This window comes from Zea mays, chromosome 9 (assembly GCF_902167145.1).
Source record: "Zea mays cultivar B73 chromosome 9, Zm-B73-REFERENCE-NAM-5.0, whole genome shotgun sequence".
Classification (NCBI taxonomy): domain Eukaryota; kingdom Viridiplantae; phylum Streptophyta; class Magnoliopsida; order Poales; family Poaceae; genus Zea; species Zea mays.
Window position 1 is genome coordinate 152,187,313 of NC_050104.1, and position 60,948 is coordinate 152,248,260.

The 60,948-nt window shown below is 48.2% G+C and overlaps 1 protein-coding gene across 7 annotated transcripts; it reads left to right on the forward strand.

Annotated features, from left to right (window-relative positions):
* The first annotated feature begins 43,530 nt into the window (after positions 1–43,530).
* Positions 43,531–54,519, forward strand: LOC100216573 (uncharacterized). Of its 7 annotated transcripts, none has more exons than XM_035962077.1 (21): positions 43,576–44,061; positions 44,153–44,266; positions 44,349–44,414; positions 45,353–45,450; positions 45,709–45,798; positions 45,870–45,989; positions 46,086–46,114; positions 46,203–46,345; positions 46,422–46,516; positions 48,150–48,236; positions 48,349–48,456; positions 48,558–48,649; positions 48,791–48,872; positions 49,063–49,128; positions 51,059–51,174; positions 51,298–51,418; positions 51,500–51,661; positions 51,740–51,868; positions 52,288–52,356; positions 53,195–53,509; positions 54,038–54,519. In XM_035962077.1, exons 4-21 carry the CDS (start codon positions 45,448–45,450, stop codon positions 54,122–54,124), a joined length of 1,914 nt encoding a protein of 637 aa, XP_035817970.1. In that variant the 5' UTR covers positions 43,576–44,061; positions 44,153–44,266; positions 44,349–44,414; positions 45,353–45,447; the 3' UTR covers positions 54,125–54,519. The 7 variants fall into 7 exon arrangements, 6 of the variants coding, with proteins under 6 accessions (XP_023156721.1, XP_023156720.1, XP_023156722.1 ...); XM_035962078.1 differs by having other exon boundaries at positions 43,580–44,061; positions 53,243–53,509; XM_023300953.2 differs by lacking the exon at positions 45,353–45,450 and having other exon boundaries at positions 43,531–44,061.
* The last annotated feature ends 6,429 nt before the right edge of the window (positions 54,520–60,948 follow it).

Consider the following 60,948-nt stretch of genomic DNA (forward strand, 5'->3'; position numbering starts at 1 on the left):
CCCTTAAGAGTCGCGCTTTTAGCCGCCTTTGCTTTCCGTGCCCTAGTTCTTGCATTTCCACATCTGAATCTTCTCTGCCACTCGCCTCCTACTCTGTTTCGCCAGTGAGAAGCAAGATGGCGCCCAAGAGAAAAACTGCGAACTCGTCTGCTGCAGTGATCCCCGCAATCGACCCCAACAGCCAGTTACCCTTCGCAGGTAACCACATGTCTGTAATTTCTGAAGCTGAGCTTCTCCGCCTTGTCTCCATCGGGGTTCTTCCTCCGCGGGAACTCTGTTCTTGGCGGGTTTGCCACGGGACTACTGTCCCAACCGAAGATACCCACGAGTCAGTAGTTTACACTCCTTTCCTTCTTCGCGGCCTCGGCCTTCCCATATCTCCTTTTTTCCGTGGCCTCCTTGATTTTTATCACATCAACCTGACTCATTTGAACCCTAATTCCATTCTCCAAATCTCTATTTTCGTTCACCTTTGCGAAGCTTATCTCGGCGTGCTGCCGCATTTTGGTTTATGGAAGTATCTGTATCACTGCCGTCCTGGGATGGCCGGGGGGCAACATCAGTTGGTCGGAGGTGCCAGTTTGGAGATGCGCCGTGGGCGGAAGACCGAGTATCTCGAGATACCCCTCAAAGACAGCATTAAAGGTTGGCGTCTGGAGTGGTTTATAATTGATAATTATGGAAATTCTCTCCCTTCCCGTTCAGGAAGACAGCCAGACGTTCGTACTCCGAGTTGGACTGAGTCTCCCACGGATCAAGAAGTGGCCGAGGCAGGCGTGTTGCTTACTGAAGTCGGATTACTGAAAGAGAGAGGTCTGACTGCCGAAGCTGTGGTCACAGATTTTGTTTTCAAAAACATTCAGCCGCTGAAAGACAGGGCCTATCCGGCATATCTTTATCGAGGGCTGGCCGACTCAACCCGAGTTACCAATAGGAGAATTCCTTCTGTTAATTTGGTAAGCCGACTCGAGATGATCCTCAGGGGTAAAGTTTCAAACGTTGGTGCTCCAGTGGCATACTCGGCTTGGAACCTACCTTCTCCCAAAGCTTTCACCCTTTTTGTGTCCAATCCGCCCGTGACTGATAGCAATTTGGGTCTTAGAGTGCGACCCTCTGCTGAAGAGGTCCGTTCTTTAGTTGCTTCGCTCGGGGAGATACCTGATGATGAACGACAGATTTATTTTGAAGTGCCCCTGAACCCTAGTGATGTAGACATAAATGACATGCTCGATCTGCTAGCTGAGGATTCATCTGATGCTGCTCCTGATGGTACATTGGCAGTGGTGCCCCTTCCAGAGGTTGATGCGACCTTGGATGTCCCGAAACCTGTCAGTACTCGCCCGAGGCGCCCTAGCCGAACCAGTCAGCCCGAGCCTTCTACTGATGAGCAGAAGAAGAAGAGAAGACGCCTCCGGCGAGTATCCAGCTTTGACGAGGATGCCAGTACCTTAGCTCCTACTGCTGAAGAAATGACTACAACTGGCCTTGCTGACATTGATCCCAATGGGTGTGCTCTGCCTGCTGCTGACCCCGCTGAGGATGATGTTCGTGCTGTTACTGTGGAAGATGAGGAGGAAGAAAATGACACTCCATTAACTCGGAAAAACAGTCGGCAGTTCGTTGCTAGCAGTGGAAGTAGTGGAGTCCCTTCTCCTGCTTTGTCTGCCCTTATTGGTCTGCAAGAGCTGTCTATGGCCAATTTTGATCAAGCTCTAGAGGATATGGTCCTAGAAGAGTTGCTATCAGAGCCTGTGGATGTTGATGCAACAGAAACTTGTGCTGCCGTGCCAGATGCTGGGCTGAGGTCATCCCGTGCCTCGTCAACCTTAGAGCATGATCTCGAGGGTCGGGATGCTGACTTGGACCGTCCTGATCCTATGGAAGTAGTTGAAGGCCCGTCAACCTTAGAGGTGGTCACGGCAGAGAGCTTGGATCCCTTGAATAGTGCTGACACGTGCCCAGCCCCCGAGGATGTCGCCGGGGAGGACTCAGCTCGGGTGAGGAGTGTAGGCCACTGCCCAGCCCCCGAGGGTGTTGTCGGGGATGATCCGGCTCAAGTGGGCAGTGCCAACTTTGACCCAGCCCCCGAGGGTGTCCGAGCGAGGTCTCCTTCCTGCACTTCCATGGATGTTCATGCAGGTTCACCTCCACACTCTGGCGGTATGGTGGTGGCCCAAACTCCGAATCAGGGGGTCGCTTTAGAGGGCAGCATCCCCACTGGTCTGGCGTTAGGCTCTGTTGAATGTACTGAGCTCGTTCCTGCTGGTCTGCTGCAAGCTGCTTCGGGTGGTGGTCTGGCACCTGGTCATCAGCTGATTTCTCCTGACTTTGGGATCCCTTCGCTCTTTTCCAACCTCCAGGTGCTGTGTTGTGCTTTAGTTTGATCTTTATGTTGCATGAATTGTTGCCATTATGTTCATCCGCTCTTCTTATCAGGCTTTGGTGGATGGAATGGTCGGCCAGCTGAAGTCGCAGGGTGCTTCCATCCCGGAGGTGCCTTCATCTCTTGAGCGTTGGAATCCGGTGTTGCTTCGGGGTCGTGTATCCGAGTTGGAGGCAACTAATGCTGGTTAGTGTCTTTTCTTCTTTTTCTTTGTTCTTGCTCGTGGATTGTTTTACCTTCTGACCTCATTTCGTTTGAATACCTCTTGATAGGGATGACTCGGCGGATTACAGTTCTTGAAGAAAAACATTCCCAAGATCAAGCTGAGATGGCTCGACGGTGCGCTGACTTCGAGGAGAAGTATTCTCAGAGCCAGATTGAATTGAGTTAGGTCTCCGCGGCTTTGGATGATGCCAACGCTCTGAGTTCTTCTCTTCATGCTCAGCTTGACTCTGAGAAGGAAGCTTACGAACCCGTGCTTCGCCTTATCATGCTCTTGGATTCTGAATGAGTTGATTTTTGCTTGTAGGAAGAAAAACGCATCCTTGCTGCTTCTCGCGACAACCTGGACAGATTGTACCGAGATTCCAGCAACTCGCTGACCATCTTGGAGAGGAGCCACCGTTTTACGATGGAGGAGCTGGACAATCAGCGCCGTCAGCTGCAAGAATCCTCGGACGAAGTGACCCGCCTTACACAGTTGCTATCAGCAAAGGATGCCACCATCAAGGGACTCCGAGCTTCTAATAAATCCATTGCTCAGGAGTTAGAAACTGCTCAGCAGACTGTTAAAGTTGCCGAAGAAGCTGCTGTCACTTTCAAAGCTCAGCGTGATAAAGCCCTGGACAAAGCTATTCGGGCGGGACGAATCTTGATGAGAAGACCCGGCGTGGTTGTCCCTGAAGATATAAGAGCCGATGTGAATGCTGCCCCTGATTCCTCGAATCGCCCTTCTTCGTCAGTCATTCCTGAGAAAGACATTGGAAAATAAAGAAACAGTTCGCGTGCTCTGAGCGCACAGTTAGCATGATCAAGTACTTGTTAGAGGTTATCGGCTTGTCATTCGAATGACATCATCACTTTCTTATTGTATCGGAGTTGCGAATTTGTGGTAACGCTGCACGATGATTATGAAGTTTGTTTGTGGGATATGGAAATCATCCCTTGAATTGCATAAGCGCGAGTATGCTATACTGGCTTAAGCCGTCAATGACTTTTAGCTGATAACTCCGTTAGTAGGGTATAGTGGTCACCCTAGGTAAAGTAAGCGTGAGCATGTTGCACCGCCTTAAGTCGTTGCCGACTTAAGTCGATTGCTCCGTTTGTAGGGCATAGTGGTCACCCCGAGTTAAGTAAGCGTGAGCATGTTGCACCGCCTTAAGTCGTTGCCGACTTAAGTCGATTGCTCCGTTTGTAGGGCATAGTGGTCACCCCGAGTTAAGTAAGTGTGAGCATGTTGCACCGCCTTAAGTCGTTGCCGACTTAAGTCGATTGCTCCGTTTGTAGGGCATAGTGGTCACCCCGAGTTAAGTAAGCGTGAGCATGTTGCACCGCCTTAAGTCGTTGCCGACTTAAGTCGATTGCTCCGTTTGTAGGGCATAGTGGTCACCCTGAGTTAAGTAAGCGTGAGCATGTTGCACCGCCTTAAGTCGTTGCCGACTTAAGTCGATTGCTCCGTTTGTAGGGCATAGTGGTCACCCCGAGTTAAGTAAGCGTGAGCATGTTGCACCGCCTTAAGTCGTTGCCGACTTAAGTCGATTGCTCCGTTTGTTGGGCATAGTGGTCACCCCGAGTTAAGTAAGAATGCAAGTCAATCATAAATGAGCCAAGTATCTTTGAAATCTCTCTTTATTGATGACGTATTTCCATTATACAGAATACATGGTCGCCCCGGCTGTTTTGAAATACAGCTAGGGGTAAAACTTTCGGAGGTGCTCTATGTTCCAGGAGTTCCCAACTTCTGTGCCATCCATCTGGGTGAGGCGATATGATCCAGGACGAGTGACCTCTGCTACTATGAAAGGTCCTTCCCATAAGGGTGATAACTTGTGTCGTCCCTCCCCCGTTAGAATTCGGCGGAGGACGAGGTCTCCTATCGAAAAGAAACGTTGCCGCACAGCTTTGTCGTGGTAGCGCCTTAGAGTCTGCTGGTATCGTGCTGATTGAATCACTGCATTCAGTCGTTCTTCCTCAAGTACGTCAATATCCTCCAGCCTAGTGGCTTCGGCTTCTGCTATGCTTTCGAAGATCAATCTTGGCGCCCCAAACTTGAGATCAGCAGGTAGCACTGCCTCCGACCCATAGACCATGAAGAAAGGAGTGTTTCCATGCAGGGCCCGGCTAGGTTGGGTTCTCAAGCTCCAAACGACATAAGGCAATTCTCTTATCCATTTTCCTGCGAATTTTTCGTTTTTATCAAAGACCCTTTTTCTAAGTGCCTCCAATATCATTCCGTTGGCTCGCTCAACCTGCCCGTTGGCTCTCGGATGGGCTACAGATGCATACTTGATCTGGATGCTTTTTTGCTTGCAGAAGTCAAAGAATTCTGAACTGGTGAAGTTGGATCCCAAGTCAGTGATGATACTGTTTGGTATCCCAAATCTGAATATTATGCTTTGTATGAATTCCACGGCTTTAGCAGAGGTTAAAGAGGCAATGGGCTGGAACTCTATCCATTTAGTGAATTTGTCAATTGCCACTAATACATGGGAGTATCCTCCTTGAGCTTTCTTGAAAGGTCCAATCATATCCAATCCCCAGCATGCGAAAGGCCAAGTTACTGGTATGGTTTGTAGCTGCTGTGCTGGCATGTGCTGTTGCTTTGACATGTATTGGCAAGCTTCGCACCTCTGAACTAACTCGGCTGCATCGTTCTTCGCCGTTGGCCAATAGAATCCTGACCTGAAAACCTTCCCGACTAATGTTCTGGATGCTGCATGTACTCCACACTGCCCTGCATGGACTTCCTCCAGAAGTTGCTGCCCGGTGGACGGGAGAACGCACTTCATGAGGACGCCTGACGCGCCCCTCCTGTATAATACCTTACCGATGAGTGTATAGTGAGCTGATTGTCTGGCAATGCGCTCTGCCGAGTTCTTGTCATCTGGTTCTTCTTCATTCTTTATATACTTAATAATCGGTTGCCTCCAGTCATCAGAGTCTGACTCGGGTTGATCTATGATGTTGCATTCTTCTATTTGATCCGTTGAGACGCTCGGCTGGAGAATTTCTTGCACGAAGACCCCGGGCGGGACCTGAGTCCGACCGGATCCGAGCTTGGACAGTACATCGGCCGCCGTGTTCCGATCTCTTTCTATATGATGAAACTCCAGACCTTCGAATTTATCTTCTAGCTTTCAGACGGCGGCGCAGTATCTTCCCATTGAATCACTTGAACAATCACATTCCTTGTTTATCTGACTGATGACTACCAGAGAATCTCCATACACCATCAGTCTCTTGACACCCAGTGATATGGCGATGTTTAATCCGTGTATCAAAGCTTCATACTCGGCTGCATTGTTAGAGGTCGGGAATAGCAACTGGAGAGCATACTTGAGGTGCTCGCCTCCAGGTGCAGTGAAGAGAATCCCTGCTCCTGCTCCCTGCAGCTTCAGCGAGCCATCAAAATACATTCGCCATACTTCTGCCGTTTCTGGATTGTCTGGAACTTGCTGTTCTGTCCACTCTGATACGAAATCGACCAGTGCTTGAGTTTTGATGGCAGTGCGAGGTCGGAACTCGATATCATGGGATCCCAACTCGCAAGCCCACTTGGCTATTCGGCCAATGGCTTCCTTGTTGTGAAGAATATCCCCTATCGGAAAACCAGTGATTACTATGACTTTGTGGTCGTCAAAGTAGTGGCGCAGCTTGCGGGCAGTTAGAAGTACTGCATATAATAGCTTCTGAACTTGAGGATACTTTTTCTTCGATGGACCTAGAACCTCACTGATGAAGTAGACAGGATGTTGCACCGGATAGGCATGCCCTTCTTCCACTCGCTCGACTACCAACGCAGTGCTTACCACGTGAGTCGTGCAAGAGATATATAGCAGCAAATCTTCAGCTGGTTGAATCGGCGTAGCTCGCCGGGGCGGCTTTAGTACTGGTGGTGTTGTCAGGAATTTCTTCAGTGCATCTAGAGCTTCTTGTGCTTCTGACGTCCATTGAAACTTATCCACCTTCTTGAGCAGTTTGTAAAATGGCAGACCTTTTTCTCCCAGCCTGGATATGAATCTGCTCAGGGCTGCCATACATCCAGTTAGTCGTTGAACCTTCTTTTGCGACCGAGGGGCTTCCATCTTCATGATAGCTTCAATCTTATCTGGATTAGCTTCAATTCCCCGGTGGCTGACAATAAATCCGAGTAACTTTCCTGCTGGTACCCCGAAGACACATTTCTCAGGATTGAGCTTCCATCTATATCTTCTCAGGCTGTTGAAAACCAGCTGCAAGTCTTCGATGAAGTTTTCCGGATTCTCCGTTTTAATCACCACGTCGTCTACGTAAGCCTCCACACGCTTGCCCCAGTGATCGGCTAAGCATGTTTGAATGGCTCTCTGATAAGTCGCTCCAGCGTTTTTGAGGCCGAACGACATGGAGGTATAACAGAAAGCACCAAACGGGGTGATGAACGCCGTTTTTTTCCTCGTCTTCTTTTGCCAAACTAATCTGATGATACCCGGAATAGCAATCTAAGAAAGACAACACAGAACATCCAGCGGTGGAATCCACCACCTGATCTATCCTCGGGAGCCCGAAGGGATCCTTCGGATAGTGTTTGTTGAGATTAGTATAGTCGACGCACATGCGCCAATCCACTTTATTCTTTTTGAGTACAAGAACAGGGTTGGCTAACCACTCGGGGTGTAATACTTCTCTAATAAATCCGGCCGCGACCAAGCGAGCTAACTCGGCACGAATGGCCTCTCTCTTGTCGGGCGTGAAACGACGCAGCTTTTGCCGGATCGGCCTCGCCTGAGGATAGACTTTCAATTTGTGCTCGGCCAACTCCCTCGGGACTCCCGGCATATCCGCAGGTTGCCATGCGAATACGTCTCGGTTATCTTGCAGGAACTGGACGAGCGCGCTTTCCTATTTGTCATTCAAACTGGAGCTGATGATGGCCGCCTTGCGCTCATCGGCAAACCCCAGGTTGATCCGCTTGGTTTCTTCAGTCGGCCGCATAGAGGTCGCGGCCTGAGCTTCGTTTGCCGGCACAGCGAGGTCTTCCTCAGGCTTAGAGTTCGCCGGTGTAGAAGGAACCGTTGACGGCTTGGTGGTGAGGGTTGCTTGGATGGCCACTCGGAAACATTCTGCGGCGCCTTGGAAGTCGGCGCGCACAGTTATGATTCCTTGCGGTCCTGGCATCTTCAGTATCATGTAGGTATAGTGCGGGATGGCCATGAATTTGGCTAGCCCCGGCCTTCCGATGATGGCGTTGTAACCGCAGTCGAAGTTCGCCACCTCGAACCTCAGGAACTCGGTTCTGTAGTTATCCGGAGTCCCGAAGGTGACCGGCATGTAGATGTGGCCCAGCGGGTATTCCCCTTCCGTCGGCACGATGCCGAAGAAAGGAGTGTCTGACTCGTGGAGCTCTTTGAGGTGAACTCCCAAGCCTTGGAGCGTACGGGGGAAGGTGACGTTGATGCTGCTCCCCCCGTCCACTAGCACCTTCTTTACCCGACTCTCTCGGATCACCGGATCGACGAGGAGCGGGTATTTGCCTGGATGGTCAAAGTTGAGCCATTGATCCTCCCGAGTGAAAGTGATTGGGTGCTCCGACCACCGGTACGGGGCGGGAGGGCCGGTGGTCGCCACCAGTATCTGGCGGTCGTTGAGCTTTTGTTGTCTTTTGTTCTCCTGCGACCCATGTCCGCCGAAGATGACGTTGACCTCCCTGTCAACGCGCGGGAAAGCTCCTCCTCCCCCCTCCTCCGGCTGATGGGGCTGTCGTGGTTCACCTGGTCCTCCCCTCGGCGGAGGAGGCGGTAGGGGTTGGAAGGGTCGACCATGTCCGACGGAGTGCTTGAAGTCCCGACAGTTACGTAGAGTATGGCGCATGTCCTTGTGGTACGGGCACTGGGCGTCGAGGATGTCGTCCAGTGTACGCTCGCCTCCACGAGGTCCTCCTCGGGCGCGAGAGGCGGGTGGTCCGGCAGCGTGTACCTCTTCACGAGGCCTCTTCTCCCAGCGTTTGTCGGGTGGCTGGTTCGCGTCACGTCGTGGTGCTGCCGGTGCGGGCTTTGCTCCTCCGATGAGATCCTGGGCCCGCTCGTCGGCGGTGATATAGAGGTCGGCTTCCCGGAACAGCTCCTCGGAGGTAGTCGGCGCCTTTTGTAGTATGGCTCGGACGAAAGCCGAGTCGTTAGATCCTCTGTAGAAGTCCTCGATCACGGCCGCCTCCATGACCTCGGGGATGCGGTTTCTCATGGTCTGGAACCTTTTAAGGTATGACCGGAGAGTCTCATCCCCCCGGCGCTTGATGGATTTGAGGTCCCATGGTTGCGCTGGCTTGTCGGAGAGAGACTGGAAGTTGGCGGTGAAAGGTCGACTGAAGTCTCCCCAGTCGTCGATGCAGTGTCGGGGTAGATGTCGTAGCCACTGCAGCGCGTCTTGCCCGAGGACGATGGGCAGATACGCAGTCATGACGTCTTCGGATGCCCCGGCAGCCCGAGCAGCGGTGGTGTAGACGGCTAACCAACCCCCTGGATCCTGCTTAGGTTCATATTTGTCGACATTGGATACCTTGAAGTTGGGAGGCCATTGGATGGCCCTAAGGCGCGGAGTAAGGGCGGATACTCCGCACGTGTCCTCCTGTCGTCGGGGATGACGTCTGTCCCGGGGAGGGGAGTGGCGGTGGTGGTTCCTCGACCGTCCCCGGGTGGTACCACCAGTTGAAGCTGTTGCCGACTCAGTTCGGGTGGCCTGGCTTTGAGTCGGGAAGCCATGATCTCGGTCATACTCCTCCCGACGGCGAATTTTGTTCTCGTGCCGCCGTTCGCGTGAAGCATTGATAGAGCTTCGCGCGTCTCGGCGACTGTTGATGGCGTGTCGCAAATCGTTCGGCGGGTGAGCGAGCGGTAGAAGATGGTTGGCTGCCTGAGTGAACAGGCGTCGGTATCCCTCGGCGTCGGGAGTCCGAGGAAGTCCGTCAGCTATCCGAGCTAGAACGCCTCCGACTTCGCTCGGCGTGTTCATAGCTCGGGCGAAGTCGGGGTTCAAGTTGCACCCGAAGAGCGGATTCTCGCGTCGTTGCCTTGCATCTTGCTCGGCTTGCTCCTGAGTCCGACGGCGATCACGTCGTCGGGAGTTCCTTCGTTCCCTGAAGACGCGTTCTTCCGGAGTTTCTCCTATCTCTGAGACCTCGTCTCGCGAGACAGGCTGCTCCGGATCCCGTTCTCCAGCTGTGTGATGTCGTCGAACGTTCCTGCGTCGGTTCCTTCGTCGGCGGGATTCTCGCTGAGGCGGTTCTTCTCCAGGTGCGGTCGGTTCATCGTCAGAGACGGCGGGCGACTCTGCTCTCCCGATGAAGAGGACGTCGGGGTAGAACGGTACTGCTGTCGCGACGACTCTCTTTCCGTTCTCCTTTGAGGCCGGAGGAACGGGAAGAACAACCTGCCTCTCCCTGGTCTCCTTCTTTCTCACGACCCGTGTCCATTCTTTCGTCGGGGAAGTAGACAGCGGAGTCTTCCGGGTCAGCGAGCTTCTAGCTCCAGCCTCCCCGGAGACGATCTTTTTCCGAAGAGCCGGAGGTAGCGTCTTTCCAGCATTTTCGGAGTTTGTTGGAGGAGACTTCTATTCCGGCAGATCTGCGAGGCGGTGTAGAATTCCCTCTTCGTCCGCTACGGATGAGATTGTCCCGAAGCAGAATACAGATCCGGGACGCACGGCGATCTTGCTGTGGAAGGTGACGGCCATTGAGCTAGCTTGGATCGTCGACACACCCCCTACCTGGCGCGCCAGCTGTCGGTGTTTTGGGTCCGACCGCACACCCGGGGTTGCCCCTCAAGGTGTTTTTAGGAGTAGGACGGTGTCAACGACTGTAGCAAAATGGTTCGTGTCGGTCGCACAAGGGACAATGGACAAGATTTGCAGGTTCGGGCCGCTTAGAAGTGCGTAACACCCTACGTCCTGGTGAGTATATGAGCGTGGTTACAAGAGGGTTCTCTGGATAGAGGGCGCAGAGAGTTTATGTGGGTGGCTAAGTAGAACAGGGTCGATCGTTCTGAAGGGGTGCCCCCTAGGCCTTATATACTCGACCGTGGGGCAGTACATGTGATATGATAACAACAAGTAACTAAAAGATAGTGAACCTCTTGAGTTTATCCCTACGCAATCCTCGCCGACTTATCCTCGCATAGCTCCGTTGCATGGGGGCTTCAGCGCGGGAAAGTCGGGTCTCTGTTGCGATTCATTCGTTCGACGTTGTGGGCCGTCTGGGTTTGCACTAATCAGTCTCACGTCTTCTTTTCTTTGTTGGTTGTCTTTCCCTAAGCCCACGAAAGAATGACCTTACGAATTATTGGGCCCTTGGGCCTTTCATGAGGCCTTTTACTTCTTTAGTGGACCCAGGGGATATCTATCCCCCACAGATACCTCACTCATCACCTTCTGCGATAAGTAACTCACGTTCGGATAAGTGATTCCGCGGACCGAACAAGTCTTCACGTTTAGAAGTTCTTCTGCCGAAGCGATCCTTCGAGCCTTCTCGACTGAGTCGGTGATAGAGCCTCATGGACGGGTAAAAGTGCGCGTAAGCGGCAAGGCCGACCGAGCCGAGGGACTCCTACGCCTCCGGGATACGGATACCTCACTCATCACCTTCCGCGAGAAGCAACTCTCGCTCGCACAAACATCCCTGTTACCGACAAAAAAGTCCAGATACTCGAAACAAGAGGAAAAGAGACGCAGCTTTACAACACAGCGAGGGTGTGTGTTCTGGCCTCGGCGGCCGCAGGAGACACACGCTACAAGACAATCTGATCCTGCAGGCTCGGGTCTTGACGCTGGAAGGGGGCAGCAGCACCCTCGGCATCGACGACACCTTCGGCGAGGTCCGACCTAGCCTCGGACGGCGACGCGGTCCGAGGATCTCCGCTCTAAAGGACGACGTCATCACCACGCCCGGGAAATCGCTGCCAGGGTCTTCTCCAGGAATCCGGCCCGAGCAGCCGGCTCGGCCGGTCGCCCCAGGGCCTCGGCCAGCCGTCCACCGAGGGCGCCAACCCGACCCGAGGCGTCGGCTGGTCAACTCAAGCGTCGGTCCCGCTAACGGACGACCCGGCTAGGCTCCGGCCAACCAGGTTTCATTCTCGAGCCAACTCTGCCCCTGTTCATGCTGATATCGCTACCCCTGGCCTCGGCTCATCCAAGAGCGGCCAAGGGGCCCCTTTAACTAAGCTAGAGAAGCCTCGGACAACAAGGCCGACCGAGCCGAGGGATTCCTACGCCTCCGGGATACGGATACCTCACTCGTCACCTTTACACGGGGCGACTCACGCTTGGTGAAGCGGTTCAGACAACCGACGGGCGAGTCTTAGTGCTCGAAAATGAGGAAAAAACACGGCTCCGTGCCAAAATTACATACATGTTCAGGCCTCGACAGCCACAATGAACAAAAAACACTGGCATTCAAAGTGCCATTACAAGCGGAACTCCGGTTCCCCCTCCGCAGGTACGAACAACCCCACTCGATGGGGGAGGGCCTGTGGAGCAACAGAAGACTGACGGGCGGCTCGCCGCCGCCCGCTCTGACAGCGACAACAACGACCCCCGCTCCGGGTGGCCGAACTGCAGCAGCGCAGGCCTCAGGGTGGGCGCTGCTGCAATCTTGCCCTCGCCCACGCCGACGCTCGAGGGGCGAGGACAAGTACAAAGAGCCGGAGGCCCGTGGCGCGGATGGTGGCGGTGATCCCGTCGGCGACGGGGACTTCTCGAGCCGCCTCCACCTCGGCACCGACGACAGGGGCCGTCAGCCCTCCGGCAGATCCCCACTCAGATCCTCCCGGACGAGTGGGGCACCGACCTCCGCGCGGAGGCGCCATACCGGTGCAAAGGTAGGACCGCCCCAGAACACGAACGCCGCCCTAGCAGCGCGCGACATCTTGGGCGGTCCTCCCGTGCACACGGCGCGGCAGCCGCCTTCCGACAGGAGGGGACACCGGGAGCCAAGCCGACGAGCTCGACACGCTGGGGCTGACGACGCCCGCCGTCGACCAGCCCCGCGTTGTCGAAGTCCGACCCGCCCGCAGGGCCAGCGAGCGCCCTCTCCCTCGAACGCCGCAGGAGAGGGTGACCCACGAACCCGCGCGGGAGGTAGAGCTCTGGCTCAGCCCGGCCTCCACCCCAACGAGGATGATGAACATCCTTGAAGCTGAGGGTGGGACCAAGATCGCAGCCCGGCTTGCTTCTCCCCACCCAGGGGCTGGTGGTCGCCGTCTTGGGTGACCGCCGGCGGGGGGGGGTACAGCCGGGCTGGCTGATGAAAATCCTTGAAGCCGAACGATGGCTGAAAGGTACCAACTCCCACGGAGTTGCGTTCCTCCAACGATGAGGCGAAAAGACGGCGGGTATCCCCCATCCGGGGGCTTGGAAGGTGGAAAGACACGATGCATAAGGGAGCGCGAAGACATGGTCGCCTTCCGAAGGGGGTCACCCTCCTTTTAAAGGCGACTCTCCCTACTTGCGCCCTGACCGTCGTGGGCTGAGTCTTCTCCAACACACTCCAAGATCCCCCCTGCGGCGCGGGGGCTGGGTCCCACACGTCATGCAAACCGTCACAGAGCGGAAGAAGCCAAACCGCCGCGCGCGGTGCGCGCAACCGCCCAGCGGTTACAAGTGACCCTCCACTTTGGCCCAGACCAACGGGCGAAAGGGGCGGGAAGCCATGCAGGCGGCATGCAACCGCGCCAAGTGGGCGCCCTTCTCCGACTCCCAACACGCCCAGCATGGAGGCCCAGGCCCACGCGTCATGCAACCGGCGCGCTTAATGCTTCGTGCATGCAACTGCATCGCCACTTGAGCCACCACCGCGCCTCCTCGACTGCGGAACCAATACCGCGACTCGAGGCGACCCAGCGCACGACCCAGCAGCGCCAGCCTGGCACGGTGGTCAGTGCGGCCAAAAAAGGGCCGGCAGTAATGACGGTGGCAGGCGGGCAGGAGCAGCAGTCGCGTTGTCAGCCAAGCTCACGTCCCATCCGGGGGCAGCGAGAGAGCCCTCTCTCACGCCGTGAAGACAACGCGCCCGTGTTCCGTTCCTCGAACGGCTCGCGCACGCGCAACGGCCGCCCCGCGAACCACTCGCTCCGTCGCATTAACTCCGCGGCGGGACAGGCGGCGCCTCTGGCAGGAGAAGCAGGCGACACTTCGCCTTCGCCATAATGACTGCGCCAAAAAAGGTACGCCGTGTCGTTCGATTTCGTATCCTTTTCCTTTTTTTCTCTTTCTCTCTCTCTTGCAACAGGGACCGAGAAAGGGGGATACCCCGAAAAGGATCCTTCCCCGTGAAGGAACCAGGCTCCGAGCCTCCCTACTGATCAGAGGTTCGAAGGCTGGCCCCCAGAAGGGTTCGACAACCGCCTCAGATCGCGTGGGCCCTACACCCACTACTGGTCAGAGGTTCGAAGGTCGGCCCCTCGGAAGGGTTCCACGGCCGCCTCAGGCTGCTCGGGCTCCGTGCCCATTACTGATCAGGGGTTCGAAGGCTGGCCCCCGAAGGGTTCACAGCCGCCTCAGACGCCGAGCGAGGGATGACCATGGGTACGTTCGATACATAACCAAGGCTCGGGCTGCGCTCCCGAGGTACCCTAGGACATTTCCGAGACCAGCGGGAGCGATCTTATAACGGAATCACATCAGAGGGAGGCATCGAGCCCTCGGACCCCGTCGCCAGGGGACCGGGTCCGACAGATCACCCGCAGGTACTTTTGGGCGTGCCTCTGGGCCCCTAGCCGACCCCTAACGAACGGGGCACGGGCGTCCACTCGGATTACCCGCTTGCAGCTCACCGGAGACACCATGTTCGGCGCCCATCGAGGGCAACATGGCGCTTTCCCCCCCTCCTCCTTGCGGAAAGGCGACACAGGGGCGTATGTAAAAAAGCCGAGTCTGTCCCTGATCGCCCTCGCGCCCTGTGCAGAGGCTCGGGGGCTGCTCTCGCAAACCCGGCTCCGGCCGAACCGTTGACAGCGTCAACATACCAGCCCGAGAACTTGGGACCCGACCGTACACCCGGGCTACGGCCAGCTTGCATGAGGGAACAACCAGACCAGCCGAAGCATTACGCGAGGCATTAAGACCTCGAAGGAGTGAAACCACTCCTCCGAGGCCTCGGGGGCTAAACCCGGCGGGTGCGCTCGCGCGCACCCACCGGAACAAAACATAACCGAGAAAGGCTGGTCCCCTTGCAAAAAAGTGCGACGAAAGCCTCCAAGCGAGTGCTAACACTCCCTTCGAGGCTCGGGGGCTACTATCGGGGACCATAATTAGGGGTACCCTCAAGACTCCTAATTCTCAGCTGGTAACCCCCATCAGCATAAAGCTGCAAAGGCCTGATGGGTGCGATTAAGTCAGGGATCAGTCCATTCGAGCGACTCGATCACGCCTCGCCCGAGCCTAGCCTCGGACAAGGGCAGCCGACCCCGGAGGATTTCCGTCTCGCCCGAGGCCCCCTCCAATGGCGAACATATTTCCGGCTCGCCCGAGGCCCTGCCTTCGCTAAGAAGCAACCCTGACTAAATCGCCGCACCGACCGACCAAATCGCAGGAGCATTTAATGCAAAGGTGGCCTGACACCTTTATCCTGACCCGCGCCCCCCGGCAGAGCCGAAGTGACCGCCGTCACTTCGCCGCTCCACTGACCGGCCTAACAGAAGGACAGCGTCGCTTACGCCACTCCGACTGCGGTGCCACTTGACAGAGTGAGGCTGACAGGCAGTCAGGCCCTGCCGAAGGCACCATAGGAAGCTCCGCTTCGCCCGACCCAGGGCTCGGACTCGGGCTAAGTCCCGGAAGACGGCGAACTCCGCTCCGCCCGACCTAGGGCTCGGACTCGGGCTAAGTCCCGGAAGACGACGAACTCCGCTCCGCCCGACCCAGGGCTCGGACTCGGGCTAAGTCCCGGAAGACGACGAACTCCGCTCTGCCCGACCCAGGGCTCAGACTCGGGCTAAGTCCCGGAAGACGACGAACTCCGCTCCGCCCGACCCAGGGCTCGGACTCGGGCTAAGTCCCGGAAGACGGCGAACTCCGCTCCGCCCGACGCAGGGCTCGGACTCGGGCTCAGCCCCAGAAGACGACGAACTCCGCTTCGCCCGACCCCAGGGCTCGGACTCCGCCCTGGCCTCAGCCAACGGCCTCCGCCTCGCCCGACCCAGGGGCTCGGACTCGGCCTCGGCCACGGAAGACAGACTCGACCTCGGCTTCGGAGGAGCTTCCACATTGCCCAACCTAGGGCGCAGGCCAGCCACGTCAACAGGAGGCGCCACCATCACCCTACCCCGAGCTGACTCGGGCCGCAGGGAACAAGACCGACGTCCCATCTGGCTAGCTCCGCCAGATAGGCAATGATGGCGCCCCGCGTACTCTGTGACGACGGTGGCTCTCAGCCCCCTTACGGAAGCAAGAGGACGTCAGCAAGGACCCAACCGCTCCGACAGCTGTCCCTCCGCCAGGCTCCATCGCTCCTCCGACGGCCACGACATCACACCAGCTGGGTGCCAAAATCTCTCCGGCTGCCACAACGGCATGTATTTAGGGCGCTAGCTCTCCTCCGCTAGACACGTAGCACTCTGCTACACCCCCCATTGTACACCTGGATCCTCTCCTTATGCCTATAAAAGGAAGGACAAGTGCCCTCTTAGAGAAGGTTGGCCGCGTGGGGACGAGGACGAGACAGGCGCTCGCTTGGAGCCGCTCGCTCCCTCTCCCGCGTGGACGCTTGTAACCCCCTACTGCAAGCGCACCCGACCTGGGCGCGGGACGAACACGAAGGCCGCGGGATTCCCACCTCTCTCACGCCGGTCTCCGGCCGCCTCGCTCTCCCCCCTTCGCGCTCGCCCTCGCGCTCAACCCATCTGGGCTGGGGCACGCGGCGACATTCACTCGTCGGCCCAGGGACCCCCCGGTCTCGAAACGCCGACAGAATATTAACCGAAGTTATTGTGGCTAAAGGCTTTGCCTCAATCCACTTAGAAAAATATTCCACTACCACTACAACATATCTTAGGTTCCCCTGTGCTGGTGGTAATGGACCTAGCAAATCAAGGCCCCACCTTTGCAACGGCCAAGTGGGTTGTATTAATTGAGTTAAAGACGAAGGTTGTTTTTGATCTCTTGCACATTTCTGACAACCTTCGCACTTTTGAACTAAATCCGCTGCATTCGAAGCTGCCTTTGGCCAATAAAATCCTTGACGAAAAACTTTTCCGAGCAAAGGCCTAGATCCAATGTGAGATCCACACAGGCCTGCGTGTATTTCCTTCATCAATTCTATGCCTTCGGCTCTGGATAAACACTTGAGTAACGGGGAACATACCCCCCGCTTGTATAATTCCCCTTCTATTATGACATATGGTCGAGCTCTTGCTTCTATCCTCCTGTTATAAGCTTCGTCATCTGAAAGAAAATTGCCCTGAAGGAAAGAAATGATCTCAGTTCTCCAATCTTCACTATAAACAGGGGATATGTTGAGGACTGCTCTTTCAAGAAGCTCGACCGAAGGTGCTTTTATTGTTTCGAAAAATACTTCCGAAGGTAAGGGCAGCCCCTGTGCTGCTAACTTGGCTAATAGATCAGCATATTCATTTTCTCCACGAGGAATATTTTTAACAGAGAATCCTTCGAAGGAAGCCTCAATCTTTCGGACTGTATCTAAATATTTTTCAAGCTTCAGATCTCTTGCTTTGTAGCTTTTGTCAATATAACCAGAAATAACTTGGGAATCAGTTTTAAGAATGACCCTTCTGATTCCCATTGCCTTTAACTTCCGAAGACCCAAGAGCAGAGCTTCGTACTCAGCAATATTGTTTGTGCAACTGAAATCAAGTCTTGTCGCATAACAAGTTTTAACTTTGGAAGGTGAAACCAACACATCAACTGCTCCTGCTCCGAAGGTTCCCCAAGACCCATCGCAAAACACTGTCCATACTTCGGCATCTTTATTCGTTTCTTCCTCTTGAGCCCCTGGCGTCCAGTCAGCAATGAAGTCTGCCAACGCTTGGGATTGAATCGAAGACCTATGCACATAATCAATACAAAATTCATTGAGTTCTGCAGCCCATTTTCCAATCCTTCCAGTAGCTTCTCGATTTCTCATGATGTCCTTCAATGGTTGTGAAGAAGGAACAATTATATTGTAAGCTTGAAAATAATGCCGAAGCTTCCTGGAGGCCATCAAAACAGCATACAGTACATTCTCCAATTCCGTATAATTTTTCTTTGATAGACTAAGAACTTCTGATACGAAGTATACTGGGGCTTGCTTTTTGACTTGGCCTTCAAGCTTCTCCTGGACGAGTGCTGCACTTACCGCTGAGTGCGAAGTTGCCACATATAATAACAGAGGAGCCCCTGGCGTTGGTGGAGTTAGTGTTGTTAGGTCTATCAAATATTGCTTCAGCTCTTCAAAGGCTTTCTGCTGAACTGGTCCCCATTGAAAAACTCCAGCTGATTTCAGTACTTCGAAAAATGGTAAGTTTCTCTCTGCTGATCTAGATATAAATCTGTTGAGAGATGCCAGTCTTCCTGTCAATCTTTGAGCCCCCTTCTTTGTACTTGGTGGCTCCATTCGAAGGATAGCTTCAATTTTGTTTGGATTAGCTTCAATCCCTTTTGTTGAGACTAGACAACCAAGAAATTTCCCTTTCTTCACTCCGAAGACACATTTTTCTGGGTTCAACTTTAAACCAGCCTGTCTAAAATTAGCGAAGGTCTCCTGCAGATCAGCAATGTGATTATCTTGCTTCGTGCTTTTTACAATGATATCATCAACATAAGTTAGCACATTTTTGCCTATCTGGGAATGAAGAACCTTCGCTGTCATTCTGCTGAAGCTTCCTCCAGCATTCTTAAGCCCCTCAGGCATCCAAAGGTAACAATATGTTCCACTAGGGGTTATGAAGCTGGTTTTCGGTTCATCCTCCTTCTTCATCCAAATTTGGTGATAGCCTGAATAACAATCCAGCAAACTCATAAGCTCTGATGAAGCTGCTGCATCAACTAGGGAATCTATCCTTGGCAATGGAAAGTCGTCCTTCGGACAAGCCTTATTGAGATCAGTAAAATCGATACACATTCTCCATTTACCATTGGCCTTCTTTACCATAACAGTGTTAGCCAACCATTCTGGGTATTTTACCTCTCTGATAACTCCGGCACTGAGGAGTCTTTTCACTTCATTCCGAGCACCTTCGGCCTTGTCATCAGACATCTTCCGAAGCCTCTGCTTTCTGGGTCTGAAGGATGGATCAACATTGAGCGAGTGCTCAATAACATCCCTGTTAACTTCGCAAAGATCATTAGCTGACCAAGCAAAAACATCTTTATTTTTGAACAAAAACCTTATCAAGGTTTTCTCCTGTTCTTCGGACAGTTGAGATCCCAATAGCACCTTCTGCTCTGCTATGTCCTCACATAAGAGCATGGGCTTCGGCTGATCAGCCGAAGCAGCTTTTTCCCTTCTGAACTTGTATTGCTCACAAGTTTCAGCTCCATCTATATTATGGATTGCTTTTGAGTCTATCCAATTTCCTTCGGCCCTTATGGCAGCTTCCTGACTTCCATGAATAGCAATGGGCCCTTGGTCCAAAGGTATCTTCATGCAAAGATAAGCTGGATGAAGAATTGCTTCGAAGGCATTGAGAGTACCACGACCAATGATTGCATTGTAAGGGTATTCCATGTCGACAATATCAAACACAACTTGTTCAGTCCTTGTGTTGTTGATAAATCCGAAGGTCACCGGCATTGTGATTTTGCCAAGTGCTACAATCTGCCTTCCTCCGAAGCCACAAAGGGGATGTGTGGCATCATGAATTTTGTCTTCGGGCTCTTGCATCTGTCTGAAGGCCTTAGCAAATATGATATCAGTTGCGCTGCCTGTATCAACCAAAACATTATGGACCAGAAATCATTTGATCACACAAGAGATAACCATAGCATCGTTGTGTGGGTAATCCTTGAGTTGAAGATCCTCTTGGGAGAAGGTAATTGGAATGTGAGACCATCTTGACTTGATGAAGGGTCCCTGCACCCTGACATGCTGTACCCTTCTCTGTGCCTCCTTCTTCTGCTTCTTGTTGGCTGGCTCTGAGCATGAACCGCCTGTTATCGGGAGTACCAGCTTCGGAGCCGAAGCAGCTCCAGCTTGATTGTTGAACGAAGCCATCAACTCAAAAAAGTGGAAGTGAGTTCACCGGAGGTGGGCGCCAATGTTGGGGACTTGTTCTCAAATGCTATGAATTAAGAACAAGGCAACATAAAATGTTAAATATCAATGCCCTTCGTCCGCTGAAGCATCATCTCCACAAGGATTTAATGAACTTCGGACGAAGGTCACGAACATAAATATTACGAAGGTTTCACCTTCGTAATTAAACTTATAAAGATAATACCAAGTAAAGTAAAACATGAAACATTAAAGATAAATACATTGAAAATAAATGACATCATGCACATATCTTATTATATGAATTTAAGATATTTGAATACAACGTTTAGGTACATTTATACCTTTGTCTTGACAAACAATAATTCCCGAGTGATGCGTTAGCAATTACAGGAATGCGTGAACAGTAAAGGAATAATGTTCACTATTTATAGGCACAGGACACAGCCTGTGAGGAATTACAATCATGCCCTTCATAAAAGTTTACAACAATGACTCAGACCCTTATGGACTAAAAGGTCATTCTATCCTTAAGTCGGTTCGACCCTTCATCTTCGGATATGCTGTAATACCGAAGCCTCATGAATGGTGCCTTCGGCGTCACGTACGAGCAACTTCAGCCGAAGCTGTTTCTTTCTGCAGGACCTTCGGCGACGAAGCATGGTCCCAACAGTAGGCCTCTTTCGCCGAGGCGCGAGATGAAGCGGCTCAGAGCCGCAAGGCATCCCATGACCCTCTGTACGTCTTTCAAGTCCTTGATGGACCCCATGTTGGTGATGGCCGCAATTTTCTCCGGTTTGGCCTCGATGCCCCGCTTGGAGACGATGAACCCCAAGAACATGCCTCGGGGGACTCCGAAGACACACTTCTCGGGATTGAGTTTCACGCCCTTCGCCTTGAGACACCGGAATGTCGTTTCAAGGTCGGAGAGGAGGTCGGAGGCTTTCCTCGTCTTGACTACGATGTCATCGACGTAAGCCTCGACCGTTCGGCCGATGTGCTCTCCGAACACGTGGTTCATGCACCTTTGGTATGTCGCACCCGCATTCCTCAAACCAAATGACATAGTAGTATAGCAGTACATGCCAAAAGGTGTGATGAAAGAAGTTGCGAGCTGGTCGGACTCTTTCATCTTGATTTGGTGATACCCTGAGTAGGCGTCGAGGAATGACAGGGTTTCGCACCCAGCAGTGGAGTCTATAATTTGATCGATGCGAGGCAGAGGGTAGGGAACCTTCGGACATGCTTTGTTTAGACCAGTGTAGTCTACATATATCCTCTATTTCCCACCTTTCTTTTTCACAAGCACAGGGTTGGGTAACCATTCAGGATGGAATACCTGTTTGATGAACCCTGCAGCCATCAGCTTGTGGATCTCCTCGCCTATGGCTCTGCGCTTTTCTTCGTCGAAACGGCGCAGAGGCTGCTTCATGGGTCGGGCACCGGCTCGGATATCCAGTGAGTGCTCGGCGACATCCCTCGGAATGCCAGGCATGTCCGAGGGACTCCACGCAAAAACTTCGGCGTTTGCATGGAGAAAGTCGACGAGCACTGCTTCCTATTTGGGGTCGAGCCCAGAGCCGATCCGGACTTGCCTGCAGGCGTCGTTGCTGGGGTCGAGAGGGACGGACTTAACCACCTCAGCTGGTTTAAAGTTGCCGGCGTGGCGCTTCGCATCGGGCACCTCATTGGAGAGGCACTCCAGGTTGGCGACGAGGGCCTCAGCGTACTCCACGCACTCCACGTCACATTCGTACGCGTGTCGGTACGTGGATCCGATGGTGATGACCCCATTGGGGCCCGACATCTTGAGCTTGAGGTAGGTGTAGTTGGGGACGGCCATGAACTTGGCGTAGCATGGTCTCCACAGCACCGCGTGGTAGGTTCCTCGGAACCCAACCACCTCGAACGTGAGGGTTTCCTTTCAGAAGTTGGAGGGAGTTCCGAAGCAGACGGGCAGATCGAGTTGTCCAAGGGGCAGAACGCGCTTCCCGGGGATGATCCCATGAAAGGGCGCCACACCGGCCCGGATCGTGGACAGATCGATCTCCAAAAGCCCGAGGGTCTCGGCGTAGATGATGCTGAGGCTGCTGCCTCCGTCCATGAGGACCTTGGTGAGCCTGGTGTTGCCGATGACAGGGTCGACAACGAGCGGGTACTTTCCTGGGCTCGGCACGCAGTCGGGGTGGTCGCCTTGGTCGAAGGTGATGGGCTTGTCGGACCAGTCTAGGTAGACTGGCGCCGCCACCTTTACCGAGCAGACCTCCCGACGCTCCTGCTTGCGGTGCCGAGCCGAGGCGTTCGCTGGCGTAGATCATGAAACAGCCGTGGACCTCGGGGAACTCCTCTGCCTTGTTACCCTCCTTCTTGTCGTTGCTTTGGCCTTTGCCACCTTCCGCCGGGGGCCCGGCCTTATGGAAGTAGCGCCGAAGCACGACGCATTCCTCAAGGGTGTGCTTGACGGGGCGCTAGTGATAGGGGCACGACTCCTTGAGCATCTTGTCGAACAGGTTGGCCCCTACGGGAGGCTTCCGAGGGTTCCTGTGCTCAGCGGCAGCGACAAGGTCTGCGTCGGCGGCGTCACGCTTCGCTTGCGCCTTCTTCTTTGCCTTCTTCTTCACGCCACACTGGGCAGACGCCTCGGGGACGTCTTCCTGCTGGCGTCCCTGAGACTGCTTGTCCTTCCAGAAGATGGCTTCGATCGCCTCCTGACCAGAGGTGAACTTGGTGGTGATGTCCATCAACTCGCTCGCCTTGGTGGGAGTCTTGCGACCCAGTTTGCTCACCAGGTCGCGACAAGTGGTGCCGGTGAGGAACACCCCGATGACATCCGAGTCGGTGATGTTGGGCAGCTCGGTGCGCTGCTTCGAAAACCGTCGGATGTACTCTCGCAGGGATTCCCCTGGATGGTGGTGGCAGCTTCGGAGATCCCAAGAGTTCCCAGGGCGCATGTACGTGCCCTGGAAGTTTCCATCGAAAGCCTTGACCAGGTCGTCCCAGTTGGAGATCTGCGCAGGAGGCAGATGCTCCAGCCAGGCTCGGGCGGCGTCAGAGAGGAACAGGGGGAGGTTGCGGATGATGAGGTTGTCATCGCCGTTCCACCCAGCTGGCAGGCCAGCCGGTAGTCCACAAGCCACAGTTCTGGCCTTGTTTCCCCCGAGTACTTGGTGATAGTAGTCGGGGCTTGGAAACGGGTCGGGAACGGCGCCCGTCGTATGGCCCGGCTGAAGGCTTGCGGACCTGGTGGTTCGGGCGAGGGGCTCCGATCCTCCTCGCTGTCGTAGCGTCCCCCACGCCTGGGGTGGTAGCCTCGGCGCACCTTCTCGTCGAGACGGGCTCAACGGTCGCGGCGGTGGTGCTCGTTGCCGAGGCGACCCGGGGCTGCAGGCGTTGCGTCCCGCGTGCGCCCGGTGTGGACCGAGGCTTCCCGCATGAATCGGGAAGTCGCTGCGCGATGCTCCGGGGAGCACCCTTGCCTTCGGAAGGCAGAGCTCTTGGCCCGTCGGACCGCGGCGTCCTCCAGGAGATTCTTGGGTTCTCCCTGGATACGCCGCCCCTCGGTGGTGGATGGCTCCGGCATCGCTCGGAGCAGTATTGCCGCTGCAGCCAGATTATGGCCGACCCCACTGGAGGCCGGGGGCAGCCTTGCCCTGTCATCATCAGCGATACAGCGCTGGACGTCCCGGGCCTGATGACGCGCTTCTCCAGCGAGTGCTCAACCTGTCCACTCCTGCTTGATGTTTTGCCGGAGCTGCACAAGTTGCCCTGCTTCCTCGTCGAGCTTGGCCTTCATCTCGCGGATTTGCTCGAGCTGTGTGTCCTGACCCCCGCAGGGACTGGGACCACAGCTAGCTCCCACAGGATGTCAACGCGAGGCGCAGGCCCAGGGGGGTCATCATCCTCCGGCATACCAAGGTGGTTGCCTTCGTCGTGACCCCTAGAACGACGTGGAAACATTCGCGACCTGGGCCACAACCCTCGTCATCAAGGTTGTGGCCATCATCGGAGCAATCAGAGAGGCAGTAGTCACATGCGGTCATGAAGTCTCGCATGGCACCGGGATTACCGAGCCTAGAGAAATCCCAACCGGAGTCGGGACCGTCCTCTTCCTCGGAACCCGGGGGGCCCAAAGGTCGAGACGACCGTCAGTCGGTCCCAGGTTGACCACATATGGTACCCCGGAAGGTTAGGATATGCCTTTATGAAAGCGCTCACCGAAGCGGGGTCGCTTGGTGGATCGAAGCTGAATCTAAAAGGCACAGGGTGGAAAACGGACGGTACCTTTCGATCGATGGACGGTGACGAAGTCGCGTCAGGGACGGACTGCACCGTTATCTCAGGTACGAGGCTAACGCCCAGCAAGCCCTCTGCGAGAGTGCTGGCGTCATCTGTCTGCTTGGGGTTGGCATGTTGCGGGGAAACGACACTTGTCGTTGTCTTAGGCACGAGGACGACGCCCGACATGTCCCCCACTGGGGTGCCAGCGTCGTCGACTCGCTCGACAGCCGACGAGGTGCCGCCTCCTGCTTGGCCATGGTTGCCCCGCCTCCTCCTCCTACAGCGAGGAAGGCGACGGGACAAACCCGAATGATGCTCTTCCGCCACGGAGGGAAGACGTCATCGAGTCCGCCGCCGCCATCGAGCTGACGACCGTCGTTGTCGCCGCCGTGCTGCGGGGGAAGGAGTACCATGTTGTAGCTGCCGTCGAGGGACATGAACTCGAGGCTCCCGAAGCGGAGCAGCGTTCCGGGCTGAAGAGGTTGCTGGAGACTACCCATCTGGAACTCAACGGGAAGTTGTTCGTCAACACGCAGTAGGACCCTACCTGGCGCGCCAACTATCGGCGTTTCGACCCCGGGAGGTCCCTGGACCGACGAGTAAAATTGTCGATGTGTGTCCCAGCCCAGATGGATTGGCGCGAGATGGAACACAAGGGGGGAAACGCGGCTCGTGTTATCCTGCGCCAGGGGGATGCGCTCATAGTAGGGGTTACAAGCGTTCGCGAGAGAGAGAGAGAGAGAGAGTGAGCCTGTTCGTCAGCCCGTTCTCCCGCGCGACCCTCTCGCATGAAGGCCCTGGACCTTCTTTTTATAGATGCAAGGAGAGGGTCCAGGAGTACAGTAGGGGTGTAGCTATGCGCTAACGTGTCCGGCAGAGAGATGCCTGAGCCCTGTGTACATGCCAACGTGGCTGTCGGAGAGGTGCTAGAGCCCTGTGTACGCGGTATCGTGGCCGTCGGAGGAGCGCTTGAGCCCTGTAGAAGCACAGTTGTCGGGGCTGCTGGGACCTTGCTGATGTCTACTTGCTTCCGTAGGGGGCTGAGAACCACCGTCGTCATGGTCGCACGCGGGGAGCCATCATTACTTGTTACCGGGGCGAGCCTGGATGGGACGCCGGTCTTGTTCCCCCGTAGCCTGAGCTAGCTAGGGGTAGGGTAATGATGCATCCTCCGTGGCGCGGTCGGTCCGAGCCCAAGGTCGGGCGAGGCGGAGACTCCTCCTGACACCAAGGTCGGGGTCGAGCGAGAACGCGATTTCTCCTGAGGTCGAGGTTGAGGCCGAGCCCTGGGGTCGGGCGAGGCGGAGACCACCTTCCGAGGCCGAGGCGGGGGCCGAGCCCTGGGGTCGGGCGAGGCGGAGACCACCTTCCGAGGCCGAGGCAGGGGCCGAGCCCTGGGGTCGGGCGAGGCGGAGCTTCCTGTTGCGCCTGAGGCTGAACTTAGCTGCTGTCAGCCTCACCCTGGCGGGTGGCACAGCAGTCGGAGAGGGGCGAGCGGCGCTGTTTTCCTGTTAGGTCGGTCAGTGGAAGGGCGAAGTGACTGCGATCACTTCGACCTTACCGACTGAGCCACCTATGTCAGGATAAGGTGTCAGGCGATCCTCACATTAAATGCGCCTGCGATACGGTCGGTTGGTGAGGCGATTTGGCCAAGGTTGCTTCGCTACGAAGCCTGCCCGAGCTGGGCTTCGGGCGAGTCGAGGGTGCGCCCGTTGCTTGAGGAGTCCCTCGGGCGAGGCGAGAATTCGTCTGGGACTACTGTTCCCGCCCGAGGCTGGGCTCGGGCGAGGCGAGATCGCGTCCCTTGAGTAGACGAAGCCTTGACCTGAATCGTGCCCATCAATCTCTGCAACTTGTGCTGATGGTGGTTACTAGCCGTGTTTAGGAGTGTTGAGGGTACCCCTAATTACGGTACCCGACAATTAGTTTGGTATAAATATTTACTACGCAGTAATAGCATATTGCAAAATTTTATAGTTAGATATTTATTTAACCTATGTCTACTAGATTACCTCTTTTAACTAAAGCTAATATGTCCATAGTTATAATTTGGTTAAAATATGATCTCTAGTCAAGTTATAATTAAGATTAAAGAAATTTGATTATTTCTTTGGATTATTTTTATCTCATGGTTTATAAAATCAATACAAAACCTAGTTTTAATTACTTAATCACGTAGTTCTTCTGAAAATCATAACTCCGTAACTGTAACCCCAATTCTAGTGGTTCTCGAACCCATGATCTCGTATCAATGCGTAGATCATTATTATGCAATTTATTCTTATGTTTAGTGTGATGTTAATTATGCCTATACCATATTTGTTGTATTACTACGACTAGTAGTGAGGTCATGAGAACCTGAAGATCATCCTGGTACCTGGAATCTCAAGTCCCAGGCAAGTTGTGCCCTTGATCACTTCTTTTTATCCACTCATGTTCTAATTAATCATAATGATCTACATAGGTTAATTTGTATGGGACCCAATAGGTTACCCTAGTTTGACTATCTTTATACCTTGTTTACCACTGAATTTTTGGGTAGTATCTACTATTGCTTTATGTGGTTTTGGGTATAGAGATACATTCTATTCATGATTATACTTTTATTATTTGTTGTTATTTTACTGTTCATGTTAAGATCATTATGTTAATTGGAACATGGAGAACCACCCAGGAAAACAGTGCTACCACAAGGGTGGTATGGGGCGCCCTTGGCTGACTAATTAGGAAAGCTAGTGGATGACTACCTTACCCGAAAGGGGCAAGGGAAGTAGGGGAGTGGTCAGTGTAGGGAGGTCCTTGGGTTGGTTTTGCTGTGATGGTGGTCAGGCGAGGGATCCCTGCATTGGAGCTTCCTAGAACTGTAGCGGGTTTTCTGAAGCTAGTGGAACTTTGTAAAGGTCTCGTAGTGTTACCCTGCCTCGCCTCCTTGGTAGAGGTGTATGGGATTGGTCGTCTCTTGGCAGATGGGTAACATGACTTGTGGGTAAAGATGTGCAACCTTTGCAGAGTGTAAAATTGGTATACTAGCCGTGCTCACGATCATGAGCAGCTCGGACACTCACATGATTAATTTATGGAACTAAATTCAATTTGTCATATGCATTGCATCGCCGGTGATGTTGGTACTTTTGTTCTACTACTTAATTGGGTTGATATTAATTATACTTAGTAACTGCTAATAAAATTTTGACCAACTTTAAAAGCAATGCTCAGCTCTAGCCATCCTCTTTGGTAAGCCTTACACTTCACGTGAGCTCCCACCTTTGGCGAGTTCATGCACATTATTCTCCACAACTTGTTGAGCTATGAACGTATGTGAGCTCACTCTCGCTGTCTCACACCCCCACAGGTCAAGGACAGGTACCACATGATGAGACGCATGGAGGATGTTGTGACAAGTTCGTGAGAGGTCTAGGCCGTCGTCTCCCAGTCAACTTTGGGTTGCTGGACCGTTGTCTCCTTATAATGTAATTATTTATTTATTTTACACAGAACTCCTATTATATAGTAAAGATGTGACATTCGATCCTATGTCATGATTCATCATATGTGTGAGACTTGGTCCCAGCACACCTGGTGATTATGTTCGCGCCCGGGTCTTGGTGCCCTGAAACCCGGGTGTGACAAATGCTTATGCTCAGAAAGTAGAAAAATGTGAAAAATTATCTTAGAAGCTTAGCATTTGTCATGATTTAGTTTCTAGACTTAAAACTGAGAATGATAACTTAGTATCTAAGATTGAAAAGTTGAATGTTTGCAATGATACAATTTCCTGTCTTAGAGATGAGAATGTTAGAATAAATGCTAAGATAGAAGAATTAAATGCATGCAAACCATCTACATCTACTATTGAGCATGTTCCCATTTGCACTAGATGTAGAGATATTAATGTTGATGCTATAGATGATCACCTTGCCATCATTAAGAAACAAAATGATCACATAGCTACATTAAATGCTAAAATTGCCGAGCATGATCTCGAAAATAAAAAATTTAAATTTGCTCGTAGCATGCTTTATAATGGAAGACGCCCTGGCATTAAGGATGACATTGGTTTCCAACAGGGGAGCAATGTCAAGCTTAATACCCCCAAGAATTTGTCTAAATTTATTAAGGGTAAGGCTTCTATGTTTCAGGATAGAGAGGGCTATATTTTACATCCTGCAAACTATCCTGAGCACAAGATTAGGAAAATTCATGCTAGTAAACCTCACAATGTTTTTCACCATGCATTCATGTATAAAAATGAGGCTTCTAGTTCTAGGCATACAACTCATATTAAAATGCCTAAAAAGAAAATTTCTAATGCATAAAATGAGCATAATGTTTCATTTAAGACGTTTGATGTTTCCTATGTTTTAACAAACAAATCAAGCAAAGTAGTTGCCAAATATGTTGGGGGCAAATACAAGAGTCCAAATACTTGTGTTTGGGTACCCAAGGTGTTTATTTCTAATGTCAAAGGACCCAAGACTGTTTGGGTACCTAAGAACAAGGCCTAAATTGTTTTGTAGGTTTATGCATCCGGTGGTTCAAGTTGGATAATCGATAGCGGGTGCACAAACCACATGACAGGGGAGAAAAGGATGTTCTCCTCCTATGAGAAAAATGAAGATCCCCGACGAGCTATCACATTCGGGGATGGAAATCAAGGTTTGGTCAAAGGTTTTGGCAATATTGCTATATCCCCTGATCATCCCATTTCCAATGTTTTCTTGTAGATTCTTTAGATTACAATTTTCTTTGTCTCTCAATTATGCAAAATGGGCTACAACTGTCTATTTACTAACATAGGTGTTACTGTCTTTAGAATATGTGATGATTTAATAACATTTAAGGGAGTGCTAGATGGTCAGCTATACTGATTTTAATGATAACCAAGCTGAACTAGACACTTGCTTAATTGCTAAGACTAATATGGGTTGGCTTTGGCATCACCGACTTGCTCATGTTGGAATGAAGAATGTTCACAAACTTCTAAAGGGAGAAAACATTTTAGGACTAACCAATGTTCATTTTGAGAAAGACATGATTTGTAGCGCATGCCAAGCAGGAAAGCAGGTTGGAGTCCATCATCCACGCAAGAACATCATGACGACTCACATGCCACTTGAGCTACTCCACATGGACCTATTTGGCCTGATCGCTTACATAAGCATCGGTGGGAGTAAGTAATGTCTAGTTATTATGGATGATTATTCTCGCTTCACTTGGTTATTCTTTTTGCAGGAAAAATCTCAAACCCAAGAGACCTTAAAGAGATTCTTGAGACAGTCTCAAAATGAGTTCGGTTTGAGAATAAAAAAGATAAGAAGTGACAATGGGACGGAGTTTAAGAATTCACAAATTGAAGGATTTTTTGAGGAGGAGGGCATTAAGCATGAGTTTTCTTCTCCCTACACACCTCAACAAAATGGTGTAGTGGAGAGGAAAAATAGAACTCTACTGAACATCGTGAAAGGGAAATGTGCCCTTGGGCAATTTCAATAATGTTTTGGTGATTAAGTGCCCAACACGGTTAATTAAGTTCTTATGTGCCAAGTAAAGTGAGAAGTGCAAATCAAAGAAAAAGGTATGTTTCTAGACTTAGTACATTGTTTTGAGTACTAATGTGTCTTGTCTAAGTGCTAGAAACAGTGAGAAAAGAATTGAAAAAAGAGTTGGCTATGTGCAGCAAACTCCAGCTCGGCTTGGCACACCCTGGACAGTGTCCGGTGCGCCAGGCTGGTCCGCGGTGAACTCGCCGCTCTCGGGATTCGATGGCGGCGTACGACTATAATTCACCAGACTGTTTGGTGAGCCAACGGTCGGCCACGCAATCCGCGTGCGATGCGTGGCCCGCAGCAACGGCTGGTTGGGCACACCGGACTATCCGGTGTGCACCGGACAGTGTCCGGTGCGCCAACCGACCCCGAGGACCAACAGTCGGATGCGCCTAATTTGGAAGGCGATCGCGCACTGGACAACTACAGTGACTGTCTGGTGGTGCACCGGACTGTCTGGTGCACCACCCGACAGAAGGCAAGTTTGGCCTTCCAAGTTGGCCTCCAACGGCTCCTAGCTGCCTTAGGGCTATAAAAGGGACCCCTAGGCGCATGCAGGAGTCATCTAAGCATTCACTAAGCATTCTAAGACTCCCACACTCCGTCTCCGCGCATTTGATCGATTGTGTTAGTGATTTGAGCTGCGTTCGAGTTGCAAACTATTTGTGCTACGTTTCGAGCTCAAGTCTTGGCTTGTGTGCGTGTGTGTGCTGCGGATTTGTGTGTAGTGTGTGTTGCTCTCCTAGCCTTACTCTTGTTGAAAGGGAAATGTGCCTTTGGGCCATTTCTATAAGTGTTTTGGTGATTAAGTGTCCAACACAAATGTTTTGAATTCTTTATGTGTTAAACAAGCAAAAGGTGCAAATCAAAGACAAGGTATGTTTTTAGATTTAGTACATTTATTTTTGAGTACTAATTTGTTCTGTCTAAGTGCTAGAAACAGGTAGAAAAGAATTGGAAAAAGACTTGGCTATGTGCAGCCAACTCCAGCTCGGCTTGGCACACTGGACTATCCGTTGGTGCACCAGACAGTGTCCGGTGCGCCAGGCTGGTCCGCGTGAAAAGGACGCTCTCGGGACTCGACGACGGCGTACGGCTAAAATTCACCGGACCGTCCGGTGGTGCATCGAACTGTCCGGTGAGTCATCCGCGGCGAACTCGTCGCTCGCGGGAAACGGAAAGGCGACGTGGCTATAATTTACCGGACTGTCCGGTGGTGCACCGAACTGTCCGGTGAGCCAACGGTCGCCAGCACAACGGTCGGTCGCGCAATCCGCGGGCAACGCGTGGCCCGCTGCAACGGTCGGTTGGGCACACCGGACTGTCCGTTGTGCACCGGCCAGTGTCCGGTGCGCCAACCGATCCCGAAGGCCAACGATCGGATGCACCAGAAAAGGAAGGCGATCGCGCACTGGACAGCTACAGTGACTGTCCGGTGGTGCACCGGACTGTCCGGTGCACCACCCGACAGAAGGCAAGTTTGGCCTTCCAAGATTGTCTTCAACGGCTCCTAGCTGCCTTGGGGCTATAAAGGGACCCCTAGGCGCATGGAGGAGTCACCCTAGCATTCTCTGAGTATTCTAAAGCATCCAGACTTTGCTCCCACGCATTTGATTCTCTGTGTTAGCAATTTGAGCTCCATTTGAGTTGTGAACTCCGTGTGTTGTACTTCGAGCTCAAGTTGTGACTTGTGTGCGTGGTTATGCTGTGGATTTTTGTCTTGTGTGTGTTGCCCTCCCCTCCCTTACTTCTATGCTTCTTTTGTGATCATCATTGTAAGGGCGAGAGGCTCCAAGTTGTGGAGATTCCTCGCAAACGGGAGAAAGACTAAGGAAGAAAGCCATGGTATTCAAGTTGATCATTGGATCACTTGAAAGGGGTTGAGTGCAACCCTCTTCCATTGAGACGCCACAACGTGAAAGTAGGCAAGTGCTACTTGGCCGAACCATGGGATAAAAATCACGTGTCTCTTGTGCTGCTTATTGTGACTGTTTTGTTCGCACGAGAACGTTTCTTAGCCACTTGACTACACTAACACTCATAACTAAGTTTTGTGGCTATTAGTGTTTGATTTTTACAAGATCACCTATTCATGAGAGCACCTAGAGAGGGGGGTGAATAGGTTATCCTGTAAAGACTTGACACTTAATGCCACAAAACTTGATTAGGAGTTAGCACAATAAAGCCAAGTGGCTAGAGAGGAGTTCTTGCAAAACACAATAACCACAAGGAGATCAACACAGAGAGGCACAGTGGTTTATCCCGTGGTTCGGCCAAGTCCAACACTTGCCTACTCCACGTTGTGGCGTCCCAACGGACAAGGGTTGCACTCAACCCCTCTCAAGCGGTCCAAAGACTCACTTGAATACCATGGTGTTTTTCTTTGTTTCACTATATCTCGCTTGCGAGGAATCTCCACAACTTGGAGCCTCTCGCCCTTACAATTTGATTAACACAAAGAATCACGGAAGTAAGGATGGGATGAGCAACACACACAAGACACAAAATCAGAGCAACAATACGCACACAAGTCACAACTTGAGCTCTCAACACAACTCAAAGAGTTCTATACTCAAATGGAGCTCTAGTTGCTATCACAAAGAATCGAATGCGCAGAAATGAGGTCTTGGTGCTTAGGAATGCTCAAAGGATGCTTGGTGTACTCCTCCATGCGCCTAGGGGTCCCTTTTATAGCCCCAAGGCAGCTAGGAGCCGTTGAGAGCATTCCAAGAAGGCAATTCTTGTCTTCTGTCGACTGGCGCACCAGACAGTCCGGTGCACCACCGGACACTGTCCGGTGCGGATTTCTTTCCTGTTTTGGCGCAGCCGACCGTTGGAGATTTGGAGCCGTTGGCGCACCGGACACTGTCCGGTGCACACCGGACAGTCCGGTGCCCCCTTCAGACCGTTGGACCGGCCACGCGTCACGCGCGGATTGCGCGGCTTACCGTTGGCTCACCGGACAGTCTGGTGCACCACCGGATAGTCCGGTGAATTATAGCCGTACGCCGCCGACGAATTCCCGAGAGCAGCCTTTTCACCAGAGCCAGACTGGCACACCGGACACTGTCCGGTGCACCACCGGACAGTCCGGTGCACCCAAACTGAGCAGACTCTTGGCTGCTTCGAGCCAAGCTTTTCCAATTGTATTTTCTCTGATTCTAGCACTTAGACAAATTTGTTAGTACACAAAAACCAATGTACTAAGTCTAGAATCATACCTTTGTATTGATTTGCACCTTGTCCACCATTTGGCATAGTTTATCACTTAAGCACTTGTGTTGGACACTAAATCACCAAAATACTTAGAAATGGCCCAAGGGCACATTTCCCTTTCAATTCACCCCCCTCTAGGTGCTCTCAATTGGTATCAAAGTCGTACTCTTCATCTAAGAGACTAACCACCCGAAGAGATGGATCCTAAGGGAGAGGGGATGGTGGTCAATGACAAGGAAAAGGAGTCCTTCCTCATCGAGCCTAGAGACGACAAGCCAACCGACTCAGGCTTGAGTCACAAGAAAAGAGACGGGAAGAAGAAGAGGCGCATCAAGAAGATCATCTACTACAACAGTGATGCCTCGTCTTCTTCACCACACGACGACGACGATGTCTCCTCGTCAAAGAAGAAACCGGTTAATCAAAACTATTCATTTGATTATTCTTGTATTCCATTCAATTCTAATGCTCATTTGCTATCAATTCCACTTGGGAAACCTCCACACTTTGATGGAGAAGACTACTCTTTTTGGAGTCACAAAATGCGTAGTCACTTATTTTCTCTCTATCCTAGTATTTGGGAGATTGTTGAAAACAGAATGCATTTTGATAGTACTGACAATCCCGTTTTCATAAATGAGCAAATTCATAAAAATGCACAAACTACTACTGTCTTGCTAGATTCACTTTGCAGGGATGAATATAATAAGGTGAGTGGCTTGGACAGTGCCAAGCAAATATGTGACACCCTCAAGATATCTCATGAGGGAAACGACGCCACCATGATCATCAAAATGGAGTTGGTGGAAGGCAAGCTGGGAAGATTTGCGATGATCAGGGGAGAGGAGCCAACTCAGACCTACAACAGGCTCAAGACCCTCATCAACAAGATTAGAAGCTATGGAAGCACAAGATGGACGAACCACGACGTCATCCGACTCATGCTAAGGTCATTCACGGTAATTGCCCCCCATCTTGTTAATCTTATTCGTGAAAACCCCAGGTACACCAAGATGACGCCCGAAGAGATACTCGAAAAATTCGTGAGCGGGCACATGATGGTTAAGGAGGCAAGGTACGTGGATGACGCCTTGAACGGTCCACTACCTATATACGAGTCGCAACCCGTTGCTCTCAAAGCAACAAGCAGCAAGGAGGCGCTACCAAGCAAGGTAGCTCAAGTGGAGGCTGCCGGACTCAATGAAGATGAGATGACGCTTATCATCAAGCACTTCAAGATCGCACTCAAAGGACGCAAGGAGTACCCCAACAGGAATAAAACGAGGGGGAAGCGCTTCTGCTTCAAACGCGGTAAGACTGGTCACTTTATTGCAAATTGTCCCGAAAATGATAGTGGTCAGGGACAAGAAAAGAACGGGAAGAAGGAGAAAAAGAAGAACTACAGGAAGGCAAAGGGCGAGGCGCACCTTGGAATGGAATGGAACTCAGACTGCTCCTCTTCCGACTCCGGCGACGAAGGACTCGCTGCTTCGGCCTTCAACAAATCCTCCCTCTTCCCCAACGAACGCCATACATGTCTTATTGCCAAGGAGAAAAAGGTACGTATTCGGGACACTCCCAAATATACTTCTTCTAGTGATAAAGAGTCATATGATGATGAAGTAGATTATACTGATTTATTTAAGGGTTTAAATAGAGCAAAAGTAGATAAAATCAATGAGTTAATTGATGCTCTAAATGAAAAAGATAGATTGCTAGAAAGGCAAGAGGACATTTTGTATGAGAAACATGACAAATTTGTTAGCGTTCAAAAGTCTCTTGCCTTAGAACTTAAAAGAAATGAAATGCTGTCTTCTGAGTTGTCTGCCTGCCAAGAATCTCTCTCTAGTCTAAAGAATTTGAATGTTGAATTAAATGCTAAACTAGAGGAAGCTAATGTAACTAAATCATGTATAGAGCATGTTGTTATTTGTAATAGATGCAAGGATTTTGATATTGATGCTTGTGATGAACATCTTGCGTCCATTACTAAATTAAATGATGAGGTGGCAAGCCTTAATGCTCAACTTAAGACTTGCAAGGTTGATTTTGATAAGTTAAAATTTGCTAGGGATGCCTACACCGTTGGTAGACACCCCTCAATTAAAGATGGGCTTGGTTTTCGAAAGGAAGCCAAGAACTTAACAAGCCAAAGGGCTCCCATTCCCAACAAGGAGAAAGGGAAGGCCCCTATGGCTAGTAGTACTCAAAGGAATCATGCTTTCATTTTTAATAGGAAAATTGCTAGTCATTCCAAATATAATAGGAGTTATGATCATGATGCTTTTGATTCACATGCTATGTTTGCCTCCAGTTCTACTTTTATTCACGGTAGAAGTAGGCCTAGGAGAAATCATGTTGTGCATCATGTGCCTAGGAAAGTGTGTAATGAATCTACTACTGTTTTCCATGCTTGCAACACTTCTTTTGTTCTTTCATGTAAGAATGCAAAAGTAGTGGCTAGGAAATTGGGATCCAAATGCAAGGGAGACAAAACTTGCATATGAGTTCCAAAAACTATTGTGACTAACCTTGTAGGACCCAACAAGAGTTGGGTACCTAAAACCCAAGCTTAAATTGCCTTGCAGGTTTATGCATCCAGGGGATCTAGCTGGATAATCGACAGCGGATGCACAAACCACATGACGGGGAGAAGAAGATGTTCACCTCCTACGTCAAGAACAAGGATTCCCAGGATACGATTATTGTTGGAGATGGGAACCAAGGCAAGGTCAAAGGTTTGGGAAAGATAGCAATCACAAGCGAGCACTCTATTTCAAATGTATTTTTAGTAGAGTCATTAGGGTACAATCTCCTGTCTGTAAGTCAATTGTGCCACATGGGCTACAATTGTTTGTTTACAAATGTTGATGTTTCTGTCTTTAGAAGGAGTGATGGTTCATTAGCGGTTAAGGGTGTATTAGACGACAAACTCTACTTAGTTGATTTTTCGAAATAGGAGGCCGATCTAGATGCATGCTTAATAGCTAAGACTAGTATGGGCTGGCTGTGGCATCGCCGTCTAGCACATGTTGGGATGAAGAACCTTCATAAACTTCTAAAGGGAGAACATGTGTTAGGACTAACCAATGTTTGTTTCGAGAAAGATAGACCTTGTGCAGCTTGTCAGGCAGGGAAACAGGTGGGAAGCACTCATCACAGCAAGAATGTGATGACAACATCAAGACCACTGGAGCTTCTTCACATGGACCTCTTCGAACCCGTTGCCTACCTTAGCATCGGGGGAAGTAAGTATGGTCTTGTAATTGTTGATGACTTTTCCCGCTTCACTTGGGTGTTCTTTTTGTAGGATAAATCAGAAACCCAAGGGACCCTAAAGCGCTTTCTAAGGAGGGCTCAAAACGAATTTGAGCTAAAGGTGAAAAAGATAAGGAGTGACAACGGGTCCGAGTTCAAGAACCTACAAGTTGAGGAGTATCTTAAGGAAGAAGGCGTCAAGCACGAGTTCTCCGCTCCCTACACACCACAACAAAATGGTGTGGTCGAGAGGAAGAACAGGATGCTCATCGACATGGCGAGAACGATGCTTGGAGAATTCAAGACGCCCGAGCGGTTTTGGTCGGAAGCTGTGAACACAGCTTGCCACGCCATAAACCGGCTCTACATACATCGCCTTCTCAAGAAGACCTCGTATGAACTCCTTATCGGTAACCAACCCAATGTCTCTTACTTTCGTGTATTTGGGAGCAAATGCTACATTTTGGTGAAGAAAGGTAGACATTCTAAATTTGCTCCCAAAGTTGTAGAAGGGTTTTTACTAGGGTATGACTCAAATACAAAGGCGTATAGGGTCTTCAACAAATCATCGGGTTTGGTTGAAGTCTCTAGCGATGTTGTATTTGATGAAGACTAATGGCTCTCCAAGAGAGCAAGTTGATCTTGATGACATAGATGAAGATGATGTTCCAACGGCCACAATGCACACGATGGCGATAGGTGATGTGCGACCACAGGAACAACAAGAGCAAGATCAGCCATCTTCCTCCACAATGGTGCATCCCCCAACTCAAGATGATGGACAGGTTCCTCAAGAAGAGGCGTGTGATCAAGGGGGAGCACAAGAAGAACAAGTTATGGAGGAAGAAGCACCACAAGTACCGCCAACTCAAGTCCGATCAACAATCCAAAGAAATCACCTCGTTGATCAAATTCTGGGTGATATCAGCAAGGGAGTAACGACTCGCTCACGTTTAGCAATTTTTTTGTGAGCATTACTTGTTTGTCTCTTCTATTGAGCCTTTCAGGGTAGAAGAGGCCTTGCAGGATCCGGACTGGGTGTTGGCTATGCAGGAAGAGCTCAACAACTTCAAGAGGAATGAAGTTTGGAGCCTGGTGCCACGTCCAAAGCAAAATGTTGTGGGAACCAAGTGGGTGTTGACGAGCACGGGGTGGTGACAAGAAACAAGGCTAGACTTGTGGCAAAAGGTTATGCCCAAGTCGCAGGTTTGGATTTCGAGGAGACTTTTGCTCCTGTGGCTAGGCTAGAGTCTATTCGAATATTATTAGCCTATGGCGCTCACCACTCTTTCAGGTTGTTTCAAATGGATGTGAAGAGCGCTTTCCTCAATCGGCCAATCAAGGAGGAGGTATACGTGGAACAACCCCCTGGCTTTGAAGATGACAGGTACCCCGACCATGTGTTTAAGCTCTCTAAGGCGCTCTATGGACTCAAGCAAGCCCCAAGAGCATGGTATGAATGCCTTAGAAATTTCTTAATTGCTAATGCTTTCAAGGTTGGGAAAGCCGATCCCACTCTTTTCACTAAGACTTGTGATGGTGATCTTTTTGTGTGCCAAATTTATGTCGATGACATAATATTTGGTTCTACTAACCAAAAGTCTTGTGAGGAGTTTAGGAGGGTGATGACTCAAAAGTTTGAGATGTCGATGATGGGTGAGTTGAACTACTTCCTTGGGTTCCAAGTGAAGCAACTCAAGGACAATACCTTCATCTCCCAAACGAAGTACACTCAAGACCTTCTAAAGAGGTTTGGGATGAAGGATGCCAAGCCCGTGAAGACACCGATGGGAACCGACGTGCATGTAGACCTCAACAAAGGAGGTAAGTTTGTTGATCAAAAGGCATACCGGTCCATGATAGGGTCATTACTTTATTTATGTGCTAGTAGACCGAATATTATGCTTAGCGTATGCATGTGTGCTAGATATCAATCCAGCCCTAGGGAATGTCACCTTGTGGTCGTTAAGCGAATTCTTAGATATTTAGTTTATACGCCTTGCTTCGGTATCTGGTATCCAAAGGGGTCTACCTCTGATTTGATTGGATATTCAGACTCCGGTTATGCTGGATGCAAGGTTGATAGGAAGAGTACATCAGGGATGTGCCAATTCCAAGGTCCCTGGTGTCTTGGAGTTCAAAGAAACAAACATCTGTTGCCCACTCCACCGCTGAGGCTGAGTATGTTGCCGCAGGACAGTGTTGCACGCAACTACTTTGGATGAGGCAAACCCTCAGGGACTTTGGCTACAATCTGAGCAAAGTCCCACTCCTATGTGACAATGAGAGTGCTATCCGCATAGCGGATAATCCTGTTGAACACAGCCGCACTAAGCACATAGACATTCGACATCACTTTCTGAGAGACCACCAGCAAAAGGGAGATATCGAGGTGTACCATATTAGCACCGAGAACCAGCTAGCCGATATCTTTACCGAGCCGTTAGATGAGAAAACCTTTTGCAGGTTGCGTAGTGAGCTAAATGTCTTAGATTCGCGTAACTTGGATTGATCTATAGCATACATGTGTTCTATGCCTTTGATCATGTTACTTTATGCATTTATGTGATTTGTTGCTTATTTATGGTGCTCAAGTTGTGCAAGGGATCCCCGGACCTCACAAGTCCATGTGTGAATGATGCACAGATTTAGGGGGAGATGTGCTACAACTTGACCCTTTGAGACTAATGTGTTTGTTTAAGTATACTTGATGTAGTCTCAAAGGTGCATTGAAAGGGAAAGGTGAACTTGGATGATGCAAAGACATCCACTGCACTTCGGTATTGGTGTACTCACTTCCAAGTTCATACTTATGCTCTCATTGCCTTTTTGCTCTTATTTGACATTTTTGGTGAGGCAATGGGGTTAAAGGGCCAAGAATGATCCTGTTTTGGTCCTTAATGCCAAAGGGGGAGGAATTAAGGCCAAAGCAAATGGATCAGCTACCACTTGTGAATTTTGAAAACAATAGAGTTAGAACTTTTGATTTGTCCAAAATGCTCTTATTGCAAAATTTGGTCTCTGGTGGGGGAGAATTTTGTTTATGGGAAAAAGGGGGAGTTATTGGTACTTGATCAAGTTTTCCATTGGAATATCTCTTGATTTGGCCAAACAAGTGTGTTTGACTTAGAGATAGGAAAAAGATTTGATTTGCAAAAACAAACCAAGTGGTGGCAAAGAATGATCCAAATATGCCAAATTATAGTAAAAAACAATTTAGTTTTCAATTGTATTGATGTTGCACTTCTTTTTGTTGCTTTTTGATGTGTTGGCATAAATCACCAAAAAAGGGGAGATTGAAAGGGAAATGTGCATCTGGGCCATTTCTATAAGTGTTTTGGTGATTAAGTGTCCAACACACATGTTTTGAATTCTTTATGTGTTAAACAAGCAAAAGGTGCAAATCAAAGACAAGGTATGTTTCTAGACTTAGTACATTTGTTATTTGAGTACCAACGTGTTCTATCTAAGTGCTATAAACAGGTAGAAAAGAATTGGAAAAAGACTTGGCTATGTGCAGCCAACTCCAGCTTGGCTTGGCACACCGGACTGTCCGGTGGTGCACCGGACAGTGTCTGGTGCGCCAGGCTGGTCCGCGTGAAAAGGCCGCTCTCGGGACTCGACGGCGGCGTACGGCTAAAATTCACCGGACCGTCCTGTGGTGCACCGGACTGTCCGGTGAGTCATCCGCGGCGAACTCGTTGCTCTCGGGAAACAGAAAAGACGACATGACTATAATTCACCGGACTATCCGGTGGTGCACCGGACTGTCCGGTGAGCCAACGGTCGCCGGCGCAACGGCCGGCCGCGCAATCCGCGGGTGACGCGTGGCTCGCTGCAACGGTCGATTGGGCACACCAGATTGTTCGGTGTGCACCAGACAGTATCCGGTGCGCCAACCGATGCCGAGGACCAACGGTCGGATGCGCCAGAAAAGGAAGGCGATCGCGTACCGGACAACTACAGTGAATGTCCGGTGGTGCACCGGACTGTCCAGTGCACCACCCGACAGAAGGCAAGTTTGGCCTTCCAAGATTGTCTTCAACGACTCCTAGCTGCCTTGGGGCTATAAAAGGGACCCCTAGGCGCATAGAGGAGTCACCCAAGCATTCTCTGAGTATTCTAAAGCATCCAGACTCCGCTCCCACACATTTGATTCTCTGCGTTAGCGATTTGAGCTCCATTTGAGTTGTGAACTCCGTGTGTTGTACTTCGAGCTCAAGTTGTGACTTGTGTGCGTGGTTGTGCCGTGGATTTGAGTCTTGTGTGTGTTGCTCTCCCTTCCCTTACTTATGTGCTTCTTTTGTGATCATCATTGTAAGGGCGAGAGGCTCCAAGTTGTGGAGATTCCTCGCAAACGGGAGAAAGACTAAGGAAGAAAGTCGTGGTATTCAAGTTGATCATTGGATCACTTGAAAGGGATTGAGTGCAACCCTCGTCCATTGGGATGCCACGACATGGAAGTAGGCAAGTGCTACTTGGCCGAACCACGAGATAAAAGTCACGTGTCTCTTGTGCTGCTTATTGTGACTGCTTTGTTCGCACGAGAACGTTTCTTAGCCACTTGACTACACTAACACTCATAACTAAGTTTTGTGGCTATTAGTGTTTGATTTTTACAAGATCACCTATTCACCCCCCTCTAGGTGCTCTCACTTGTGCCTTCTTTGTGATCTTTATTGTAAGGGCGAGAGGCTCCAACTTGTGGAGATTCCTCGCAAACGGGAGAAAAACTATAAAGAAGAAAGTTGTGGTATTCAAGTTGATCATTGGATCACTTGAAAGGGGTTGAGTGCAACCCTCGTCCATTGGGACGCCACAACGTGGAAGTAGGCAAGTATTACTTGGCCAAACCACGGGATAAAAATCACGTGTCACTTGTGTTGCTTTCTCTGTGATTGTTGTGTTCACAAGAACTCGCTTCAAGCTACTTAGCCGTACTAACACTTATAACTAAGTTTTGTGGCTATTAGTGTTTGATTTTTACAGGATCACCTATTCACCCCCCTCTAGGTGCTCTCAATTAGTATCAGAGCCGTACTCTTCATCTAAGGGACTAACCGCCCGAAGAGATGGATCCTCAGGGAAAGGAGATGGTGGTCAACGATAAGGAGTCCATCTTCAATGAGCCAAGAGATGACAAGCCCACTGACTCAGGCTCGAGTCACAAGAAGAAGGACGGGAATAAGAAGAGGCGCATCAGGAAGATCATCTACTACGACAGCGATGCATCTTCTTCTTCACCAAGAGACGACGACTGAAAGTCGCCTAGAGGGGGGTGAATAGGGCGAATCTGAAATTTATAAACTTAAGCACAACTACAAGCCGGGTCAGCGTTAGAAATATAAACGAGTCCGAGAGAGAGGGCGCAAAACAAATCGTGAGCAAATAAAGAGCGAGACACGATGATTTGTTTTACCGAGGTTCGGTTCTTGCAAACCTACTCCCCGTTGAGGTGGTCACAAAGACCGGGTCTCTTTCAACCCTTTCCCTCTCTCAAACGGTCACTTAGACAGAGTGAGCTTCTCTTCTCAATCAATCGGAACACAATTCCCTGCCCCAGAGTCCCGGGACCCGGCGGTGATTAGTCCGGACCCCACTCAGAAGGGTCCGGGACCCATCTTGGAGGTCCGCTCGTCACGTACGGGGGTTCGGTGCTTTCCTTGCAGTAGGTCCGGACCCACTGCGTGTATCCTGGAGCACGTCCCTTTCCTTGACCACGTGACGACCCCAAGGCGGCTGATGTGGCGCGGCGGAGAACTGTTCTCCGCGCAACCAGGGACTTCTCCGCCGGCGCAGCGCCTTCATCTTGTAACAAGGGGTACCCCTGTTTTAAGGTACCGACACTCTCAGATATAGAAAATATTAAAATAAAACTTGTAGATCTCAAAAAGGTATGCAACTTTATAGTTGGTCACATTTTCAAATGAACTCATTTAGTGCCTTAAATAATCAAATTACTCTCGGTTTATTATAATACATGGGGAATGAAAACGTAATATAGATATAATTGGTGTAGTAGTGTAGTGGTATAGGAGGGTATGCGCGAGAGAGAGGTTGTGAGTTCGAATCTCACCATTCACAAAACATATAAATTTAATTTGATTCAAAATAATAGTGAAAATGATAGGGCAAATGGGTAAGGTAATATGTGTAGAGTTGGAGAGTTGTTCCTATATTAAAAAAAAACGTTTTGCTGTTTTTTCGATTCTTAATTTGCCGAGTGTTTTTCTTTGCCGAGTGCTTTTCGACACTCGGCAAAATTTTTGTCGAGTGTCCGAAAAAGCACTTGACAAAGAACCCTTTGCCGATAAAAACTTTTTGCCGGGTGTAAAATAGCTTTTCCCGAGTGTCTTAGACACTCGACAAAGAACGCGATTCTGGTAGTGTATGTACATTTGGGGCGGGTCTGATGGGCTGGCCCGAAGCACAAAAAAACACGACCTAGACACATCACGACCCAAAAAAATTTAGTGTCAGACCGGCACGACCCAATATATTGGGCCGAGGGGCGTGACCCATGGGTGGGCATGAGCACGATCCGTTTAAGACCGACACGGATGACTCATATAGAGGCACTGAATGCCCATATATTTATTAAAACCACACTTCATTTTATATTTTCATTTACTTGTTAAAGACTACAAAGCTAGAGACGATGCTAGTTAAATATTTTTTTATAGCTTTGTATTAGAGTACGTGATGTAATTTTATTTTTGTTATGAACATTAGATAATAAAATGAACTTACGAATTATGTATATAGTTGATTATACACTTTTTTCTTCCAACAAAGTGATTTTTTAACGAGATAGTCAGTGCATATCTCTGGCAACTTAATAAAAATATTAAGTTTGCTTTTGGTAAAGTTTATTTGTTTTATTAAATCTATTTTGAATTCTGGGTTCTGATGTGATTTTCGGTCGTCCGAAATGAGCCTACAAAATGTAAGCAATTACGTGCCAAGTCGTGGATCGAGAGCTAGGCTTGTGGGCCAGTCCAAAATTCAAACGGGCTGACACAAAATTTAAACGAACCAAGCCCTTTCGGCTTTCGGGCATGGATCGGACGACCCGAATGTACATCTATAGCTAAAAGATGGACGAGCGACCGAACGAACTATAATTTTTTTAGCTAATATAAAGTATAATATTTATTTTTATCAGTTTAATATCTGACATGTAGAATACATACCTATTTTAATATTAAATTTATTTTTTTATCAATATATACCTATTTTAATATTACATTTATTTTTTATCAATATCAAATATGATTAACACGCGTTAACATGAGCAGCTGCCTTTTCCGTGGAGAGGGAACCAGCGGACAGCACTACAGCAGGCACGACCCGGGACCCTCGCATGGATACACCTGGTCCACGTTACCGCGCTGCTCGGCTGACAGCTAGTCTACCACCCGGCACCGGAGCCGAGCTCCCTACGACTACGAGGCTACACCGCAGTCGGTCCGGAAGCCCGGCCCAACTTGCCAGGCTGGCCTCCGCCGTGGACCATCATCACCCACGGGAAACAGGCGCCGTGTTAATGGCCGCCACAACGGTAAACGTTACCCTTGCCGAAGAGAAGGGAAAATAGCAGTAGCGCCCGGATCCCCTCTCCTTCCCTCCAGATCACACCACTGCCGCCTCCGCCTGCAAATCCATTTCTAGACTCAAGCTGTTGCTGCGAGCGAGCTAGGGTTGGTGCTCAGGTCTCCAGGGTTTCGCCTCCCCGCTCCCGGTGCCCATCGCCTTGGACCTTGGCCTGCCGGGTTAGGGTTGGGTCGCAGCTGCGGGGGCCGTGGGGCGGGGATGCGGCCGATGCGGCGATCGCGGGCGATCGGGAGGCTGTAGCGGCGGCGGGGCAGGGTATCTCTTGGGTGGATTCTCCGGCGATGGCCGCAGACGCACTATCCATCATCCCGGGCGCCGTGCTTCGCAACCTCTCTGACAAGCTCTACGAGAAGCGGAAGAACGCCGCGCTTGAGGTGAGGGATTCGATTCCTCGCTGGCCTGGGTCTTAGAGCAATCGCTTGTGATTTGAGATGGATTTTTTTTGTTGCTGTGGCCTTTGTACAGATTGAGGGAATTGTGAAGCAGCTTGCAACGTTTGGGGAGCATGAGAAGATATCAGCGGTTATCTCGCTGCTCACCAACGATTTCACATATTCGCCACAGGCGAACCATCGAAAGGTTTGCTTAGACTGCCGTAGTTCATGTGTCTGTTCTTATGAGGTCAGATTTGTTGAGTTCTGTGGCACTTTGATGTTAGCAGGGTGGGTTGATTGGCCTTGCAGCAGTTACTGTTGGACTCACCAGTGAGGCAGCTCAGCATCTCGAGGTTTACTAGTGCAAGCGTTAGCTTGTAAATTGTATTTAGTATATTTATATTCAACTTTATGCAGTGTCATCACGTATGGGGTGAATCCTTGTGTCTCTTAAAGGAAATCATGTGGCTATTTGCCTTAAAATCTGCATGCATAATCTGTAAATGGCAAGTTGGCAACTATGGAACTCTGCCAACAGCATCTTGCCTTATTGAGCTTCACCATTGGATCATGCATTCCTCTATTGGTGTACTACATGCTGATAGGGGTGGTAATGGATCACAGCCCAAATGTTTCTACACTATTTGTTAGAGCACTTAAATAATTTTAGTTCAAAAATGAATATAAATAGAACCCGATCCTAATCCGATCTGATCCTTAAACTTTATAGTGTAAAAATTAGAGCACATTGTCATCCTTACATGCTGAACATATCTATTAGTCATTAATTCCAAATGACTTCATTTCTTGTGGTATCAAGTACTTCAGATTCCCATTTGCATTTATTGAGTTGGAGCTCAAGTATGATTTGATGGATTGTGTATAGTCCATTCCCTCAGTGCTGAAGGACATTATGCTCACTGATTCATCATGAAAATAGTCATCCGGTTTGCAAATACTTGGAGTTTTGGAGAACGACATGGTCTCCAAAACATAGCTTTGACCATTATTCTTATTAGAATACTAATGAACATCCTAACATATTCATTCTTTTATGGAAGTACTTTTCAAGACAAATCTATGCGTATGATCAATAAGTTTCTAAACTAATAGTCAAAGTTCTAAAAGTTTGACTTAAACTTTGTCAAAGACGTCAATTATTTGCCAACTAGAGGGATTAACTTCTACGGGTTGAAGAGCCACTTCCTTTCTGGCATTCTTTTAACATATTGCTTTTGATGATTGGAAAATATTAGTCCTCTACAGTATTATTCATACATTAATCTTGTAGGATTTTATGGAGTTGTATTGTTGCATCAGTTGAAATGGATATTGGGGATCTGGAAGAAAGATCAATGAGGGAGATTGCAAATATTTTTCATTGATATGGTTAGATCTTGGGAATGGAGATAATAAGTTTATTAGATGGCATTGTGTGCTCATGTTCAAATCATATAGTTATTATAGTTTGATACAAAGCTTCTGTGACATATACAAATAATCTGTTATTATGCCACTTACATGTCTACCCAGCAGAGAAGCTCTGTTAATATGACTTATGTTTAATGCCTACATTATATTATCCGTGCTATTATTCTGTCTTGCCAATTTGACTGTACAATAAACTCTGTTGCTTTGTGTTTCCAGCAAATTGTACCTCCTGTGCTTACTTCTTTCCTGGACCAAGATAGTAGAGTGCGTTACTATGCTTGTGAAGCGCTATACAACATAGCAAAAGTAAGCATTTAGTTTAGTGATGGAACATAAATTGTATGTTTGCTTTACACTAATTGAATTTCTCTCTTTAGGTGGTAAGAGGGGATTTCATCATCTACTTCAACAAAATTTTTGATGCTTTATGCAAGCTTTCTGCAGATTCCGATGCTAATGTTCAAAGTGCCGCTCACCTTCTTGATAAGCTTGTCAAGGTATAAATATAATCACCTGGATTGTATTCATATCTACAACTTATCCCTTGTTTCTCTTCTTAACTATCCCTGATTAGATAATTATTTATCCACCAGGATATCGTAACTGAGAGTGATCAGTTCAGGTATGCTGTGTATTATTTGCCTTTTCCTTATTAACGTGTTGCTTGTTTTAATGTCTGTGTTGATTCCTGATTTGGTTTTGCTCTTCAGCATAGAAGAATTCATACCGCTCTTGAGAGAGCGCATGAATGTGTTGAACCCTTATGTAAGACAATTTTTGGTTGGGTGGATAACAGTGTTAGATAGTGTTCCTGATATTGACATGCTTGGTTTTCTTCCTGATTTTCTTGACGGTAATCCCTCTCTTTTCTTCAAGTGCACTACACTTTTATTGACTTCTCAACATCTTCTATATCACTACCCCTGCAGGTTTGTTCAATATGCTGAGTGATTCCAGTCATGAGATAAGGCAGCAAGCTGATGCAGCACTTTCTGAGTTTCTTCAGGAGATAAAGAACTCACCAGTAAGGCTGCTGCTCTATACTGTTAGCCATTTAACAGCTTAGACGTTAAAAACATTGTGGGATGCTTATTCCTTTAGTTATCCTTTTTTATTTTCTGTATACTCTTAAAGGTTGTGAGATGTTAGTTTGGAAGGTGGAATGATACCTTTCGGTATTTAGTATCAATGCTATAGAGAGACGGGGATATTGATGAACATGTTAGCCATAGAATCAAAGCAGAGTGGATGAAGTTGTGTCAAGCTCAAGCATTTGACATTCTATGACAAGAGGGTACCATTTTTTTTCCCTCTCGAACACGCAGGAGAGATGCACATCTTTATATATTAGAGAGAACGAAAGAAGGTCTTACAAGAAGGGAGAAAAAACCTGCTATGCAGGAATCCCCAGAAAAACACAGACCCTTAGAGCTATTACATGTTTGTTACATAATTTTCTCCGACCACACTAAGGGCTTCGGCTAAGCCTAAGCTTTCGGGATGTTTGGTTCCAGCTAGCACCCAGCGCGCCAACTCATCTAAGAAACCTCTCTGGACCTTGCCGATGGAGGAGAATCACCCTCAAAAACCACCCGGTTACGCTACAGCCATAAACACCATGCACCTAGTATAATGGCACTATTAAGGCCTTTCTTGTCTTTATGCACTCGGTTACAAACTCTTCTCCACCAATCAACAAAAGCGATATCCTCTACATCAGGGGAGAGATGACCAAGCCCGAAAGGAGATAAGAAGCTGTGCCAAAATTGCTTTCGGATGTGGGAGGCCTCAAAAGCTAAAAGGCGAGTTTTATAGGATGACGATTAGACATGCTATGTTGCTTGATGTAGAATGTTGGCCTAAAAAAAGACGACAGGTTCAGTATATAAGTGTTACAGAATGCTTATGTTACGTTGGATTTATGGCCATACAAGAAGGGATCAAGTCTAGAACGACGATATATGTGATAGGCTAGGGGTAGCACCAATTGAAGAAACGTTTGTCCAACATTGGTTGAGATGGTTTGGACATGTCTTCATGAGAGACCTTCAGAGGCACCAGTGTATCCTAACTTCCTAAGGCATGATAGTAATGGGAAGAGAGGAAGGGGAAGGCCGACGTTGACATGGGAAGAGGCAGTGAAAGGAGACTTGAAATGATGGAATATATCCGAAGATTTAACCTTGAATAGGAGTGCATGGAAAACAACTATCAACGTTCCTGAATCTTGACTTGTGGCTTCTGTTGGGTTTCAACTCTAGTCTAACCTAACTTGTTTGACACTAAAAGGCTTTGTTGTTTTATACTTTTAAAGGCTGCGCATGTCAAGAAAACCTATGGCCATTACATTAAGAAGAAGACCTCACGTAAGTCGAGAAAACCCTTGAACCCTTGCCCCATCCATACACAGTGACACTATAGTCCATGTGAGAATGACCGCGACTGGGGCCGGGCCTTAGACCTATGCTTTGGCGTGGGACAGACGATGGGATTTTTTAACCTTAGTCTAAAATTCGCTCCCATGGGCAGTCGAACTCAGGACACTGAGGAGTGCTACTCAGACCACAACCAAAACCAAGTCAGCCCTTTCGCTATACTCTTAAAGGTTTTCTTCATTTTTTGTTTTCAATGCTGATTATCATACCTAAAATGAAAAGAATGTAGATTATGGTCGTATGGCTGAAATACTCGTTCGGAGGGCAGGCTCTACTGATGAATTCACTCGGTTGACATCTATCACATGGGTAATTTGTCTTTCATGTTTTCCTGTGATCTTAAAACCTAGAATCTAGACTGCAGAAGCTGGTTTAGTATTTGTAAGAATGCTTGACTTATGACTTATCCTTTGAAGTGCAGATCAACGAGTTTGTGAAGCTTGGTGGGGAACAACTTGTTCCCTACTATGCAGATATATTGGGCGCTGTCTTACCATGCATATCTGACGAGGAGGAGAAAATCCGAGTGGTACTTTCCCATCATGATTCATACGCTTACTGCAATGTGAACTGTGTGGTGTGTGCCTGTTCAGGAATAGCATTTACTTTAGTTACTGATTTGTTTGCAAGGTTGCACGCGAAACAAATGAGGAACTCCGTGCTATAAAAGCTGATCCAGCTGAGGGATTTGATATCGGAGCAATTCTTTCAATCGCAAAAAGGTTCTCTATAAAGTCCCTTGGAAATGAAACTATGTAGAACTGTTAGGCATCTATCTGTATGCTCTGCCTATGCTGGTATTTGATAATTATATCAACATGAAATTTGTGACAAGGCATTGACCTTTTGTCCTTCATTTCCAGAGAATTGAACAGTGAACATGAGGCCACTCGAATCGAAGCATTGCATTGGTTCTTCACTTTGCTGGATCGATATTGTGCTGAGGTACTAAAAGAGCGATGGTTTTTGGGCTGCATTTTGATAAATTTCAACATGTATCTAAATGTTTTTAAGCTTTTACATTGCTGTGATTTTATTTTGTCAACTTAGAGTTGGACATATGAGAGTTGCAATTCATTTAGATTAACACAAGTCTATTTGGACCTATGGTTTATTTACATATTTTCTGGAACAGTTCTTGGCTTACCTGAACGATATTTTTGATCCACTCCTAAATGCACTTTCTGATCCTTCGGACGCGGTGAGTTTTCTTTGAAAAGCCTTCCAAACTGCTCTGCTTGTTTCTAGAATTTGAAACTACATCCTGTTGTGGGCTGTAATTAGCTGATATTATATTGTGCTATTTGTATGCGATGATTTATAAAGTTATAGTTTAGTACCATTTCACAACTCAATCAAGGTTTGGATCTATTTGGAGGGCACAAGCTGCAACTGTTGGGCCTGGTACTGTAGAACCACACCCCAGCACCATTGGAGTAATAATCTTAGATGATAAGTTAGATTCACATAATCTCTACTATATTTAAATGGGAATAATCTCTTTTCGTGCGTCGCCACGCGTCTCCGCTCCTCCCGCCTGTCTAGCTGAATTAATCAAAAAAGGAGAAAAGGAAGATGGCTCCAGGATTCAAACCTGGACTGCAAGGACCAAAGCCACGCCCCTTAATCACTGCATATAATGTTCCTTTGTGTTACAGAAGGATAGATATTATAATTAAAAGGTAGATATTATCACTACACCTTTAAAGCTTGTGCAAAAAAGATGCGGGATGAAAGATTCGAACCCTGGTCTCTCAAGAAGGGTACAAAGACTTCGCCTGCTAACCAATACACCTCATGTTCTGTTATGTTTTACAAAGGATCAATAATTTTAATATAATAATACGTATAAACAGCGCCTGCCCAGGGTGGGTGGTTGCCATGCTCGTAGCGATCGGCAGCCTGGCTGTTCGCTGTACGTGCAAGGAACAACCTCCAACTTGTCCAGCGACTTCCCTGGAATATCACATTGAGGCATGCACGTACTGGTCCTGTGGCTTCAAACTCTGCTCTCCATTGTCACGCACGTTCGCGTCGCGATCATAAAAACACACTGCTAGCCAGCAAATCCCTTTCTTTTGCGTTTATTTTTTATCACGTTCAGAGGACGGTCGGTTGGATTTAATGGAATTAGTCTAAATTAATTCATTAATATTTTGTCTACTATATAAATCATCATCAGTTTCCACCATTGTCGTACTCCCCACATTTAAATGATTAAAAAGTTAATTATGCACAAATGGAAATTTGAGTCATGGTTATTGACTCTAAACCCACATTTACATCCACCTAACCAGCAAAACACACATATCTTTGTATTTTATACTCTTATAAATGGAAACCGTAGCAACGTACGGTCATCTAACTAATCATAGAGATAAGTGTCAAACTAGTTAAGAACTTAAGATATGATTAGGTCTCATGAGACAATATATTTTTGGTGATTTGTTATTTTTTTTATAGAAAGGGGTTCATCAGGCTGTCTGCATCAGCTATCCTATCCCATCTCCTATCTTATCCCCTATTTCGAACTTCACTCTGCAAACAGTGTAATCTACAGTGCAAATTCCCTATCTTACATGATCTGCTGCGGACAGCCTCATCTCATGGGCTATGACTATGAAGGCAGCTGTGAGCACTAGAGTTGAGTTAGGCAAGAAAAAAACAACCCTTCGGCCAGCTGTTCGGAGCTCCAGCTTTTCTTGGAGCCTGGACTCTGGAGGGGATTTTGACCACCAGGCTCGACCGGTCCTGGAGGACAGGCTCTGAGTAGCTTGTCTCCACTCAACTGATCCTCCTCAATGGAGAGTAGGAGTATGCAGCTGCCAGTTATCTGAATCATATCACAAGCCAAATTTGTTTAAACACTGATTTGAATATTGTTCCAATTGTTCTGCTGTTAGCTAGGACAAGTCCACTATATTGTCCAAGGTTGAAAATCTGGAGTTCTTTGACAAACCTCAAACTGGATGATATTTATTTTTTATCTGGAATGTGGTATCTGTAGGCGCAACCACGACAAACTACTTACTCCTGTTGAGTTGCTGTATAGGTTTAGCCACCATTGATACATTTTTGCTAATGAACTGTGAGCATGGCGGTTGTTTGTCACAGCATTTTTACTTGTGCAGGTTGTCCTATTAGTATTGGAGGTTCATGCACGCATAGCTGAAGAATCTCACCACTTCCATCATCTTGTATCCTACCTGATCCGCACCTTCCACAACAACCATTTTGTACTGGAGAAGTATGTAAATTTTTGATATCTAAAGCTGACTCTGCTTTTAATCATATCTCTTGGTTTATAGGATAGTATGATTCAATATTTGGTGAACATATTAGAAAATAATGGTTTGAGGTGCATCTGCAGACGTGGTGCTTTGATAGTCCGTCGGCTCTGTGTTCTTCTAGGTGCTGAAAAAGTATATCGAGAGTTCTCCACTATTCTTGAGAGTGAAGTTGATCTTGATTTCGCATCCGTCATGGTTCAGGTATGTCCTAATTCTACAACATTCTTCTACTGCCGAAATGTGATTGTGAAATTTGTGCATTATTTTTTTAACTACCTGCAGGTTTTGAATTTGATTTTGCTCACATCAACTGAACTTGGTGAGCTCCGCTCTCCTCTTAAGAAGTCGTTAGTGGATTCTTGTGGCAAGGACTTGTTTCAGTCTTTATATGCTTCATGGCGCCACTCTCCGATGGCTACGATAAGTTTATGTTTACTTGCTCAGGTAATGATTCGTTTTGAATGTGTTGCCTACTAGTATTCCATTGACTGATCTTTGGATGTTCTTTCTATATGTGTGTAGGCATACAATCACGCAAGCTGTGTTATTCAGTCACTGGGAGAAGAAGACATAAATGTGAATTTTTTGGTTCAATTAGATAAATTGATCCGTCTCTTAGAGACTCCAGTATTTGCTTACTTGCGTTTACAGGTAACTTGGTCTGATAATCCGTTCCTGCAAATTTATCTTTCTGTTTCTCAGGCACATTTGAATTCCGAAACTTGGAGAGTTCTACCTGGCTTTTTTAATTTGATTTCTAGTGCTACATTAATGGCATGATAAGCCTGGACCAATCTTTGTCTCATGCTGTTTATCTGTAGTTCTGTACATTTACTGTATGCTCGCCTTTTGGTACAATGTTTCCAGACTATTGCTATCCCCTAATGATTCCACATTCAGTTTGGATGCTGTAAAACTAACATGTTGGGGTTTATGTGACGCAACATGATATGAAAACTGTGATGACTTGTTGGCAAAAAAAAACTCTAGTACAGAGACTTTTGTTGTTATATCTTCTTACTGATCATTTTGGCATGGAAATTCCACAACATGCTCTTAAAAATCTGCAGCTTCTCGAGCCTGGAAAACACACTTGGCTTCTGAAAACTCTTTACGGTCTCCTGATGCTTTTGCCTCAGGTATGTTTATTATCTCTCATCCGTTGCAGTTTCTGCAGCCTTTTTTTGGTTAACGTCTAATGAATGTTTGGTAACATAGACTAGACAAAAAGCTCATGCTGCATGCTCCAGAGTCCAAACCTGTAACAACTTAGCTTCTTGCACAATTTCTAGAATAGTTTTCATCCAGTTCATATGCAAGACATCAGATATGGTAATCTTAAATTAAGGCATGTATCTCATGAATTCGTTTCGCCTTTTAAGATATTATTTTCATCTTGGGTTGGGATAATCAATTAGTCTTTGCTATTTCATCCCTACTTCCACAAGGATATCTGTCCCAAAAGAATGCTTAGTTTCCTAGTATAAGGGCTGTCTGATACTTCATCTATTAGCTTGACAAGCTGTTAGATTATTTATATCCATAATTGTCATGAGCCTCCTCTATAAGGTCTATAAGGAGGCTTATTGTAATTGTACACTGAAACTATCTGTTGCAGTAGCATTGTTATGTAAAAGGTTATTCCCACGGTCCTCATATTACACTTGCTTCTTCATTTCCATCTTTTTGGGCTTTTCTACTGTTGTATTCCATTTGTATGTGGAATATGGTCTTTCATATATCTTCTTTTTTGTTAGAATGAGTTGAACTGTAGTTAGGGCTGACAATGGGCTGTAAATTTTGCACTATAAGATTTAAGGATCAAGTCGGATTAGGATCGGGCTTTATTTCTAGTCATTTTTGAACTATAATTTATTTAGGGCCTTAACATTTTGTGAAGAACCATATGGATCACAATCCATTACCACCCTTAACTGTAGTTCATTGTTCCTCCTATGAGGTCAAACTTCTAACCAGACTCTGTTGGGAGAGATTATACATCGTGGGGTTTATATGTTTACACAGCAAAGTGCGGCCTTCAAGATCTTGAGGACTCGACTGAAGACTGTGCCATTCAGTGAAAATCTTAAGCGCACATCTTCAGCGAATCCATACTCTCAGATTCTGCAAGTGACGGAAGATGGCAATAGAAACCAAGATATGCAGAACTACAGTGCAATCAATTTCCCATTCCTTCTCCAGCAATTTGAGAACATGCAGCTGCAGCATCGTAACCATTTGAAGGATCAACTGCAATCCCGTAAATCTGCTTCGACTTTAACATTATCTCAGGTTTTTTCTGCGTTTGCTCACATATTTGATTATGCTATATATATGATTTGAGTTGTCATTGCTGCCACAGAAGAAACAGTTGTTGAAATTGTCAGTTGTGTGCTCCTGTTCCACATATGTGCAAAAGTATTTAGTTTTCCTAATATTATCTGTCAGTACGAATTGGACTAACTATTATGTAGTTTCATTTCTGCTTTAAGTTGGGTCTGCCTGAATTTGCCACCTCTATCGTAACTTCGCATAATAGTGTGTTCTTTTAAGATTTCGCCTCCGAAACTCTGATTTACTATTGGAAGTTTTGGCTGAAGCTGCTTTCAGCTGGAAAACAGATTTTGCTGGCTGGAAAACTCTAGACAAGTAACCTGTCACCACTAGAGAAGTCCATTTATTCTTTGGTAGCAGACCTCTTGCACTTGTACTGCTAGTTTTCTTCAACAATATGACAGGAACCTCGTTAAACAATGTTTTCTTGACATAAAGGTGCTTGTCGCCTAAGCAGAAGAATAATATCTAACTTTCAACGTACAGGAGATACAAAGATACGAAGAAGCGCATTCCTCATCGCTGTCAGAGATTAACAGGCCCCCTTCAAGAACATCCAAAGGCATTTTATGATGCATTTGTTCTTGCGATGTATGATATATTTGCCGGAAGCATCACCACATATATGTTGGGGCTTTGGTTAGTCTCCTCGTTTTTTTTCAAAGGAGGTTGCATAGGGTACATAGTGTAATCTTTTCTATTTCGTTCCTAGATTTTGTCAAGAGATGGCAATTATTTGTTGGAGAAAGCTCGTTGCCACATTCTAGTCATTCTTTTCTTAGTGGTTTCACTGCTCATCTGGTTTCTGTAATTTTTCAATTGAAGGCCAAATGAGCAAAGTAGTAATTGGAGATAGAAATATGTTACTACTGTCCTATCTATCGATCTCCAATAAATTAGCGTTGCAATGTAAATTCCTGTTGGCTCGTATGATATATTTATTATATTATTTATATGCCTTATCTTTACCCCCATTTTATATTATTACAATATCGCATTTGGGTCATGAACAAATTTGCGTTTTGAGTCTCTTTTTAGTAGGAACTATCAGCCTTCTTAAATCGGTAAATGAATAAGGTAATCTAATTTCTCCATAAAATCATGATCTCTATTTTTCTTATAGGTAAAATCCATGAAATAAATAAGTCATTTCATGTGTAACTATAATTTTGACTAAGGGCTAGTTTGCCATAAGTGTTGCTATCGCTACGGTAAAAAAACATGCATTCTAAGTTCTAAGCTATCAACTAGCCAATAACAAAATAGAAAGATAAAGCACATAATGAAGGTAACAATGTAAATGTGGAAACTAAAAGTGTGTGAGATATAAACTTATGTCGTTGACTAATATTTTTATCGATCTTCGTTGAAGCTCTATGTAAGAGAAGCTAACGTGAGGGCCAAGGTCCTGATCGAGTTACTTTATAAGATAGCGCTTTGACCCTTCACATACGCTGGTTGTGGTCTTTTCTAAATGCTCCTGCAGTATCCACTTTTGAGTTTTCGGTCAGAACATTGTAGGCTCACATGAGGGTCAAAGTCCCGATCTACTTTGTAGATAGCTTTTGACCCTTCACGGACACTAGTTGTGGTCTTTCTTGGATGCTCCTGCAGTCTCTACTTTTGAGTTTTCGGTCAAAACATTATAGGTCTCGTTCCATCTAGTACATGGTGATGGTCATGTCACAAACCCGACAACGTACAAGCATCAAGGAATTATTAAGTTGTGAAAGGATCACGATGTCCAAGAGGGAGGTGAATTGGACTTTTCTAAAAATCAACAACAATTAAACCCTAAGAAAGAGCCCAACTTCACCCAACAACTAGCAATAAGAGAATACTACTATAAATATAACAATACTAAGACATTGCTTCAACTACTTGCTAAACAAATAAACAAGGTAAAATGTTTGAAATAAATGCGGAATGTAAAGCAAGGTTTAGAAGACTCCTCCAATTTTTTCCTGAGGCATCGAAGAGTCGTCACTCTTCCCTAACCCTCGTTGGAGCACCCGCGCATGGGTATCGCTCCCCTTTAGTCCTCGCAAGAACCAAGTGCTCACTATAAAATGATCCTTTGCCACTCCGTCGCGGTGGATCCCTCACGACCGCTTACAATCTTGAGCCGGGTCACCAACAAATCCTCCAAGGTGATCACCGTGCTCCCAACGCCACCAAGCCATGTAGGTGATGCCGATCACCAAGGGTAACAAGCCGTAGACTTTCACTTGACCAAGAGAAGCCTAATGCATGCGGTGTGTGTTCTAGGTGGCTCTCACTTGTACCAATGAGGTCCTAATACATGATTCTTTATATTATTGTGATTCTTTCTCTATTCACTTCACTTACATAATTGCTCTAGCCAAACTTCACTTACATAAGGGCTAACCTACAAATACTAGGGATCCATTTGTAATTATTTAGTGAAGAGCAATTAAGTGAAGAAGTTTACTCCTCATTCGAACTTGGCTCTTACTTCCACTAATCCAATATTAGTCCAAGTTTGTTTTGCTGAGCTGTTGTTTTACATGATCACCTATTCACCTCCTCTAGGTGCTCTCAAACCTGTCGTCCATTGTATGTGTAATATAATTACAAATGGATCCCTAGTATTTGTAGGTTAGCCCTTATAAATTATTTTATGTATAAAATTAATAGTAGAATGTCCCTAAAAACTTGTATAATACCTATCTTGCTCATTTTAATTCTGAATTGACCCATTTATGTTGCGTTAGGTTCGTATTAATATGGCATGCATAATAATAACATTATTTGTATCATATCACATATTTTTACAATTAGATAATGATTAAACATATGTTTACTACATTAACTCTCGCTAATCAAAGTTAATATGTCTAGAATTAAATTGACTAAAAATGATTTCTAATCAAGTTATAACTTAAATTAAAGTTAAACTAGATATTTCTTTGGATTATCTTTCTTACAAGACCAATAATACTTAAAATCAACCTAGAATCTAGTTTTTATGCTTAATAATGTAGGTCATCAGAAAACTATATCTCCTACATTTCAACTCCGATTTTTGTAGTTCTTAAACCTACGATCTGGCAGCAACGCGCATGAAATATTATTGTGTGGTTCATTGTTCTGTTTGGTGTAATGTTATTTTTATATATTCCTTGTCTATCTGTATGTATTGCTACGAGTAGAGGCGAGGTGACGAGAAATCTAAAGACCAACTTGGTGAAGCACCTAGACATCACAAGTATAAGGCAAGTTGTGCCCTTGATCACTATTATTTACCTAATAATGTTCCTGTTAATCACTGTGACATGCTCAGGTTAATCTGATAGGACCTAATAGGTTATCCTAGTTTTGTTTACCCCACACCGTGTAAACAAATGAACTATTGGGTAGACTTGCTATTGCTCTACCTAGTTTTGGGATTAATGTTATATCTGAATTATGATCATGTTCCTTTTTTTAATGTTGGATTAATTATTGTTCATGATAAGATTATTATGTTAATTGGAACAGGGAGCGACCATTCGGAAAAACAATGCTACCACAATGGTGAAATGGGACACCCTTGGCTGAATAATTAGGAAAGCTAGTGTGAGTTAATCCTTTCCCGAAAGGGGCAAGCGAGGTGGAGGAGTGCAGGTATAGGGAGGTCCTCGGGTTGGACTATCTTTTTAGCTTTTTGGAGAGGGATTCCTACATCGCCTTCGGCTCAGAATCCGTAGCGGGTTCTCTCCTCTAGTGGAACTTTGTAAAGGCCTCGTAGTAGATCCCTAGCCATTCACCTTGGGAGTGTCTAAGGGTCCTGCAAACCCTGGCTAAACGGGAAACACGTCTTGTGGGTAAAGATAAAACTGGTATATCAGTCGTGGTCGCGGTCATGAATGGCTCGGACCCTCACATGAGTAACTTATGAATTTAAACTTAATCTATCACATGTATTGCATTGTGAGATTTATTATTAATTGTGATTTCTTATTTAATTGGGTTGGTGTCTACTTATACTTAGTAATTGCTAATAAAATTTTGACCAACATTAAAAGCAATGCTCAGCTTTAACCATTCTCTTTGGTAAACCTTACACTTCACATGAGCCTCCACCGTAAGTGAGCTTGAAAGGGAATTAGGCTTACACCTATTTCCTAATTGATTTTGGTGGTTGAATTGTCCAACACAAATAATTGGACTAACTAGTTTGCTCTAGTCTATAAGTTCTACAGGTACCAAAGGTTCACAATAAGCCAATAAAAATACCAAGAAAAGGGTTCAAACAAGAGAGCAAAAGACAACCCGGAAGGCACCCTGGTCGGGCGCACCGGACTGTCCGGTGCACCACCGGACAGTGTCCGGTGCACTAGGGAACTCGACGCCCAACTCTTCACCTTCGGGAATTTTCAGAAGAGCTCCGCTATAATTCACCGGACTGTCCGGTGCACCACCGGACAGTGTCCGGTGCCCCAAGGGAGAGCAACTCTGAACTCGCCAGCTTCGGGAATCCGCTCCGCTATAATTCACCGGACTGTCCGGTGAGTCACCGAACAGTGTCCGGTGCACACCAGACTGTCCGGTGTGACAGCGGAGCAACGGCTACTTCGCACGCAACAGTCGACTGCAACGCATTAAATGCGCGCCTGCGCGCGCAGAGGAGCAGAGCACGCGCGGGTGGCACACCGGACAGCCTACAGGGCCTGTCCGGTGCACCACCGGACAGCCAGGCGGGCCCACAAGTCAGAGCTCCAACGGTCGGAACCCAACGGCCAGGTGACGTGGCTGGCGCACCGGACAGTGTCCGGTGGCGCACCGGACTGTCCGGTGCGCCCGTCGACAGCAGCCTCCACCAACGGTCAAGTTTGGTGGTTGGGGCTATAAATACCCCAACCACCCCCACATTCAAGTCATCCAAGTTTTCCACTCTTCTACACCTTACAAGATCTAGCATTCAATACAAGACACACCAAAGAGATCAAATCCTCTCCCAACTCCACACAAAGTTTTAGTGATTAGAGAGAGTGATTTGTCGTGTTCATTTGAGCTCTTGCGCTTGGATCACTTCTTTTCTTCCTTCATTCTTGTGATCAAACTCAATTGTAACCAAGGCAAGAGACACCAATTGTGTGGTGGTCCTTGCGGGAACTTCGTGTTCCGTTTGATTGAGAAGAGAAGCTCACTCGGTCTAAGTGACCGTTTGAGAGAGGGAAAGGGTTGAAAGTGTAACGCCCCGAATTTTGCAGTTGAATTTTTTCTTTTCTTTACTCGCCAAAATTCGGGCGTTACCTTTTCTTTCTCTTTTTCCCCTCGCTAAACCTTGACCTTTTCCAAAGTTCTAGCGGGATTCGGTTTGGATTTCCCGTGTAAGAAAAACCCTAAATACTTTATGTTGTTTGATACACCATGCCGAACCTTGCATTTCTTTTGATTGCTTTGAAAGTGCAAATGCATTCATGTAGAAAGATCGGATTTCGAAAATGAGAAGATCTTTTCTTTCTTTTTCTCTCTCTTCCTCTCTCCTCTTTTTCTCTCTCTCCCGCGCCGTGGGCCGACCCCGGCCGGCCCAGCCGCCCCTGGCGCCCCCTCTTGGGCCTTGGCAGGCCCAACCGCCCCCCCACCTCCCCTTTTTCCCCAAACCCTCTCCCTCTCCCTCTCATTCTCTCCCTAGCCACCGCCCCTACCCCTGCCCTAAGCCGCCGCCGCCCCTACCCGCCCCCTGCCCTAGCGCCGGCCGCCGCCCTCGCCGTCGGCCGCCCCCGCCCTCGCCGTCGGCCGCCCCCGCCGGTGAGCCCCCTCCTCCCTCTCTCCCTCCTCCCCCTCCCCCTCCTCTCTCCTCGGCCACCGCCTTGGCCGCGCCCCCAGCCGCCCCCTGGCCGCGCGCCCCAGCCGGCCGCTGGCCGCCCCCGGCGCGCCCCCTGGCCGCCCAGCCGTCCGGCCGCCTGGCCGCCCTGGCCGCGCGCCCGCCTGGCCCTGGCCGCGCCCCCTGGCCGCTCGGCCGGCTCGGCCGCCCTGGCCAGCCCGGCCGCCCCCCCGCGCGTCCCCGGCTCAGCCGCGCCCCCTGCGCAGGGCCGGTTCAACCGCCCCTAGGGCCGGTTCAACCGCCCCCCCTCTGTTTTTTTTATTTTTTTTATTTTATTTTATTTACTTTCTGTGATCATAGCTATTTTATTTTAGGTAGGCTAATCATTGTTCATGCCATTGAAGTAGGAAGTTTAATTTAAAATTCCGTTATACTAATTGATTCATGTAGTTAATTGTTTATCTCGTGCGATGTTGATCAACTTAAAATGAATAGGTTTCCATTAGTGCATATAACAGAATTCTTTTGTTAAGAACCAATTGTAATTGATCGTTAGTGCATAAGATTTAACCCCCTGTGAGACCCTTTCCCGTTTCTTTCTAACCATAACAAATGCGATATCGAATGTCATACTTGATGCATACTCACTTTATTTGTTCCCTTGTATGGTGTACTGTTCTTTTGTATTAAATGTGGATGGATGTATGTATGTTTGCAATCGCATAGAGAATGATCCGGTCGAAGAGCCCGAGGAATTCACAGGAGAAGCCCCTGAGCAGCAGTCGGTTGGTGGAGGCAAGTGTCCTTTGACCTATCTCTGTCCTATTCATTATTGAATTCACCTCCCGCTTTACACGTTTATGCCTAAGGATTGACTAGTTTTGTTATCCATATCCTTGTTTACCTATCTGGGTTGGATTATTACTGTTTAGCTTTATACTATTGCCCAAACTCTAATCAATGAACATGATGAGATTATCTATGATACGCTGTTTTCCCTTCTCTTATGATGATGTTGTATCTGTGGTATTCAAGGGGGCTCGAGCGGTTTCTCGAGTGCCTCTCCGTAAGGACCTGTTCTATGGATGACCGCCCGGGAAAACAGTGCAACCATGAGGGTAGAATGGGGTGCCCTTAGCTGAATAATTAGAGGATCCGGGGTGTAGTTCACTTAGCCGTCGTGCCGTCAATGGGGCTCGGTGTATGCGGCTCGCTCTGCCAAGTTTGGGTTCGCCCCTTGGGGAGGAGTGCGGTGCATTTAGGAAACCTAACGGGTGGCTACAGTCCCGGGGAATCTTTGTAAAGGCTACGTAGTGATGCCCTGCTGGGTCACCTTGGTAGTGATCAATGGAGAGTCATGATCTCCGGGCAGAATGGGAATCACGGCTTGTGGGTAAAGTGCACAACCTCTGCAGAGTGTTTGAAAAACTGATATATCAGCCGTGCTCACGGTTATGAGCGGCCAAGGGAGCTCCAGTGATTAGTGGTACTTGATCAGAGATACTTTGGTACAGGTGGTGATGAGAATGATGGTTTTGATTATGACTATGGTGCTGGTAAGTGGTACTCTTTCCGTTTGGAAAGGAGTACGTTTGGGTTAATAACTTGGGTTAATGCTAAAACT

Coding starts and splice junctions, on each gene's coding strand:
- LOC100216573 (XM_023300952.2), top strand. CDS start 43,969: ATGGCCGCAGACGCACTATCCATCATCCCGGGCGCCGTGCTTCGCAAC. Junction 46,115..46,202: donor ACTGAGAGTGATCAGTTCAG/GTATGCTGTGTA, acceptor TTTGCTCTTCAG/CATAGAAGAATTCATACCGC. Junction 46,517..48,149: donor AGGAGATAAAGAACTCACCA/GTAAGGCTGCTG, acceptor TAAAATGAAAAG/AATGTAGATTATGGTCGTAT.